The following is a 72,089-nucleotide window of genomic DNA, read 5'->3' on the forward strand; positions in this document are numbered from 1 at the left end:
TCAATAGCAGAATAACTGATGCAGAAGAACGGATAAGTGATCTGGAAGATAAAACAGTGGAAATAACTACCGCAGGGCAGAATAAAGAAAAAAGAATGAAAAGAATTCAGGACAGTCTTAGAGACCTCTGGGACAACATTAAACACACCAACATTTGAATTATAGGGGTCCCAGAAGAAGAGGAGAAAGAGAAAGGAACTGAGAAAATATTTGAAGAGATTATAGTTGAAAACTTCCCCAATGTGGGAAAGGAAATAGTCAATCAAGTCCAGGAAACATAGAGAGTCCCATACAGGATAAATCCAAGGAGAAACATGCCAAGACACATATTAATCAAACTATCAAAAATGAAAATAAATAATGAAACACAAGCTTTAAATGACATGTTAAACAAGACGGACTTGATATTTATAGGATATTCCATCCAGAAACAACAGAATACACTTTCTTCTCAAGTGCTCATGGAACATTCTCCAGGATAGATCATATCTTGGGTCCCAAATGAAGCCTTGGTAAATTTAAGAAAATTGAAATTTTATCAAGTATCTTTTCTGACCACAACGCTATGAGACTAGATATCAAGTACAGGAAAAAAACTGTAAAAAAAAAAACACATGGACGCTAACCAATACACTACTAAATAACCAAGAGATCACTGAAGAAATAAAAGGGGAAATCAAAAAATACCTAGAAACAAATGACAATGAAAACACGATGACCCAAAACCAATGGAATGCAGCAAAAGCAGTTCTAAGAGGGAAGTTTATAGTAATACAATCCTACCTCAAGAAACAAGAAACATCTCAAATAAACAACCTAGCCTTACACCTAAAGCAATTAGAGAAAGAAGAAGAACAACAACAAAAAAAACCCCAAAGTTAGCAGAAGGAAAGAAAGCATAAAGAGCAGATCAGAAATACATGAAAAAGCAATGAAGCAAATGGTAGCAAAGATCAACAAAACTAAAAGCTGGCTCTTTGAGAAGATAAACAAAATTGATAAACCATTAGCCAGACTCATCAAGAATAAAAGGGAGAAGACTCAAATCAACAGAATTAGAAATGAAAACGGAGAACAACTGGCACTGCAGAAATACAAAGGATCATGAGAAACCACCACAAGCAACTATATGCCAGTAAAATGGACAACCTGGAAGAAATGGACAAATACGTAGAAAAGCACAACCTTCTCAGACTGAACCAGGAAGATAGAAAATATAAACAGACCAATCAGAAGCACTGAAATTGAAACTGTGATTAAAACTTCCAACAAACGAAAGCCCAGGACCAGATGGCTTCACAGGTGAATTCTATCAAACGTTTAGAGAAGAGCTAACACCTATCTGTCTCAAACTCTTCCAAAATATGGCAGAGAGAGGAACACTCCCAAACTCATTCTACAAGGCCACCATCGTCCTGATACCAAAACCAGACAAAGATGTCACAAAAAAAGAAAACTATAGGCCAGTATCACTTTTGAACACAGACACAAAACTCCTCAACAAAATGCTAGCAAACAGAATCCAGCAACACATTAAAAGGATCATACACCATGATCAAGTGGGGTTTATCCCAGGAATGCAAAGATTCTTCAGTATACGCCAATCAGTCAGTGTGATACACATATTAGCAAACTGAAGGATAAAAACCATATGGTAATCTCAATAGATGCCGAAAAAGCTTTTGACAAAATTCAACACCCATTTATGATAAAAACTCTCCAGGAAGTGGGCATAGAGGGAACCTACCTCAACCTAATAAAGGCCATATATGACAAACCCACAGCCAACATCGTTCTCAATGTTGAAAAACTGAAACCATTTCCACTAAGATCAGCAACAAGACAAGGCTGTCCACTCTCACCACTGTTATTCAACATAGTTTTGGAAGTTTTAGCCACAGCAGTCAGAGACAAAAAAGAAATAAGAGGAATCCAAATTGGAAAAGACGTAAAACTGTCACTGTTTGCAGATGACATGGTACTATACACAGAGAATCCTAAAGATGCTACCAGAAAACTACTAGAGCTAATCAATGAATTTGGTAAAGTAGCAGGATACAAAATTAATGCACAGAGATCTCTTGCATTCCTATACACTAATGATGAAAAATCTGAAAGAGAAATTAAGGAAACACTCCCATTTACCACTGCAACAAAAAGAATAAAATACCTAGGAATAAACCTAACTAAGGAGACAAAATACCTATATGCAGAAAACTATAAGACACTGATGAAAGAAATTAAATATGATATAAGCAGATGGAGAGAGATACCATGTTCTTGATTGGAAGAATGAATATTGTGAAAATGACTATACTACCTAAAGCAATCTACAGATTCAGTGCAATCCCTATCAAACTACCAATGGCATTTTTCACAGAACTAGAACAAAAAATTTCACAGTGTGTATGGAAACACAAAAGACCCCAAACAGCCAACGCAATTTTGAGAAAGAAAAATGGAGCTGGAGGAATCAGGCTCCCTGACTTCAGACTATACTACAAAGCTACAGTAATCAGGATAGTATGGTACTGGCACAAAACCAGAAATATAGATCAATGGAACAGGACAGAAAGCCCAGAGATAAACCTACACACATATGGTCACCTTATCTTTGATAAAGGAGGGAAGAATATACAATGGAGAAAAGCTAGCCTCTTCAATACGTGGTGCTGGGAAACCTGGACAGCTACATGTAAAAGAATGAAATTAGAATACTCCCTAACACCATACACAAAAATAAACTCAAAATGGATTAAAGACCTAAATGTAAGGCCAGACACTCTAAAACTCTTAGAGGAAAACATAGGCAGAGCACTCTATGACATAAATCACAGCAAGATCCTGTTTGACCCACCTCCTAGAGAAAGGGAAATAAGAACAAAAATAAACAAATGGGACCTAATGAAACTTGAAAGCTTTTGCACAGCAAAGGAAACCATAAACAAGATGAAAAGACAACCCTCAGAATGGGAGAAAATATTTGCAAACAAAGCAACTGACAATCAATCTCCAAAATATACAAGCAGCCCATGGAGCTCAATATCAAAAGAACAAACAACCCAATCCAAAAATGGGCAGAAGAGCTAAATAGACATTTCTCCAAAGAAGATATACAGATTACCAAAGAACACATGAAAGGATACTGAACATCACTAATCTTTAGAGAAATACAAATCAAAACTACCATGAGGTATCACCTCACACCCATCAGAATGGCCATCATTAAAATATCTACAAACAATACATGCTGGAGAGGGTGTGGAGAAAAGGGAACCCTCTTGCACTGTTGGTGGGAATGTAAACTGATACAGCCACTATGGAGAACAGTATGGAGGTTCCTTAAGAAACTAAAAATACAACTACCATATGACCCAGCAATCCCACTACTGGGCATATACCCTGAGAACACCATAATTCAAAAAGAGTCACGTACCCCAATGTTCATTGCAGCTCTGTTTACAATAGCCAGGACATGGAAGCCACTTAAGTGTCCATCGACAGATGAATGGATAAAGAAGATGTGGCCATATATAGAATGGAATATTGCTCAGCCATAAAAAGAAACGCAATTAAGGTATTTGTAGTGAGGTGGATGGACCTAGAGTCTATTATACAGAGTGAAATAAGTCAGAAAGAGAAAAACAATTACCATATGCTAACACATATATATGGAATCTAAAAAAAATGGTTCTGATGAACCTAGGGGCAGGACAGGAATAAAGACGCAGACGTAGAGAATGGACTTGAGGACATGGGGAGGGGGAAGGGTAAGATGGGAAGAAGTGAGAGAGTAGCATTGACATATATACACTACCAAATGTAAAATAGATAGCTAGTGGGAAGCAGCCGCATAGCACAGGGAGATCAGCTCGGTGCTTTGTGACCACCTAGAGGGGTGCGATAGGGAGGTTAGGAGGGAGACGCAAGAGGGAGGGTATATGGGGATATATGTATACGTATAGCTGATTCACTTTGTTATACAGCAGCAACTAACACAACAATGTAAAGCAATTATACTCCAATAAAGATGTTAAAGAAAAAAGAAATAATGCCATTTGCAGCAACATGAATGAACCTAGAGATTATCATACTATGTGAAGTAAATAGGACAGAGCAAGACAAATACTCTATTACAACGTATATGTGGGATCTAAAAAATCAAACAAATGAATATATGTAACAAAACACAAACAGACTCACAGATATAGAGAACAATCTAGTGGTTATCAGTGGGAATAGGGAAGGGGGAGAGGGGCAAGGTAGTTGTATGGGATTAGGAGAGACAAGCTGCTATGTATAAAATAAGCAACAAGGATATATTGTACAGCACAGGGAAATACAGTCATTATTTTGTAATATCTTTAAATGAATTATAACCTATAAAAATATTGAATCACTGTGTTGTACACTGAAACTAATATAATGTTATAAATCAACTATACCTCTATAAAAATTATATTTCATTTGTTAAAAAAATTTTTATGTACCATTTCTGTTTTTGTGCTACTATCACAAGTGTCTTGGATTTTACTAATGTTGAACATTTAGGTTATTTATATTTCTTTTTTTCTATTTGAAGCAGTACTTGATGAAAAATCTTTTTACTTAACTTTGAATGTTATTCTGAGGGCACAGTCCTATCTAGGACAGAACTGCCTGTTTACTCATAATGCACATTTTAAAGATTTTAAAAAACATGTTAGAAACTTATACTCCAGAAGATTTGAAGCCATTTTCTCTAACATATACGAGCATGCCAACAGTGATATTATTTGTTCTTATATTTGCTAAGTTCAAGAGGGCAACTGTTTTATTTTTCTACGGAATAATTCTGGTCTTTATGTCAGCTGGATCTGAATTTGAATCTTAGCTCTGCTGCTTATTTATTCCGTGTCCATGGGCAAGTTAGTTAAACACTCTAAGTTCACGTTTCCCCATTTGTAAAATGGGACCAGTAGTGGTAGCTAACTCTTAAGGTTGCTTGTGAGGATTGACTGAGATCACAGAAGTAAAAAACCGAGTACAGGGCCAGGGGCCCAGTAACTACGTAAAGTAGCTGGGTAACGTCATATAGAATAAATTCCTTGATAATCAATTTACTAAATGAGCAATTCCCTGCGAAGTAGAAGACAAGTAACTGAAACCTGACCTACATTGGTTCACTACAGGCTTTACATTGCCAGAAGGAGGAAGGCCCAAGTTCACAAAAAAGACTGTCTTTTGGGAAGAAAAGAGAGGCATAAGTGAAGTCAGGGGCAGGGGAGATATGGCGACAGAGTCAAGAGGGAAAGGCTACTGCCAAATACAACAGCAAGAGGCAGGGCCAGGAGAAGTTAGAACTTTATAATTTGGCAAATTTGTCTTCTGTTAGACTGGATTTCAATGAATTGCCTTCCAGCAAATGGGCCTGCTCCCAGGACTCAATGACTGTATACTATTTGTGCTGAAATTTGCATTTAGTGATGTGGAAATTTAAACTTCAACTACAATTTTTCTCAAATTGCAAATGAGTGTGCTTATTATAACATATGAAACCACATACTCCATCTGTATGGCCCCACCCCCAAACCCATGGTCACTGCTCTACTTTTCTCCATGTTCATATGGATATACACACGTATACTTGTATACACACAACACTCATAGGCATATACACATTTTGTTTTTTATCATTCTATGCTTTAAACATGGGATCATATATTAATATGTTTCTTTCTGTCTTTGTTTTTCTTACTTAGCAAAACTTCACAAAATTCCACCCAGTCAACTTTTAAAAATTATGCGTAGTAGTCCATGGTATTAGTGTATGCTAAATCATTTAGTTATTTCCCTCATTTAGAGAGTGGAAGGTCATTCCCAGCTTTGCAATCCCATGAGAAAAGCTGCAGTAAATGGCTTTGTGTATTTATTTAGGTACCGGAACCTTTATTTCTGTGCAACAGGGTGATTAACATCTTTGTTATGTTTTTTCACTAGATACATGTATGTATTCTTTTGTAATTTGCAAAACACCTAAAAAGATAGGCTTTTATTTTAAAATGTTACTCATCATCATGAGTGTGTTAGATGGGGCTCCTGAGAAACAGACTCCAGGAGGGAAATTTGCATTCGGGAGGTTGACTGGGGAGGATATACACAGTGGGAAACAGCACCTGTGAGGGAGGAAGGGTGGGGGCGGGATTGCGCAGAGGGAAAAGGTGAGTCGTGATGCAGTTGTAAGAGATTCCTCATCTGACCCGACAAGCAGCTCTGATGCTGAGATGGCCCTTCACAGTGGTCCAAAATTGAGGCTAGGGGCCAGGGCCTTTGTAGTTCTGTACTGCTCCGTCATTGGATGCTGACTGCCCTTGGGGAAGAGATACAGCCTTGAGTGAGGCAACTCTTTTAGACCAAGGGCAATGCTCAGAGAGGATTGCAGCTGTGAGCCATCCGCAGCCAACACTCCTGGAAGCTGGGGAAATAAGTTCCTTGGTCCTGAAGAGGTATCTAGGCAGTGCACCACGGTATTCCCCACAGCCAGTAATTAAAAGTTCAAATGAAAACAAATAATACTTAACATTCACTGAATGCTAGATGGAGGCCAATTAGTCAAAAATCAATTGGCTGGAAGCCAATGTTTTTAAATGACCAATTCACTAAATTACGGAGGATTGCTGGGTCAAAGAGTAGGTATCTTTTTATTTGAAAGATGATGCCTGGTTTCTCAAACAGGTGTATGACTTGCGTTTCCATCCACAAGGTGAGAGACCCAGAACCAGTTTATCTTGCTTCGCTGCCAGCATTTCGGTTAACTGTTTTGTAGAGTCCGGTGTAAGGCAGCAGGGAATGGCCTAACCTCTGTTAGACTGAGCATGTTAGACATGCTCAACTTAAAGATCTTGAAATTCAGTTCTTTAAAAACTACTATGTTGGCCAAATAAAACACCTGCAGGATTTGACACAAGAGCTGCTAGATTTGACCTCCGTGGTTTAAAAGGAATATATACTGTGGAACAGAAAACTGCATAGCCAAGTGAACAGAGACTTTCCTGTTTACTAACAAGGGAGAGCAAGACTGAGTCTTGCAATCACCTGTGATGCTGGTTTTGATGTGGGGCAGGATTAGAGTTTGGAGAGTGTTGAGATCTTATGAATAACCAGTATTTTATTTTTTAAAAAAAAGGTTTTCCTCCAAATCTATGGAGCAGATATGTTATGATAGAACAGACACTTTCTGTTTAAATGCATTCAAATTATGCCTTTAGTAGCACTCTTCAATTAGAAAATCTGTAGTAGAAGCACAGCTTTTCTGCCCCCCACCACTGTCTTTTTAAAATGGAAATTCACTTACCATACTTACTGAATGCTTACTGTATGTTAAGTGCCATGCTAGGACTTGGAGTTCAGTAGTGAACTAGAGGCAAAGACCTTGTATATAGTGGGGGAGACAAAAAATCAAAACAAGAGAATAAAAAAGCAATTACAAGTTGGAATAAGTGCTATGAAGGAAACAGGCAAAATATTAAGAGACAACATTGAAAAGTTAGCATGTCACATTCTGCTATGGAGGATGGGCAGAGCAAGTAATAATGCCAGGGAGAGAGAGAGAGAGAATGGCTTGGTAATAAGAACATAGGTTCTGGAGTCCATCTCGATTTTGTCATTGACTGGCTTCATGAACTTGGACAAGCCATTTAACAGCTTCCTGGCTTGATTTTCTTATTTGTAAAGTGGTGTTACCAGTGTATACCTCAGAGAGTTGCGAGAATTAAATGTTTCCAAATGTAAAGATCTTAGGATGCTGCCAGGCACATAGTAAGAGTTCAGTAATTATAATTTAGAGTTGCTTGTATGAATTAACTCACCAACCAAGAATGAAATTGTAAAATGCAATGCAAAGCAAGGCAACATTTGAAAGAGGTTGCATGTATTTATTGTACAGGGATGGTGCTTCCTGCTGTCCCATTTATCATTGTCCTCCTTGTACTTCTTGCTATAGAAATAACGAACTAAAATTTCTAGGACACACAATGCTGTTTCAAGCCTCTATGATGTTCCCCGAGCCTGGAGTGCCTTTCTTGCTCCATTTTTCTTACCTCTAACCTTGTGAGTCTTCTTTCAAATTCAAGGTCAGCTATCACCTTTTCCAGGAAGCCATAGCTGCCTCTCTTTCCTCCCACATAGTCTATCATACCTTCTTCTGTATGAGGCCTGAGCATTGCAGAGAGTGGAATTCTGTGCTCTGACACTGATCTGTTTCCATGGCTCTCTCCCATAAGAAGCCACGGGCGTCTCAAAGACAGGAACTTTGTGTCACATCCATCTCCCTATCTTCACAATTTAACACAGTGACTAATGCATATAGGCTTTCAATAATTATTTGTTGAATGAATGAGTGGATAAATGAATATTTTCATTGGCATCTTTCATAACCGTTTTTGGTTAACTTTCAGCAATTACACAGATGAGTAGGTGAATTAGTACTGCAGTAAAGAGAGAAGGCAATCAAATTGCCTATGAGAAATAGTAGTACCTAATGTTGATTGCTAGTTCTTTTACATACCATGTTTAATCTGCTTAACAACCCTATTACATAATTTTGATTATGATCCATGTTTTCAGAAATAGAAAATGAGGCTTGAAGAAGTTAAGCTCCTGTCCCAGATCATAAGCTAATAAGTGGTGGAGCCAAATACCTCTCCCAAATTATTTCTTCCTTTATTACACTATTTGAGCTTTTGCTAGCTACAGTAACATTGTTTTAGAATCATGATATTTGAAATTTATTATGATAAATACAACGATAGAAATATTAAAGTTTTTACGGTAAAATAAATTTGAGAATACTACAGCTTCCCCTTGAGGTGTACAATATACTTTAGCATGTTAAAAACTCTAAAAAGTCTTGTAATAAAGGACTTAACTGCTTTCTTACACAGCTTCAATTGATGACATTTTTTTCAGGAGAACACTAAAACGGGGTTCTGGTCACCAATTCCACTGTTGGGGATGTCCCTACACATCCAACAAGCAATTCTTTGACACCAGCAGGGTGTCCTACAGTTTAACTTAATTCTGACACTACCCAAAGATAGCATCATATCCCACAAGTTAAGAGCTCAGTCCTACAAGGCCGACCTCCCTTTCAGATGCCAGTGGAAAGCATAGGTTATCATCTGTGTTTCTGACCAACTGGCCATAAATCAGAGGTTCCCTCTTCGGTTTCAATTATTTTGCTACAGTGGCTCACGGAACTCAGAAAGATTTTACTTACTAGATCACCAGTTGAGTATAAAAAGATATAACTCAGGAACAGCCAGACAGAAGAGATGTGTAGGACAAGGCATGAGGAAGGAGCGTGAGGCTTGCATGCCATCTCTAGATGCAACCTTCTCCCAGCACCTCCATATGGGCACCATCATATAAGCTCTCTGAACCAGGTCTGTTTGGGTTTTTATGAAGGCTTCATTACCTAAGCGTGATTGATTAAATCATTGACCATTGGTAGTTGATTCAACCTCCAGCACACACACCCCCGGAAATCAGAGGGTGCACTTAAATTTCCACCCTCCATTCATGGTTGGTTCCCCTGGCACCCAGCCCCCATCCTCAGGTGCTTTCCAAAAGTCACCTCATTAACATAAACCCAGTAGTGGGGGGAAGGAGCTGTTGTAAATAACAAGACACCCTTTTCACATTCATGGCTCTGAAGCATTTGCAGGAGCTGAGAACAAGAGGCCAGATATTATAACAAAAGATGCTCCCATTGCTCTTATCGCTCAGGAAATTCCAAGGGTTTTGGGAGCTGTGAGCCAGGAACTGTAGACAAAGACCAACTATGTATGAGAAATATATGATCAAAAGATGTATTTCTTATAATATTGCAAATACCAATTGATATTCAACAAAGCTAGGATTCTGAGGAATACACTTTGGGAAGTGCTCACTAATCTACAGAAATAAAGCACAGAGTTTAGTCTCAAAGGGTCGTGTATAAAATACGCTGAGTCTGTTTAGTTCCTAAACTCTTCTAGAGTCAAGAATGTTCCTGCTAAATGGAATCCTTTAAATAAGAATAACACAGGAATAAGATCACGCTGTATGCAAAGAGGAGATGACACTTGACATAAACCCAATTTTTGTGTTCAGTGCTATCTGCAGAACTTTATCTGCAAAGAGAAAAACGATGCTTACCACATCATGTGATTGGTGACGGTGATAAGAGCTCACTGATGTTTTTAGTATTCATTAGTATCTGTTATTCTTTAAATTGGAATACTGGTCTATATCTCCACAAAGAACTACGTAGTTTATCTTAGGCTGCATGTACATGGGACAAATGAGAGTTAAAAATCACTTAGAAAAATTCCATTAATGAAGAGAGTGAATCAGTGAAAATTTTGTAATTTGGAGACCTCTGAATTTCCTGATGAACTATCTTTTAATTGAATATTGCCACATGATGTCAGGGCCTGTGTTTAGTTTTGTAATTGTGTTGGCTCCAAGTACTACTACTTAGCCTTGAACTAGTGAGGAAACGTTAGGTGTGGGTTTCATATCTAAGTGATGTATTTGCACCAGTGAAGGCCAAATTATGCAATGACATGTTGTACAAAGTGAGTTGAAAATGGCTTGACAATAGAAAAATGATGGGAAGAATTGTGACATCATACAATCCTTGGTATCATAGGTATTACAAAGCTCAAAGACGCGAGCCATGACAGTCAGTATCATTATATGTGTTTTGCAGAGTGCTTTTGTTTCCATAGATATTATGATTTTGTTGTCATTTAATTATAAATTTTACTTTGTTTTATACTACTGTGTGTTATCATAACAAGTTTGTACTTAGCTTTGTTTATATACATTTAAGTAACATTATAAAAAAAAAGGTCAGCACTGAGAATCTGATCTAAAGTAATTGATTACTGTCTTCTAAATAGAAGATGGTGAACGACGTGAATTCTGTAACTCAGTGGTCCTCAAGTGGGACCACTGAGTTACAGAATTTAGAAATGTGTGGAGGCATTGTGATTGTCATAAAGACTGGGGGCCAAAAAAAAAAAAAAAAAAAAAGACTGGGGGCTGCTACAATCAACTACTCTATGACTTAGAGGACAGTGGCTAAATGTCCTGCAAGTGCACAGAATAGACTTGAAAGACACAAGATTGTCATGTCAAAAATGTCAATAGTGCTGTTATTTAGCTCTTACCCCCTTTTGGTCACTGTGTTGTTAGAGATAAATCTTAGCCCAGCTCTAGCAATTGCACTGGACCATATGGTCTATAAATAGTAATTCGTATATCAGGACCCTCAACATGGAGGACACCTAAGTGGTCCTGTCCACATCACAAATCTAAAGCCAAATCAGCCTGTGCTTACTGGAAACACCTGTCTAGGGAAACCTAACATACACCAATCACAGTCTTCCAATTCAGTTTTAGCTAGTTCAACTTACCCTAGAAAACAGGACCAACTAGCCTTGTAAGGAAATCCCAACCTCCTAGCCAATCATGCCCTGTTTCCATGTTGCCTTTTCTAACGCTCTGTAAAACTAGCTCTTGGCTCAAATCCCTCCCAAACAGTGCTCCACTGTTTGTGAGGCACTGTACTCCCCAGAACCACGGATTATTTTCCCTTGAATAAAGAACATCAAATCTGTTACTCATTTGCATTATTTTTGTCATTTGACACTATCTATGCCAATCTGCTTCCTTGCTTTAATATCCTCCCATTCCTTTTTCCTCTTCATTCACAATTATTTATGTATACCCACCTCATTACATAAAGGACCTGAGTGTGTTAGTGTATGTGTGTGTGCATGCACCTGGTTGACTAAGCAGTTGCCTAAATTGGACTGGAATTTTTTGGTTTATACCTCTAGAACTATTATTTCATTCTTTTATACTATAGGTCTTTGTGTCTATATTTGTATATAAATGTCATAATATATTTTGTCTAATAGATTATAACATTTTTCGATCCTTCACAGCACATAGCCCAGGGCTCTTTTTATTCCCATTTTATTTCCATATAGTATAAATGTCTTAATCTTTCTTTGCCTCAGTTTTATCATCTATAAAATGGAAAAGGGCACATACCTCTTAGGTTTGTTGTAAGGATTAAATGGGAAATAAGTGAGTACATAGCTTAGGTCAGTGACTACCGCATAATAAGTGGTTAATAAGATTTAGCTATACAAAGCTGTATATATTTTTTTCCAGTGAATGCATTTGGATTTTGATAGTCCCATTAAAAAAAAAAATAACTGACATTTTAAAGCACAACAGGAAAATAGAGCTATTGCTGTAGTAGAAGAAAGGGAAGTCCAGAGAAGGGTGTCACCAGTGTCCAATATTAGACACTGACTAGTGAGTCCATTCACTTTCACTTGAATGTTTTCCCACTTTCCCACCCTTCCACCCTGGAGGTTGATAAAAGAGTTAAGGATTGGGAAGATGGCAGAGCTAACCATCTTTGAAACTATTTTTTACATGTATTTAACATTTAAACAAGAGTTGGGGAAAGCAGGATAAGAGACCATTTATTTAGAAGTAAAACCACGTTTTATCAATATAGAAATAAACCACATTTGTTTTCTCAAAATCAAGATAAAAATTTGTTTAAATAGCCACTATAATGTGAAGAGTAGCATGTCAATTGCAAGAACACATTTTTTTTTTAAACATCTTTATTGGAGTATAATTGCTTTACAATGGTGTGTTAGTTTCTGCTTTATAACAAAGTGAATCAGCTATACATACACATATATCCCCATATCCGAGAACACATTTTGATTATCCAACTCAGTGGCAGCTTCGGCTAAGAAAATATTTTATGTAGATCTTTTAAAGGCATTTTTCCCCTCCCTCAGAGGCATATTGAAATTTATCATTAATCTATAAGAAGAATTATGTTATTCTTGATTTAATATGCTGCTTAGCTCATTAGGCCATACTTTAAATTTATAAAGGCTGGTAGTACTTACACATCCAAGTAAGCAGAATGCTCACTTTCATGTTTTATAAATTACCTGTGGAAAACTGTGTTTCTCCTTGACATTGCCTTTTTTTGATAGACCAATTGCATAGGCCCCATAACCAGGACATTTTCAGCCCTGAAATCCCTGACCTCCCTCCTCTCGCTGAATCTCTTTTGCCTTGGGAATGTTTAACCTACATCATGCTGCCCGGCTTATCTTTGTTTCAACACTGTCATTAAGAAATATCAACTCTTTAGATTAACTAGAACTCTTCAAAAAGATTTACTGTCACTTCTGTGGTTTTTCTCCTTTGATAGGAAGGCAAATAAGATAAAGGCAAGGAAGAAAAGTGAGATCCCTATACAAAACAATACCTTAGCTTTTTTTTCTCATTTTCATTTTTCTCTGAGATGTATTTACAGTTCATATTTCTGGAAAGCCTTTTTCATTACATGCTGCATAAACATGAAGAATGTAGAGTGATATCCATGCTGTTTGTGGTTGGTTTGCTCTTTATGCTTATGTTTTCTTGCCCTTGGCAAGAAATAAAAAGTGATTTTGCAGTTTTCTTCACTGCCTTTTTATGAGTATAAAAAAGTACTTGTTCTTAATATTTTTCATAGATCTTTTAGTAGTGCAGTTGTCAAATAAAACCTCTCCTCTCTGGGTTGTTGATTTTATGGTCCCAACCAGAAGGTGGGTAATTTCAATCACCGGATAGCGTATTAGGATTAAAGCAGAAAGGATCTTTGCATGTTTTCCAGTGTGCATTTTACATGAAACAAAGCAGAATGGATGCAAGCCTTGATCAATTCCTGGTGTTTTCCTTGTCCACCAAAACTTCTGTTAGAGCTCTTAAGGAGTTTTAAAAAAATCTAGGCACAGAGGCTGTCATCTGCTATTGCCATAGAACAGGCAGCCCAAAGCAAATGCCAAGAGTTTTATTGGGTTTTTTTTCTCAATTTGTTATTGCATCTGGTCTTGTTCATTGCACTACATGTCAGCTGATGCAGAGAGAGGTGATTGAAACATCTAGGTTCCAAATGGCAAAGTGGGAGGCTATCCGAAAGCATTTTATGTGTTTGTATTTGTTTCCTGAAGTTTAATGAACACAAGAGGCAGCAAGGGTTGACATAAAGCAGGCTGCAGTATGGGCTGCTGGGGAACGCTTACTGCTCTGTTTTATTAGTACCAAGTGGCAGGACCACCAGAGAGACGATGCCCATCTTTCCAACAAGTTGAAATATAATTGAGTGCCTTCTGCTGCTATATATTTCCTTTGTACTATCTTGAATTCTGCTTGGGTCCTCATCTTTGTTTATGCGATTAGAATTCATTGTCACTCACTGTTCTTCAAACTTTGCAGTTCAGTGGTTGCCTCCACCTCAGACTAGGGGATGCCCAAGGGATGCCCAATAAAGAAGGAGGATGAGTCGTCTCTACAGCATAAAGGGACAAGAATATATCAGAGTTATGCTATAGACCATATAATTGCCCACGTATACCAGGGATGGCGTGGGGTTAGAAGTGATGTACAAAAACTGAAGCTCTGGGGAAAATGGACATAATGACCCTTTATCTGCCTGGATGAGGTGGACACCCAGTGGTTACATTCTTGATGATTCACATTGCGTGTTGTGGATTCCATGTGAAAATTCTCCAGGGACAATTGGCATGTGTTTCCAATGTTTAATTCAAATTTTGCTCTGATACTTCTGTGGTAAGAAGGGCTGTATTGGGTATATTGCTTATGATCCTGGAAAACTTGGAGAGAGTGAAGACTAGGCCAACCACAATCCTATTCTTGAGGATTATTATAAAATGCACTGAGTGACTCCCCCCAAAACGCCATAGTGTAAATAGTGATGGCAGAACAATCCCCAGCAACGAGGCAGGGGAAGGGTAGTCCTCCATCCCAGGTCACCGGCGAGCAGGAGATGGAGAGCAGGGTAAGCAAGCACCTGTTACTTATCAGATGGTTGGGGCAGATGTCAGTATCTTTTTGTGGGCTCAGCTCTAAGTGGTTATTTTAAAAGTTGCTCCAGGAAAATCAAAGCAGGAATTTGGGGCAGTAATCCTAAACTCAGATCCTTATCTAAATGTCCAGACTTTGGGTGTGAGCAGGGTTGTCATACTGTAAAATGCCTAGGCAGCAACTCAAAATAGCCCTTTTCTCATCACAGTGATGGATGTGTTAATTAACTTGATTGTGGTAATCATCTCACAATATATAGGATATCAAATCATCACATTGTATACCTTAAATATATACAATATTTATGTATTATATTTTATATTTTTTATAATATATATTTTATATATTATATAATTATGTCTCAATAAAATCAGAAAATAATTTCAGCTCATATTTAGTGATTTTTAACCTTAAAGTGAAAAATAATGGTGAATTATGATGTTAACTGTAACCTCTCTATAATTTAATGACAAATTTTGCCGAATATTGTTTTATTTTTATTTTCTCCTAAAAATAATTAAACATCTTCTGTGCCTCAATATACACAGTACTTCATTTAATCCTATAAGCCAGTCACTTTTATTTAGATTCAGAGAGGTCAAATAACTTCAAATATTTTTCAGATTTCTGTCTTACATTTTAATGTCTACATGAACATGTGAATTTCTGGGTGCTGGGTTGAGTTCTCTGATCAATCAGCCTTCTTCCCAGAAGTACCAGATACATCAAGAACAATGAACCATCAGAACAGAGATGGCCAAACCCGGGACCTGTTTGCATTAGGGTTCAGGGTCTCTTATCTATGTTTCATATCAGGTGGTTTTGCTTTTTCCTATTTTAGATATTAGGGCTCAACGTATATTTTGAAAAAAATATCTAGCTAATTGTTGCTTAAGATCCATAATGCCTCTCATCTCCAGAAACATAGCAAGGTGTTGCTGAAACCTGTGCTTAGTAGTATTTGCATTTACCCCTGGCTAGGGTTTTAGGGTATAGTTTTAAGCCAAACCTTATTAATGTGTAGCCTAAGTCATTTCAGGTATGAAGATCAAAGGCTCAAAAGAGCAAAGACCTAGGCAGGTACTGCAGGTTCATTTGGAATAAATTGCTTTATACATCATTTTATTTGCACCATTTCAATCCTCATAGTTACATTGTATAGAGCTGTCTAGTTGAGCCAAAATATTTCAAAACTCAGTATTGAAGAATGAGCTCATGAATCTGTATTTTTTTTTTTTTTGTATCCTGAGATTGGCTATAAAGAGCTTAGTACTTTTTAATCACTTATTTCTTTGTGGGAACAAGTGTCAATTTGGACTATAAACGGGATCCGTACCTTATGACTTGGCAGATTTGCTGAAAGGTTGTGCATATTTATCTGAGAGCTCAGCATGGCAAGAACTCATCTTCCAGATGATATTTAAGAGATTTAAATTACTTATAAATTACAACATGCCTAATTCTAAAAGGATTAAGATACAATATGAAAATATTTCTTGATAAACGCAGTTAAAATGCAAAAAAATAAGAGTACGCGCAAATACAAATTCATATACATGTGAGAACCTATTTTAAAAGAGGTCAGAGAGAATCAGGTTGGAATCTGGAATGAATGAAGTATAGAAACTGAGCAATCAATTTAGCAGCCCAAACAAGAAGCAGGACCCACTGGATAATATTGTGTGATTTTCTGGTGAAAAGAAGCAAAGCTACCCAAACACCTGTTTTCTTGGCACTGAATTCTAAGAAGGACATATAGGGGGATCCTTATCTTCAGATTCAGTTTTTAAATAAATACAGGCACACTCTTCAAATGGATACATCTCAGATGGATTCTCCAGAAATGCTGAATGTCACATCAAATCAGATTTCAGTGGCGTCATCTCTGTGGACAACAAGGCAAACTTGTCCAGGTGCAAATACGGCTGATGGAACAACATGAGACCAGTGCTTAGAGTATCTGGAGGAGGGAGTCCATGAGATCTTCTGGTACTTTCTCTTGTGCTATGAGCCAAGGGTTCAAATTTAAGTTTGTCTTGATTAATAAGGAAGGAAGGATGGGGGAGGGAACAAAAATCCATTAAGCCGTACAGGATAAGAGAAATGGAAACTCTGCATTTCTGTCCCAAGGGTCAATATTTCTCTATAAACCTTGAGGCCCTAAGCCTTGAAGGGTCTGTTGGGGCCCAGGGTAGGCCACCCCAAAATGTGCCTCAACGACATATTGATTATTTTGAATTAAAGTTACTTAATAAACAGCCAATGCAGGAGAGGCACTCTGACCTGCTTTATGTCTCCCTGAAATTAGGAAATAAATCTCTCATGAAAGTTGCTCTCCCTGCATCTGGAGGTAGAAGGGACACCCTTATCACCAAAGATAGGGAATTGGGGCCAAGAAACCTATATATACAAACCTTGTGACTTCTTTAATTGACTACCCCAAGCCCAAACTCTGTTTAGAGTTTTCACTAATAAGGTACCCAAACCTAAGTTTCTTGGTCCTGTCAATTCCTCACAATTGTATTCTTTTCTTGTCTAAAAAGTATAAAAGCTGCCTACTTTGGCCACTTCTGAGGTCCCAAATGGGCCCTCCATATGCATGAATTAAAATTTGTTTTGCCTTGCATCAATTTTACTGTTAGTCCAGCCACAAGAACTCAAGAGAGGGAAGGGGGAAATTTCCTCCCTGACAGATCCCAGAGATGGGTTTGACTGTAGTTTGGGGACAAAAAGCCCTCTTCCGGCAGAGAATGGGAACAAGGGTGATTTGCAAAGCAGCATTAAGGATTGAAGCTGAGATTAAGAACCAGACAGACAGTAGACTAGAAACATTAATCCAAAAGGACTGTGGAGAGAGTCATTAACTAGTGAAAGTTGACTAGATAAACACATGGTAGGTCAGAGAAGAACAATCAGGTGCAGAACAGAGTGTGCTAGGCATTCTCTGGAAATATTGCTAGGCAAGCTTGCAAATTTACATGGAGTTCACTGGTATTTCCCATATATGGGCCACCGACTCAAAGAGAATCAATTTGGTTCATATACCACGCATTAAAAATACACAGTAGTTTAACTGTATATTTCCCCTTCTAGACTGTGAACTCCATGAGGAAAGAGACAGCTTGTCTTATTTACTACTAAACATCCATTAGGAGGCACGTGGCTTGACATTTAGAAGATAACAAAAATGTTTGAAGGACAGAATTAACGTGCCTATGTTTTCTCAGTTAATAATGGCTATTTATAAGGGAGAGGTGGCATTATACCTATGTTATGGATGAGGATGTAAGACTGAAAGTTGAGATAACTTACACATCCTACAGCTCTTTATCCACTTAATAAGTAGCAGTGCCATCATTTGAACGCAGGTCTGCTTTATGTCAAAGCCAATTAAGCAACACTGTCTCCTTACCAAGCAAACATTTACAGACTAGACACAGGGCACTGATTGCAATGTTAGATATTGGAGATGCTGCAGAGAAAAGTAAGGTGTGGTCCTCAGCTTCCCAAACAGAAAAGCAGAGAGTCATACAAAAGTAAAACACAGAGCTTTTTTTAAGATCTGAAGATACAAAAAAATTACAATAGATGACAGCACAAACATTTAACCATCATGAGAGAGGATCAGAGTTTTTGATGAGATGCTTACAAGATAGACATTAGAAGAATTTAAGGAGTCTGATAGCCCATGTGGACATGGGAGGTGTGGTAGGCAAAATTTTGGCCCCTGTGACCTTCTCTCTCTCTTCTTTCTCACGAATATGTTGAGTTGCATGCCAAAATGGACTTTGCAGATGTAATTAACATTCTTATCTTTAAAATAGGGAATTTATCCTGGATCATCTGGCCAGGCCCAGTAATAAGTATATGAGCTCACTTTTTGATCTCCATTTTATTTACTGCATTTTGTTTTTCTGATTATGTTAGCTATATTGGTGAGTAATGCATAAATATATTTCTTATTTGTCTTTACAAAGAATCAGCTTTCGTTTTATTAATTCTCTCATATTTTGTTTTCTGTCTCATTTGTTTTGCCCTTAGTTGTATTTTAAACCTTCTTATTCTTTTCAGATTTACTCTGTTGATATTTTTTTCAAGCTTAATTAGTTGAATGGTTTTTAAATTTTTTCCACATAGTCTAATAAAAATATTCAAAACTGTAAATTTCTCTGTAAGTTGTGCTTTAGATATATTCCACAGTTTTGACAGATACTACTTGTATTGTTCTTAAGGTCAAAGGATCTCATCATTTACATTAGAATTTATTAGTTAATGCGTGGTTTATTTGGTGTATTTTTCCTCAAGACACAGAAGATTTTTATCACTCCTTTATTATTATTTATTATTTATTATTATTCTAAAATTTTTTTTTTGTTTTAGTTATGTATTGCTACATAAAACAACCATTTTTATTATGTTGAAGATTGCTGTGGGACATCAGTTTAGACAAGTCACAGGAGGAATGGTTTGTCTCTGTTCCACAATATTTGAGGCCTCAGATTGGAAGACTCAATGACTGGGGCTGGGACGGTAGACTATAGTGACTACACATGGACTCTCTATTTGGCTTAGGCTTCTCACATCATGATAGCTGGGTTCCAAGAGGAAGTATCCAGAGAGCGAGTATTCTAAGGGACCTAGAGACTCAGAATCTGCTTGACTTTTTTATGACTCAGTCAGAAGGCACACAGAGTGGCATCTATGGGACTCTATTTGCTGAAGCCATCCCAATCTAGCCCAGATTCAAGGAGAGGGGAAATAGCACTCATCTCTCAAATGAAGGAGTCCCTAATAATCTGTGGTCATGTTTAAAACCTGCCTCAGTCGTACCATGTTCAAAGAACTTGTTTCTGTGTGCTGTTAAATCTTGTGGTTTATATGTGCCTCATTTATTTCCCCATATGTTTATTTACAACAGTTTTCTATTTTCAAGTATATCTTTTAAAAAGCAGGATATCTTTGGTATTTTTTGTTTATTCAATATTAGAGACTCTTTTGATTGCCCCACATTAATATAGCAGGTACAGATCCATGTGTCCAGGCTTGAACACTCTTTGGGTTGTGCTTTTATTTATTTCATTGCTTTTTCCATATGTATTTTGTTTTATGAGGGCTCTGAGTGGTCTGAGACTAGTGCCAGGACAGTAAGTAGACATCTAGGTTCGTAAGTGCAATTGAGAGGTGCCTCCCAGCTCCAAGTCTGACTTAGCCCACCTTGATCACATCGATATCTTGGGGCTCTCCAGGACAATGTGAAGGAAATTAGTGGCTACAAAGAGAATCGTTTACCCCAGCTTATCCCCCTGCCTTGGGTTCTTTACCCTCTCCAATTTCCATTAGTCATTTCCCCTCCATTCTTAGACCCAAACACTTTCTATATGTCTCTGAGGATTTCTCACACATTTGTTTCAGGTGTGGAGTGTAGGAGTGTGTTCTGTCAATATCTTGACTTCTTCGTTGCCTCTTTGGTTGGGTTTGGAGAGGAAGCCCATGTTAGTTTGACATCTTGTCTCAAAGTTTTTGGTTTCGTAAAAGTATATTCATCTGATGTTTTAAAAACATACATAAATGCAATGGTGTATTATACATTTGCTCTTTAGCTTAGAAAATCTAGTCATTATAAATAAGGGGAACTCTCCCTTGTGCATAGCACTTCGTGGATTTTATAGCATCATCATCTTCATTATTTCAATGCTCAGAACAACACTATGGCATAGTTATAGACGAATAAACTGAGGAGTTAAGTGACTTGCCTATAAATGTAGCTAATAAGAAACATGGATGAAGTTCAAATTCAGATCCTCTGACTCCACAAATTTCTTTCTACTATACCCACTCAATACTAAGTTTAAGATCATTTCTCTGAGTCACAAAAACAGAGGCACAGATAGATTGCATGTTGAGTGAAGACATTTTTTAAATAATTTTTAAAATATTTAATGTAAGTATAGCTATTATGCGTGACAGAAAAGACCAGCTTAAAACGATGGATTGACTATGTAGGTTTAGAAAACCAATGACAAAATAGGCATCCATCTGGTGTGCACATTTATTTTTTTAATTGAGATTTTTTGTTCAACTTTATTTTTACACAATTTCAAATTTATGGAAAGTTGCAAGTATAGTACTAGGAATTTCCTTTATTCTTCACCAGATTCACCAATATTTCATCACATTTTCTTGCTTTCACTCATTCATTCGTTTTCTTTCTCTCTCTCTCTTTCTGTGTAAATAATACATATAGTATTATGTATATAATTATATACATAATATATATATTACATAATATATATTATATACATATTATATACATAATATATATATTATTATATTATATATTATATACATATTATATACATAATATATATATTATTAATATATAGTATTATATAAATATATAGTATTTATTCCCCCAAAACCATTTAAGGGATAAGTCACATATATTATGCATCATTACCTTAAATCCCTAAATACCTTAGGAGGTATTTCCTAGAACAATAAACCACAGTAATACCAAAATTGGGAGATTTAACTTTGATATAATACTATTCTCTAATTTAGGAATCTGCAAACCCTAGGTCTCAGGTCAAACATGGACAACTGCTGCTTGTTGTGAATAAAGTTTTACTGGAACACAACCACATTTTGTCTATGACTGTTTCTGGCCTACAACAATACAATTGAATAGTTACAACAGGTACCATATGACCCACAAGTCTACAAATATTTAATATTTGATCCTTTACAGTAAAAGTTTTCTGATCCTTCTAAAATCCATAGTCAAATTTGACCTTGTCTAAATAATAACCTTCATAGTTGCATTTCCTCATTCACGACCCACCTAAGATCATTCATTGCATTTAATTATGTTTCTTTAATCTCCTTCAGTCTACAACAGTTCCTCATCCTTTCTTTGTATTTAATGACATTGAAATTTTTGAAGAATAAAGACCACTTATTTTGTAGAATATCTCTTTATGTTGGTTTATCTGATATTTCCTCACGATAGATTTAAGTTATACATTTTTGACAGGAATAACACTGAAAAGATGCTGTGTTCTTCTTAGTGCACCCTATCAGTAGGTATATTAGATGTCAATTTCTCTTTTGTTAGTGATATTCATCTTAATCACTTAAGTTGGTGTTTGCTAAGTTCTTCCAACATGAAGTTACTATTTTGCCATATTGACATATAATTTTTTGGAGGATCAGCTGAGACTTTATAAATATCTCATTCTGAACAAATTATCACTATGATGGTTAAAAAGTGATTTTTAAAAGTCCCATATGCATATTTTAATATCTTGGTAGGATGATGAAGCTCAGGCCTATGCCCACAAAGTGCAGGAGAAATGTTTAAGGCCAATACTCACTAGAAGCCAGGATTCACACGGAATGCTGAGCCTTATCTTCAGTGCCTTTTTGAGTCTGAATAATGGATGTGGTACTGAAAACAGGGAACATTGTTTGGCTGGCAGAATATTTATGGAGTAGAGTACTACAGGAGTGCTCAGGATAAGTTCTGAATAATATTTTTTCGGAAAATGCAGTATACAGATTCAAATGCAAAACTATAAGATGAATAAGAAATTTCCAACAATTCAAAATGGTTCAATATAAGGCATAACTGTCTGCATGCCAGAAAGAAACAGGCCACAACATACAGGTTTGGGAGACAGTGATTTGTAGCAGCTGTCCACAGCCAAATATTTCACTTATGTGGGGCTGTGAGAAACAAGTCCATTGGGCTGAGCTTAGACACAGTCTCCATGCCCTTGGTTAAGGGCAATCACTTAGACCGCCACTTTCAAAATGACTTTCTCAAGTAGTGGTGGCTGACATACCAAATGTATGAAACTTCTGATTTGACTCGAGATAAAGTCAAAACGAAGGTCATATCATGGTCCTCAAAGTCAGACTTTGTTCAGGAAGTAATTAGAAGAAGGATGATTAGGGAAGCAAGAACGGAACATTTTCTTCCAAGTGTTATTGACTTAGCATTGATTGATGTTTTCGTTCTGTCCACTCTCTGATTTTAAAAAAAAGGATGAGTTGAAGGACTAATTTTGAGTATACTCATTTTCAATTTCCTTTCAGTATTGGCTTGGAATAGAGCAAATAGTGAAATGGTAATGGTAAAGACAAGAAGGGTAGCAAATGTTTTTCTAGATGGTACCAGAGGGATTTCCCAATACAGCACAAAGGAAGTAGTAGGAAAGAAATCTCACAACATATTTTATGTGATTGAAGTATCAGTCTCTAGGTCTCCCCATTTAGATATTTACATAAAACATTGCAAATAGTCTTGTAAATACTGGTTTTTAGGCAATCCTATGTGTAATTTTAAGAAATTTTATTTTTAGAGTATGTCAGGAAGCTATAATTTTGGGGTAGTAATAATGATAGAATAAGTTGGCTTCAGTTATAGTATCCTAAAAAGGCATCGAATAATCACACTCTCATTATAATGTACAAATACAAGCCCTCTAAGAGAACAAAGATTAAGTGAAAGAAAAAAAAAAATTATACCAGTGTTGAACCTTACCATATCTTGTCATACACATGAAGATAAGAGCTAATGTTTGCTGAGTTGTTACTCGTATTCAACTGAATCCCATGTGTGAACTGATTTATAAATCTGTACATTCAATGGTAGGTTCTTTTCTACTGCTATTCACCACAAAAATCTTCGTTTAGCTTCTCTGCAAAGTTGTTGATGTTTTGAAGGATATATTACCTATATACATCTGGATCATTAGCTTCATAATTCTCCAAGATGGAGATTTGATAGGAAGTTAATTTTAAGTGGCAAAGTGTCTAAATTATTTTAAGACTGGAAATATCTCTCCACTTCCAATCATTGAACGTTTGCTTTTCACAATGCAATAATATATTCATATAAAATATGTTTGAGAGCTTACTATGGAACAGAAATTTTTCTTAAAAGCTGGGGAATATATTGTATGTATTGAGGGTATTCAGGGAAGGTTTTAGGATCACATAGTCTGAAGTGAGAAGTGGCGAGAAAGGAAGGTTTTAAAACTAATTCAACAACTGCTATTTGGTATTAAGATTTCCATGAAAAAGCTGCTTATGATGACACTTTAAAAGAAATAGTCTTCCTGTGGAAAAACAGTTAGGTTTCCAAAATGTAGATATTAATAGTTTATGAAGACTCAAGGGTATTGTATATTGCTATTTATCTTGATTTGTACCAGGATGACATAAATAGGCACCAAGTCCCAGCCAGAATTTTCCATGGGAAAAGGGAAACACAGGAAGTGCTATAGATTACTTTTTAAATTATGGTGATTTAAAGGACTGTATCTGCAGACGGATTGCCTGAATTCCAATCCTGGCTCTGCCATCCACTACTTGTGTGATCTTGGGTAAATATGAGAAAACGTAAAACCTCTGTGCAGTTTCCTACTCAATAAGGTTATTGGAGGATTAAATAAATGTATGTAAAATATTGGGTTGGCCAAACCCGAACAAACTTTTGGCCAACCCAATAGTTATAAAAGTGGCACATAGTAAGTACTTAGGTACTAATATTACTATTAAATAAGGGCAAACTGTACATATGAGAAAATCCAGACTAAAGAAGTTTCATCATTAAAGAAGAATGAATGAAAATAAGTGAACTGAATATGCAATTCAAAAAGTTAAAAATACAAACAGAACAAAAGGAACCATGAGAAATGAATTGTTAAATTTAGCAACATAAATTATTGGATTGAAAATATAGATTAAAATCAATCCAAGCCTTGGCACATGGTAAAGATAATCAAAATGGACAATTTGATTATGAATCAGAGAAAACACAAGATATGCTATCAGAAATTTGGAAGGAAATAAAATTATTCATAATGGTGGTGATAACTGATAACGAAAAATCATCTTGTCAGTTGCCTCTGGAAAAAGTAGTTTCTTTGTTAGGAGACCAAAACCAAGTAAAAAGACTAAGTCATGTAGTTGAATCATGGTTGCCGTGTATTTCTCTGAGGGGATGGTGATGTGAGCAGCCGGCTGACACTTGGTGAAGAAGATGGCAAAGAGGTGAGGGAGTAGGAAGCAAAGTTCAAGTGACAGTACTTGGAATAGAAACTTGGACTTGGCAAGCTTGGCAAGTTTTTGCTTCCTAACATATTCTTATGTATTTCCTCCCTGAATTCTGAAAAAAAAATATTACTTTTCAAAATGCCAGCCTGGCTCAGCTAGATTAAGGGAAAAAAAGGAATAGGGTTGCACCAGAGATTGGGGGGCAGAATCACTCTTCTGGGAAATGCATATGATGGCAGAGCCCTTGTGTCCTGTTGGTAGGACTATAAATTAGTGCAGCCAATATGGAAAACAATATGAAGGTTTCTCAAAAAATTAACCATAGAATTACTATATGATCCAGCAATTCTATTTCAGGATATATACACAAAAGGATCTGTAATCAGTCTTGAAGATACATTTGTATACCCACGCTCATAGCAGCAGTATTCACAATGGGCAAATGATGGAAGCAACCCAAGTATTTATTGATAGATAAATGGTTAAAAATCTGGTCTATACATGCAATGGGATAATATTTAGCCTTAAAAAAAGCAAGGAAATTCTGACACATTCTTACAGCATGGATGAACCTTGAGGGCATTATACTAAATGAAGAAGTCAGTCACAAAAAGACAAATATTGTATGATTCCATTCATATGAGGTGGCTAGAGTTGCTAAATTCATAGACAGAAAGTTGAATGGAGGGAGGGGGATTGAGGAGCTGTTGTTTAATGGGTATAGAGTTTCAGTTTTGCAAGGTGAAAACAGTTTTGAGATTGCTTGCATAAATGGATTTAATATTACTGAAATGCACACTTAAAAATGGTTAAGATGACAAATTTTGTTATGTGTATTTTACCACAATTAAAACTAAAAAGCAGGAATGACTATATTAGTATCAGGTAAAGTAGACATCATAGCAAAGAGAGCTACTAAGGGCAAAGAGGGATATTACATTATTATAAAAGCATCAGTCCACCACAAAGATATAACTATCCTGAATATGTATCAACCAAACAGCAGAGTTTCCAAATACACAAAGCAAAAACTGACAGAGCTGAAAGAAGACATTGACTAAGCCACAGTTATACTTGGACTTCAAACACCTAACACTCAGCAACTGATAGAACCACTAGGCAGAAAGTTAGCAAAGAGTGAATAACTGAACAAAACAATGACCAACAGGATCTAATTTATATATAGAAGAGTCAACAACAACAGAGTACACACTTGTTTCAAGAGTCTACAGAACATATATTGATACCAAGATAATGTATATCCTGGGCCATAAAATGAGCCTCAACAAATTTAAGAGATTGAAATCCTACAGAACATATTTTCTGAGCATAATGGAATCAAACTAGAAGTATGTAAATATGAAAGACAACAGGAAAATCTCTAAACAATTGGAAATTAAACACACTTATAAATAATCCATGGGTCAAGGACAAAGTGTCAAGGAAAATTTTTTTTAAAAGACATTGAACTGAATGAAAATGAAAAGACATATCAAAATATGTGGAATGCAGCTAATGTACCACTAAGAGAGCAATTTATAGCATTAAATGCTTACATTAGAAAGAAGGAAAGGTCTCAAATCAGAGACCTAAGTTCTTACCTAAAGAAGATAGGAGAAAAAGAAGAAAATAAAGCCAAGTAAATAATAAAGAGCAGAAATCAACAAAATTGAAAGGAAGAATAAAATAGTGTTTCCCCATTGATTTTCTCTATTTCTTCAAAAAAAATCAATGAAATTGACAAAACTTTGGGAAGACTGACAAAGAGAAAATTAGAGAAAACAACGACAAATATCAGGGATGAAACAGGGACTATCATCACAGATCCTGCAGTCAGTTAAATGGATAATAAGTGGATACTGTTGTTAACTCATAAATTTGAAAAATTAGAAGAAATGAATCAATTCTTTGAAATACCACAAGTTACCACCCCCCCCAACAAGGTTATATAGGCAATGTAATTAGTCCTATAACCAGTAAAGAGATTGAATTTGTAGTTTAAGTTCTGAAAAAAAAAATACCCATGTCCACATGATTTCACTGGAAAATTCTACTAAACAGTTAGAGATTATACATTGACATTTACTCTTTATCACAAAATCAAAGAGGGTGAGGACATTTCACATCTCATTTATGAAGCCAGGATTACCCTGATAACAAAACTACAAAGAGAGTACAAGAATAAAGTGGAAAGAGTCACCCTACCTGGTATTAAGGTTTACTATGCAGTCACAATAATGAAGACAGCATGGTGTTTGCTGAGGGATGACATATATCAATGGAACAGAATAAAGAACCCAGAAATAGACTCAAACCAATATTCCTAACTATTTTTGACAAAACTGAAAAAGCAATTCAAGGAGTAAGAGTACCCTTTTTAACAAATTGTCCTGGAGCAATCGGACATCCATAGTTTAAAAACAAAACAAAATAACAACAAAAAAACCTTGGCCCAAATCTCATACCTTATACAGAAACGAAAAAAAATCACACATTGAAATGTAAAACTATATAATCTTAGAGAAGATGTTTGGTACCTAAGACCAGGTGAAAAGTCCTTAGACACCAAAAGCGTGATCCATAAAAGGAAAAAATTGATAAACTGGACCTCATGAAAATTATGACTTTTGCTTTGTGAAACATGCTATAATGATGATGAAACATAAGCTACAGACTGGGAAAAAAATATAAATCACATTACCTGACAAAGGACTTGTATCTGAAACGTATAAAGAGCTCTTGACATTCAACAGTGAAAAAATTTAAAAATCCAATTAGAAAATGGGCTATAGCAGTGGCCCACAATAAGCAGATGGGTCGGACCTGTATGGTTCCTTTATTCCTGGGGTTATCATTTCATTGCTAAAAATGACATAAACAGAAACCAGACTGAAAAACTCCTAGTAAGAGTACAAGAACTGGAGAAGGAGATGCAATGGCTTAAAAAGGAACAGGCCAACAACAACAAGAATTCAAATATTAGAGAAAATTCTTCAGGAACTGGAAATGCTAAGTGTGCTCTTTTTTTTTTTTTTAATTTCAGTGCTCATGACCAAAGACATGCAACCCTAACATTAGTCTGTCTGGTCTGGACTAGGGATACCAAGGCTTTGCCAGTCAGGAGAACAAAATACAACTGAACAGAAACTGAGGCTTAACCAACACTAGACTAGGAGAAAACAGGCAGACCTCCAACCCTCACTGATGTGGATGAACAAACGAAGACATTAAATGACTTTGGACAGGTGATTTCTCTTGACCTTTGTTTTTACTTTCCAAGGGGCAGGGATTCAGAGGATTTTAATTTGAAAGAGATCAACGATGCTGCTAAAGAGATTCATTATGCCCACATTTCCAATCAGGTGCTCCTTCCAGACTTCTCTATACTGGCCTGGGCCCCTGTAGAACCCAGCTTCAGTGCTAGGGTCAGCTATCATGAGCAGACTTACTGCCATTTTCCCCTTGTGCTGATTTAGATATTGTAACCATGAATTATACAGCTCAGAAATAGGACGACACGTAAGATTTCAGGAACTTGTGTAAAATACATGTAGCCAGCAGAGTGATTAATTTTCAGTGGACTACTCTCTCTGCTCAAGTACAGCTAGGAGTCCAGAGCCTGGGGGAGGGGAAAGGACAAGAACCTTTCTAGTTATGTCAATGTGAAGTGATTGGCCAGGTGTTCCTTTATCGTCAAGTCTGCTGTATGATGGCTGTCCTTTTTCTGATTGGCCAAGGAATGGAGAAACCAGAGATTATTGATAAATCTGCTGAACATACAGAAATATCCCCAGAAACCTCAATATGGTATGGCTGTAGAATTTTCTCTTGTCTTATATGACTTTAAGTTTGAAAATATCAACTGGATCTAGGATTGGGAGGTTCAGGAGTTCAGTGCTACCCACCACCGACAGCTATAGGCTAAATACACTGTTAAAACTTACATGTTGTATAGTATACTAGAAGGACCGGACTCTGTTGCCGTACCCTGTGGGAAAGGACCAAAAATGGATGGCGTGATAGAATAAAGAAAAGTTAATAACTCTGTCATAATGCAGACCATTGCATTTGTAGTAGGAGTGGAAATGTACACTATAAGCCCCTAATAGATCATCCGAAATGTCAAGTATAGGAATCCCGATCCAACATCTTGTAAGTAGGGGATGCGTCGAGCATCCACGTTTATTTCATGAAGAGGAAACAAGAAGCCTAAAGGGACTGTAGTGACATACAGAGGAAGAAAATATTATTTATAGAAGACAACAAAGAGGCTCTGTGTTTATACAGAAACTAAAACATCATTTAACCACAGAAGAAACTCACCAGGGTCTAGGAGGCAACAACCAGCTAGTGGTAGGTGGGTGTAGAAAGGAAATAATATACATGCTATATATATACTTGCAAGAAGTCCTAGAAATTCAGATGATCAGCTCTTAAAAAAAGCCCATAAGGTCATAGTAAGGAAGGTCTTGTTGCTTAAATAAGAAACAATTTGTTCTTTTATCCCTGTCCTAAAAGATTGAGATTTTTAAAAAGCAGTCGTAAAATGGAGATGTATTTCTGTGCACCTGGAAACCTGTGCCTTGTGTTCAAATTCATGAAAGCCTGATTTTGCCAGTGTTAAAAAAAAAAAATAGGCTATAGACATGAATAGAAATCTCAGTGAAGAGGATATACAGATGGCAAATGAGCACATAAAAAGATGTCCAACATTTACCATCAGGGAAATGCAAATGAAAAGTTCAATGAGATATCACTATACATGAACCAGAATCACTTAAAACAATTTTTTAAATGATAACACCAAATGCTGGTGAGAGTGCAAAAGAACTGGTGGGACTGTAAACTAGTATAGCCACTCTGGAGAGAAGTATGGAACTTTCTTACAAAACTGAACATGCCATTACCATGTGACCCAGCAATTGCACTCGTGGGCATTTATCTCAGAGAAATGAAAACTTTAAGTTCATAGAAAAACTTATACAGGAACGATCATATCAGCCTTATTCGTAATAGTCAAAAAATAAAAACAACGAAAATGTCCTTCAATAAATGAATGGTTAAACTGTGGTACATCCATACCATAGAATATTACTCACCAATAAAGAAAGCAAAAAAGAAGAATTGATACACACAACCACTTGAATATATCTCAAGGGATTTATGCTGAATGTAAAAAGCCAATCACCAAAGGTTATATGTTGAATGATTCTATTTATTTAACATTCTAATGGCAGCATTATAGACATGAAGAACAAATTACTGATTCCAGGGGTCATGGAGGGAGGGAGATAGTTGTGATTATAAATGAGTAGCATGACAGATCCTTGTGATGGAAACTTTCTATATCTTGACTGTAGTGGTGATAATCACAGGAAACTACACAGGTGATAAAATTGCATAGAACCATACACACACATACCCAGACTTGTACATGTAAAACTGGTGAAATTGAATATGGTAAGTGGATCAAAACAATTTCAATTTCCTGATTGTGATATTGTACTATAGATATGCAAGATGTTACCACTGAGAGAAACTAGGTTAAGGGTATAATGTATCTTTCTATTTCTTATGACTGCACATGGCTTTACAATGATCTTAATTTTTAAATAAAATTAAAGCAAGTTTGTGGCATCATTTAAATGCTACTAAACTCTCAACAAAATAACAATCTTAATATTGAAAAGAAATGTAATATTGATGTACACAAGGACATTGACTCTCTATGCTGAGTAACAGAAGCTGGATAAAAATGGGTACATACTGATTCCATTTATATAAAATGCTAGAAGATGTAATCTATGGAGACAGCAAGCAAATCAGTGGTTATCTGAGGATGGGGGTGCAGAGAGGGGCAAGAGGAAGCAATTGTCAGGGGGTAAAGGGAGACTTATGGGGGTGATGGGTATTTTCACACTTATAATTTTGGTGATGGTTTAACAAGTATACACATATGACCAAACTCATTAAGCGGTCACTTTAAGCATGTGCAATTTATTATATGTCAAGTATACTTCAATAAAACCACTTAAAAGGATAGTCTCTTCAGAGAAAAAACAACAACTTTGGAATGAATAAAGATAAAAGATATTTGGAGGGGAGATTATGTTGTTTTAGAATTCTCTGTAGACAGTTGCCTGTACTGAAAGCAGACAGCTCTTACTTCCCTGCCCTTGGGAAGCCACTGCTCCACCTTAAGTTTCTTTAGAGAGTGGGCTGATCAGTGTTGAGTTTGTGGCTTCCAATCACCATTATTTTAGTCCTCAGGGTGCTTTCAATAACTTTTAGTAGGGTGAGATTTTTGGCCCTCTGGAGGACCTTTAGTCGCTGACATCGTAGGGTGAGATGTAACAAACACTTCTATGAAGTAGGTGGCCTGGAAGTGCCCCTACCCCAAAGACAGAAATGCCAAGCCCCTTTCCACCTTACCTGTGGGTTCAAGTGTTAAGTAGGAAATTTATCTTCAGCACTCAGTCCTGACCCATTCCTTATCCCCACTGTCTGGTTAACTGTGATTCTGCTGGTCCACCCCCAACATTGCAGGACTCAATGTCCCTCCCTCCTCACACACCTGCCTCTTCCCTTCCTTCCCTGCTCCCACCATGAGAGAACTCGCAGAAACACACGGAAATTTTCACAAGTTGATTTTTATTTAATTAGCATCAGTGTACCCTGATGCTGTAAAATTCAATGTCTACGCAGTTGGCCATTTCTCAGACCTCAGACTTGGCAGATATTTCTGGGGTCTCTGGCCTCACCCTGAAGTTTACTGGCTCACCAGGGCTTCGCTTGGAGGGCTGTTGCTGCACAGCACTTGCTTCTGCACGGCCTCTTGGTTCTGCTCTGCATTATTTTGATTTTGATTCAGTGTCTCATCCAGCCTGTGATAAGAGCTGAAGAGTGTTGGTCCTGTAGCTTTCTTAGGCTGTCTTGTAGGGTTGACAGCTTTTTCAGAGGCTTTTTTACTCAGACTCCTTTGAAGGGGTTTTCTTACCGTCGTGGCTGTCTTCAGCACCTGGAAGGACAACAGAGTGAGGTCAAAGGGACATTGGATTAGGGAGATGAATGAAGATGGGATATTGATGGAAAGGGAGACTTCATGAGAAGGGGTCAGGGCTGAGGAGGGGGTTTGTGCCAGGCAGGGAGAGGGTAGGATTTTTGGGGGAGAGGGAATCCATGAAGAAAACAGCTTGGGTAGGGTCATCTTATGTTGCCACCATCTCTGGACCTGAGTTCATAGGGAGTCTCATTCATCTTCCCCTGTTTGGAACTTGAGGGTTTTTGGTCCATATCTGTATTAGGCTCTGGTAGTTTCCTGCACACCTCAGCTGTATTGAAGCCTACCAGTGGTCTACCCCAGGCCTACTGACCATGCTATATATATAGCTCCCCAGGACAATGAAGGGGCCGTACCCTTAGCCAACGGTGGCTAAGGAGGGACTTAGCCATCACAAAGCACCACTTATGACACGTCTGTGGATGTAGCTCAGACATTTCAAAGAACCATTCCTGACACCTGGGGCGGGGTGGGGGGGATGATGAGGAGGCTAGAGAGTTAGAGAGAAGAGCCTTCCCAAGCTGAACTGCCACCCCTCCTCATATCCCTATGTTCAACTGTGGTGGTGCACATGGTAGAGAACAAACCTTTCCTCCAAGCTATTCTCCAAGGCCACCCCTACTCAGTGGTTTATTCTGATATCTCCCACCCTGAATTATCAGCTAGTGTTTTGGATATCTTACTTAAAATCCCTCCAAAAGCTATATGGCTGAATTTAAATATTGGTGGAGCTATGAATCATCTTACAAACTAACAAAAAGACAGCTCCCATGAATAAACATCTCCCTACCTAGAACATCTGGCATTAAAGCCTGCTGATTTTGATTAAATTATCTTCTGCCAGCTCTGCAACTTAAAGGCAGGGATTAGAATTAACTGCCCACTCATGAAGGTTGCTTTTATTTTTTCTTTTATTCTATTCTTGGACTCTGGCCATATTGTCATCATTGAGTTTGACAAGGTTCTTTCTCTTACATTTTTTCTATTTTTCTTTCATCCTAGAGCCCAACACTCATTTCCTTCCCACAATTAGGCACCTACTCGGATGTGTTTGAATCATGCCCTCGTATATGTTTGTACTCTTGTGAAACTTATAGCCTTATGAAATGTGTGTGTGTGTGAATATGGTACATTGTGCCATAGACCTCGTTCTGTTTCTTACCTTATGCTTTTAAGTTCAACTTATGTAGCTATATGTATCTCTAGCTAATTGTTTCTAATGCTGCATCATATTCCATTAGAACGAATATCCCAAGTATTACTTGTCCATTCCTTCCTCTTCTGAGGGACACCTATGTTGGCTCTCCACTCCACTGCCACAAACATTGCTATGAGGAGCATTCTCATTCATGTCTCCCTACGGACTTCTGCATATATTTTTCTGTAATATACGCTCAGGAATAGAAGTTCTAGGTCATAGATATCCTTAGTCTGTTTGAGCTGCTAGAACGGAATACCATAGACTGGTGGCTTAAACAACAAACATTTACTTCTCACAGTTCTGGTGGCTGAAAGGCCAAGATTAGGATGCCAGCATGGTTGGGTTCTGGTGAGGGCCCTCTTCCTGCTTATGTCCCCACATGGCCTAGCTCAGTGTGTACACACAAAGAGAGAGACAACTATCTCCCGTGTCTTCCTCTTTTTCTAAGGGCATTAATCCCATCATAAGGCCCCCATCCTCATGACCTAATCCAACTTTATTTTTCTCCCAAAAGCCCCACCTCCAAATACCATCACATCTAGAGGACTAGAGTTTCAGCATATGGATTTTGGAGGGACACAAACATTGTCTATAAGCAATATTATTTTCCAAATATTGCCAGGTTGCTTTCCAGAGTGACAGTACCAGTCTATCTTCCCAATAGAATTATATTATTACTTGTTTCCCTACATACTCATCAATACACAGTGTGGAAGCAACTTCTGATATGACTCCCAATAATCCCAGCCTCCTGATGTTCACATGCTTGTGTAATCCACTCTCCTTGAGTGTGGGCTGTACCTAGTGTCTTGCTTCTAATGAGTTGAATCAATAGAAGCCGGCAAAAGTAATAGGATGTGATTAACATGATTAAGTTTCCTCTTGCTAGAACTTTGTTGCTGACAGTCTCTCTTGCTCCCTTGTTTTTCTCATTCTAATGAAAGCATATTGTGTGGTGCTCAGTGAAGAGGCTCACATATCAAGGAACAGGTCCTGAGGACCTGAGCTTTCAGTGCAACAAACCACAAGGAGCTGCATGCTACCAACACCCAATTAGGGAAGCAGATCCTTCCCAACTGAGACTTGAGATGAGGTAGCCTTATAAGATACGCAGAGCCAGAGGACTAGCTAAGCTGCACCCGGATTCTTGATCCATAGAAACTCTGAGATAATAGATTCTGTTGTTTCAAGCCACTAAGTTTTGGGGTAATTTTTTACACAGCAAGTGATAACAAAGACACTTAGTATTACCTGACTTTTGATTAAAAAAAAAATCTGATTGGTAAATAGTGTAATCTCCTTTCACTTCTATGATTACTAGTGATTCAGCTATTTAGATTTTCTATTCTTTAAATTGTTTTTTGGTTAATAATGTTTCTCATCCTATTGGATTTCTTCTCTTTTTCATGTTGGTTTTACCATTCCTTTGTATTTTATGGATACTAATTTTTGTTAGTGAACTTTGATATGCTTTGGATAAATATCAAGGATTTATGTTCAATACTTGTGTTATCCTCCACATAGAGTTCCTGCACCATGTGGTATGTGGTGATATCTTTATCATATACCTTTTATTTTTAAGGTGTATTATTTCATTGATCATGGCCTCTAGTACTAGGTTGAATGTAGAGGCAATATCAGACATGGATATCCTGAAATTTATGTGCCTAATGTGTTATAGTAAATAGGAGGATGTTTTCTGGGTTTTATTTTGTTTTATTTGCTACAGAGACTGCATCATGTTAAAGAAGTTTCCTGCTATTCTTAGGTTTTAGAAAGCACTTTGTAAAACATCATGTGTCTTTACCAAATGCTTTTGCTCTCCCCATTGAGATGATTATTTAAATTAAATGTTTTCCTTATCTTCTTTTTTTTTTTTTTTTCATGTAATGTCTGAAACATTTATATTAACATATTTCCATACAAATAACCCAATGAAAGTTTAGTATTAGTTGTTTTGTTTGTTTTTTTATACTGCAGGTTCTTATTAGGCATCAGTTTTATACACATCAGTGTATACATGTCAATCCCAATTGCCCAATTCAGCACACCACCATCCCCACCTCACCGCAGCTTTCCCCCCTTGGTGTCCATATGACCATTCTCTACATTTGTGTCTCAACTTCTGCCCTGCAAACTGGCTCATCTGTACCATTTTTCTAGGTTCTGCATACATGCATTAATATACGATATTTGTTTTTCTCTTTCTGACTTACTTCACTCTGTATGACAGTCTCTAGATCCATCCATGTCTCAACAAATGACTCAATTTCTTTCCTTTTTATGGCTGAGTAATATTCCATTGTATATATGTACCACAACTTCTTTATCAATTCGTCTGTTGATGGGCATTTAGGTTGCTTCCATGACCTGGCTATTGTAAATAGTGCTGCAATGAACATTCGGGTGCATGTGTCTTTTTGAATTACGGTTTTCTCTGGGTATATGCCCAGTAGTGGGATTGCTGGGTCATATGGTAATTCTATTTTTAGTTTTTTAAGGAACCTCCATATTGTTCTCCATAGTGGCTGTATCAATTTACATTCCCACCAACAGTGCAAGAGGGTTCCCTTTTCTCCACACCCTCTCCAGCATTTGTTGTTTGTAGATTTTCTGATGATGCCCATTCTAACAGGAGTGAGGTGATACCTCATTGTAGTTTTGATTTGCATTTCTCTAATAATTAGTGATGTTGAGCATCTTTTCATGTGCTTCGTGGCCATCTGTATGTCTTCTTTGGAGAAATGTCTATTTAGTTCTTCTGCCCATTTTTGGATTGGGGTGTTTGTTTCTTTGATATTGAGCTGAATGAGCTGTTTATATATTTTGGAGATTAATCCTTTGTCCGTTGATTCATTTGCAAATATTTTCTCCCATTCTGAGGGTTGTCTTTTCGTCTTGTTTATGGTTTCCTTTGCTGTGCAAAAGCTTTGAAGTTTCATTAGGTCCCATTTGTTTATTTTTGTTTTTATTTCCATTACTCTAGGAGGTGGATCAAAAAAGATCTTGCTGTGATTTATGTCAAAGAGTGTTCTTCCTATGTTTTCCTCTAAGAGTTTTATAGTGTCCAGTCTTATATTTAGGTCTCTAATCCATTTTGAGTTTATTTTTGTGTATGGTGTTAGGGAGTATTCTAATTTCATTCTTTTACATGTAGCTGTCCAGTTTTCCCAGCACCACTTATTGAAGAGACTGTCTCTTCTCCATTGTATATCTTTGCCTCCTTTGTCATAGATTAGTTGACCATAGGTGCGTGGGTTAATCTCTGGGCTTTCTATCTTGTTCCATTGATCTATGTTTCTGTTTTTGTGCCAGTACCATACTGTCTTGATTACTGTAGCTTTGTAGTATAGTCTGAAGTCAGGGAGTCTGATTCCTCCAGCTCCATTTTTTTCCCTCAAGACTGCTTTGGCTATTCGGGGTCTTTTGTGTCTCCATACAAATTTTAAGATGATTTGTTCTAGCTCCGTAAAAAATGCCATTGGTAATTTGATAGGGATTGCATTGAATCTGTAGATTGCTTTGGGTAGTATACTCATTTTCACAATGTTGATTCTTCCAATCCAAGAACATGGTATATCTCTCCATCTGTTGGTATCATCTTTAATTTCTTTCATCAGTGTCTTATAGTTTTCTGCATACAGGTCTTTCGTCTCCCTAGGTAGGTTTATTCCTAGGTATTTTATTCTTTTTGTTGCAATGGTAAATGGGAGTGTGTCCATAATTTCTCTTTCAGATTTTTCATCATCATTAGTGTATAGGAATGCAAGAGATTTCTGTGCATTAATTTTGTATCCTGCAACTTTACCATATTCATTAATTAGCTCTAGCAGTTTTCTGGTGGCAGTTTTAGGATTCTCTATGTATAGTATCATGTCATCCGCAAACAGTGACAGTTTTACTTCTTCTTTTCCAATTTGTATTCCTTTTATTTCTTTTTCTTCTCTGATTGCCGTGGCTAGGACTTCCAGAACTATGTTGAATAATAGTGGTGAGAGTGGACATCCTTGTCTCGTTCCTGATCTTAGAGGAAATGCTTTCAGTTTTTCACCATTGAGAATGATGTTTGCTGTGGGTTTGTCATATATGGCCTTTATTATGTTGAGGTAGGTTCCCTCTATGCCCACTTTCTGGAGAGTTTTTATCAGAAATGGGTGTTGAATTTTGTCAAAAGCTTTTTCTGCATCTATTGAGATGATCATATGGTTTTTATTCTTCAATTTGTTAATATGGTGTATCACATTGATTGATTTGCGTATATTGAAGAATCCTTGCATCCCTGGGATAAATCCCACTTGATCGTGGTGTATGATCCTTTTAATGTGTTGCTGGATTCTGTTTGCTAGTATTTTGTTGAGGATTTTTGCATCTATATTCATCAGTGATATTGGTCTGTAATTTTCTTTTTTTGTAGTGTCTTTGTCAGGTTTTGGTATCAGGGTGATGGTGGCCTCATAGAATGAGTTTGGGAGTGTTCCTTCCTCTGCAATTTTTTGGAAGAGTTTGAGAAGGATGGGTGTTAGCTCTTCTCTAAATGTTTGATAGAATTCACCTGTGAAGCCATCTGGTCCTGGACTTTTGTTTGTTGGAAGATTTTTAATCACAGTTTCAATTTCATTACTTGTGATTGGTCTGTTCATATTTTCTGTTTCTTCCTGATTCAGTCTGGAAAGGTTATACCTTTCTAAGAATTTGTCCATTTCTTCCAGGTTGTCCATTTTATTGGCATAAAGTTGCCTGTAGTAGTCTCTTAGGATGCTTTGTATTTCTGCGGTGTCTGTTGTAACTTCTCCTTTTTCATTTCTGATTTTATTGATTTGAGTCCTCTCCCTCTTTTTCTTGATGAGTCTGGCTAATGGCTTATCAATTTTGTTTATCTTCTCAAGGAACCAACTTTTAGTTTTATTGATCTTTGCTATTGTTTTCTTTGTTTCTATTTCATTTATTTCTGCTCTGATCTTTATGATTTCTTTCCTTCTGCTAACTTTGGGTTTTGTTTGTTCTTCTTTCTCTAGTTTCTTTAGGTGTAAGGTTAGATTGTTTACTTGAGATTTTTCTTGTTTCTTGAGGTAGGCTTGTATAGCTATAAACTTCCCTCTTAGAACCGCTTTTGCTGCATCCCATAGGTTTTGGGTCGTCGTGTTTTCATTGTCATTTGTCTCTAGGTATTTTTTGATTTCCTCTTTGATTTCTTCAGTGATCTCTTGGTTATTTAGTAACGTATTGTTTAGCCTCCATGTGTTTGTCCTTTTTACGTTTTTTTCCCTGTAATTCATTTCTAATCTCATAGCGTTGTGGTCAGAAAAGATGCTTGATATGATTTCAATTTTCTTAAATTTACTGAGGCTTGATTTGTGACCCAAGATGTGATCTATCCTGGAGAATGTTCCGTGCGCACTTGAGAAGAACGTGTAATCTGCTGTTTTTGGATGGAATGTCCTATATATATCAATTAAATCTATCTGGTCTATTGTGTCATTTAAAGCTTCTGTTTCCTTATTTATTTTCATTTTGGATGATCTGTCCATTGGTGTAAGTGAGGTGTTAAAGTCCCCCACTATTATTGTGTTACTGTCGATTTCCTCTTTTATAGCTGTTAGCAGTTGCCTTATGTATTGAGGTGCTCCTATGTTGGGTGCATATATATTTATAATTGTTATATCTTCTTCTTGGATTGATCCCTTGATCATTATGTAGTGTCCTTCCTTGTCTCTTGTAACCTTCTTTATTTTAAAGTCTATTTTATCTGATATGAGTATAGCTACTCCAGCTTTCTTTTGATTTCCATTTGCATGGAATATCTTTTTCCATCCCCTCACTTTCAGTCTGTATGTGTCCCTAGGTCTAAAGTGGGTCTCTTGTAGACAGCATATATATGGGTCTTGTTTTTGTATGCATTCAGCCAGTCTATGTCTTTTGGTTGCGGCATTTAATCCATTCACGTTTAAGGTAATTATCGATATGTATGTTCCTATGACCATTTTCTTAATTGTTTTGGGTTTGTTTTTGTAGGTCCTTTTCTTCTCTTGTGTTTCCCACTTAGAGAAGTTCCTTTAGCATTTGTTGTAGAGCTGGTTTGGTGGTGCTGAATTCTCTTAGCTTTTGCTTGTCTGCAAAGCTTTTGATTTCTCCATCAAATCTAAATGAGATCCTTGCCGGGTAGAGTAATCTTGGTTGTAGGTTCTTCCCTTTCATCACTTTAAGTATATCATGCCACTCCCTTCTGGCTTGCAGAGTTTCTGCTGAGAAATCAGCTGTTAACCTTATGGGAGTTCCCTTGTATGTTATTTGTCGTTTTTCCCTTGCTGCTTTCAATAATTTTTCTTTGTCATTAATTTTTGCCACTTTGATTACTATGTGTCTCGGCGTGTTTCTCCTTGGGTTTATTCTGTATGGGACTCTCTGCGCTTCCTGGACTTGGGTGGCTATTTCCTTTCCCATGTTAGGGAAGTTTTCGACTATAATCTCTTCAAATATTTTCTCTGGTCCTTTCTCTCTCTCTTCTCCTTCTGGGACCCCTATAATGCGAATGTTGTTGCGTTTAATGTTGTCCCAGAGGTCTCTTAGGCTGTCTTCATTTCTTTTCATTCTTTTTTCTTTAGTCTGTTCTGCAGCAGTGAATTCCACCATTCTGTCTTCCAGGTCACTTATCCGTTCTTCTGCCTCAGTTATTCTGCTATTGATTCCTTCTAGTGTAGTTTTCATTTCAGTTATTGTATTGGTGATCTCTGTTTGTTTGTTCTTTAATTCTTCTAGGTCTTTGTTAATCATTTCTTGCATCTTCTCAATCTTTGCCTCCATTCTTATTCCGAGGTCCTGGATCATCTTCACTATCATTATTCTGAATTCTTTTTCTGGAAGGTTGCCTATCTCCACTTCATTTAGTTGTTTTTCTGGGGTTTTTTCTTGTTCCTTCATCTGGTACATAGCCCTCTGCCTTTTCATCTTCTCTATCTTTCTGTAACTCTGGTTTTTGGTCCACAGGCTGCAGGATCGTAGTTTTTCTTGCTTCTGTTGTCTGCCCTCTGGTGGTTGAGGCTATCTAAGAGGCTTGATGGGAGGCTCTGGTGGTGGGTAGAGCTGACTGTTGCTGTGGCGGTCAGAGCTCAGTAAAACCTTAATCCACTTGACTGTTGATGGGTGGGGCTGGGTTCCCTCCCTGTTGCTGTGGCGGTCAGAGCTCAGTAAAACCTTAATCCACTTGACTGTTGATGGGTGGGGCTGGGTTCCGTCCCTGTTGGTTGTTTTGCCTGAGGCAACCCAACACTGGAGCCTACCTGGGCTCTTTGGTGGGTTTAATGGCAGACTCTGGGAGGGCTCACGCTAAGGAGAACTTCCCAGAACCTCTGCTGCCAGTGTCCTTATCCCCACGGTGAAACAGAGCCACTACTCGCCTCTGCAGGAGACCCCCCAACACCAGCAGGTAGGTCTGGTTCAGTCTCCCCCAGGGTCACTGCTCCTTCCCCTGGGTCCCGATGCACACATTACTTTATGTGTGCCCTCCAAGAGTGGGGTCTCTGTTTCCCCCAGTCCTGTCAAAGTCCTGCAATCAATTCCCACTAGGCTTCAAAGTCTGATTCTCTAGGAATTCCTCCTCCCGTTGCCGGACCCCCAGGTAGGGAAGCCTGACGTGGGGCTCAGAACCTTCACTCCAGTGGGTGGAATTCTGTGGTATAAGTGTTCGCCAGACTGTGAGTCACCCACCCAGCAGTTATGGGATTTGATTATACTCTGATTGCGCCCCTCCTACCGTCTCACTGTGGCTTCTCCACTGTCCTTGGACGTGGGGTATCCTCCTTGGTGAAGTCCAGGGTCTTCCTGTCAATGATTGTCCAGCAGCCAGTCGTGATTCTGGTGCTCTCGCAAGAGGGAGTGAGAGCACGTCCTTCTACTCCGCCATCTTGGTTAATCCCCCCCCTCCTTATCTTCTTAGGGTGGGGAATCACACAGACATATTTTCCTATCTTAAATCAGTCTTCTATTCCTAAGACAAATCTTACTTGATTATGATGCATTATCCTATTATCATATTATTATTTTACAGTTTTGTATCTATGTTCATAAGGGAGATAGCCTTTAAATTTCAATGTATGATCTGTTCTATCTCAGCTATGAAATCAAAGTTATACGAGCCTTATAAGACGGGTTGGTAAGGTTTCTCTCATTTTTTATATTCTGAAACAGCTTGTGTGAGAGGTGGAATTACCTGTTCCTTGAGCATTTTGTACAATATATCTCTAAAGCCATATAGATCTAGGGCTTTCCTGTATGTGGAGCAGTGGACAAGTGTGAGTCTGATGACTATTTTATCTCTGTAATTGTTACAGGCATTTGGATTTGTGAGATGGGCTAATTAATAATACCCATTTCTTCCCTTTCTGACTTTGGAACCTATTGGTAGATACGTATGCATCAGAGAGATATAGATAAAGCTGACTGCAAGTTGTGACTTTAGATCTCTAGCCAAGCAGACTTGCTAATAATTCACCCCTGAATTTGCTCGACTCCTTACTACATGACAGGTCAGAATTCATTATTCAGCTGGTAGGCTGATCCTGTGAAAAGTGAGTGGATCAGAAGGGGCTGGGTGAAGCATGCCCCACTGCTTCTTACAATTTTACCAAAGAAATCCCTGTCTCTTCCTGACGAGAAGTGACTGAGGCTCAATGTGTTTAAAAGTTAGACCAGAGAGAATTCCCTGGTGGTCCAGTGGTTAGGACTCCATGCTTCCATGGCAGGGGGCACGGGTTCGATCCCTGGTTGGGGAACTAAGATCCCACATGCCACACAGCGCTGCCAAAAAGAAAAGAAAAGAAAAGAAAAAGTTATACTAGAACAAGTAACAGTCTCCCAAACAATTGGCCTTTTCAGGTTTTTCTCTGCAAAATTTAGCCATTTATATTGTTTCCCCCAGCAATATGCTCATTTCTTCTTGGGCTTCAAGCTTATTGGCATACACTAATTCATAATATTATTTCATTACTTTTTAAATTGCTATAGTATTTTTACTTTTCTCATTCATATTTTGCTTTAGTCTTGGCTCTTTTTTTCCTGATGTCTCCCTGTGGTTTATCTTATAAATCTTTTAAAGTAATCATTTCTTGATTTTATAATTATTCTTTATTTTTGGTCTGTATTTCCTCATTTGTTTATTTATATCTATTTCCTCCTTTATGGTTTCTTTCACATTTAGTCTGTTGCCCTTCATCTTAGCTTGTTAAATTGAACACAAAGCTTATTTTTCTTCAATATACTTTTCTGAATTCTGATAAACGTATTTAGAGCAGCAATTTTCTCACAGAGTTCTGTGTTAGCTACAAGTCACAAATCTTCTACTGCTAATTCATGTTAGGAGTATCTCATTTTTATTATTTCTTCTTTAATCCAAGGATTATTAGGTAGTATGATTTTAGTTTCTAAGCAAGTTAGGTGTTTAAGCTATCCTTTAAAAAACCTAATTTTATTATAGTCAAACAACACAGTCTGTAGGATATTAACTCATTAAAGTTTTTTGAGACTTTCTTTGTAAACTTGTACATGGTCAACTTTTGAGACTATTCCTTGAGTGCTTGAAAATAATGTATATCCTCTACTTGTGGAGGGTAAGTTTTCTATATACCAGTTTGTACTTATTAATTCTATTATTCAGATCCTCTATCTTTGCTTTTTCTCTCCTTCTCTTTTGGTTTCTTGTTGCCTGGCATAATGATTTCCATCTCTTCCCCTTCACCCACCATAATTCTGATGAGGACCACACTTGGTCAGCAGTCAGTACCTCCTCCACTGACTAATCTAGTAGGACAGTTGCCTGAGCCTAAAAACTTTTCCAGGTGTCCATCTGATGGCCCTAGGCTGAACCTTCATTGCGAAGTCCTGGAACATCTGCAAGAATTAGAAAAATGTATAGGTCTCTGGACCCCTAGTGAGTGGAGGGGAAATCCCCCTCCATTTGTACTTGTGGGGAGTAGAACTGAAGCATTTGAGATTTCCCCCAGCTGGGAAATTTTTAATCACAGTTGATTTTGATCTTTCACACCTTTACTTTTATTATTATAATGTGAGATTTTAGTGAACAGAAAGTGGGAGGCTTTGCTCTCTGTTCAGGCAGTGGACATGTAACAACGGCTCAGTAAATGCTTGGATGAGTGAGTGAATGATCACATGAATAAACAAATAGGCACCCGTGAGAATACTGTTACTGGGAAGCACTAAATGTCAAGTTTCACATCATCATCTATGATTATTGTGTTGAATAATCCTCATTTTGTTTAAATAAGCATTTCATTAACAGTAATACATATTTATACATGCCAGTAAGCCATTGGTGTTTCTTTTCTCTAATGTCCTTATTCATGTCCCTTTCCTTTGGCCTCTTTGTCCTTAATTTCTCTATTTGTATAAAGTAATTACTCTTTAATTGTGTGAAGGTCATACTATATTATGTAAAATTACCCTTTGTTTGTCAAATGTATCTGTCTAAAATGGTACCCAGATTCCCATTTGTCTTTTGAGAAATGTGTTCATCATCTTTTTGACATATAGACATTCTTAATTTTTTCTAGTAAGCTATATTTTTTTCTTTATGGCTTATAGTTGATATGGTTTTTTAAACATATTATTGTTTGGAGCAAGTATTAGAGATTTGAAGACACTGAGGCTTATTGTTCTCTTTTGTGAAATCTTTAGCCAGCTCTTCTGGTATTTCTGATATCTTTAAGTACTTTTTGTCTTATATACATATGTCTTTTATGACATTTTTCACAAGTTTTAATATTTTATTGTTAGTGTCTGTCTTTCATGCTAAAAATAGGTAGGGAAATGACATTTCTACAACCACCATAATGCATATATGAAAGCATAGCTAATTGATGGTGCCATAATTTTCTGCTGCAGCCTCAGAATCCACTTAAAAACAGCATTTTATCCAGTCCTTACAAGTGGACAGGCATTGACAAAAAACGTGTAACCTATCTGTTGTCCTGATGCCAGATCAATAGCTAGCAAAATGATGGCCAGTATACCAAATTCAGCTTGGCTGCCTGATTAGGCCGAAACAAAGAAAATAGTCATATACACATTCATGTTTCTATTTTCTATGGCTAATTTTATGCTATGAAGGCAGAGTTGAGTAGTTGTGATGGAGACCATATGGTACACAAAGCCAAATTTATTTACTTTCTGGCTCAAGAGAAAAAATTGTCCACCCCTGTGCTCAACTCATGAGCTCTTTGAAGGCAGGACTTAGGTTTAATTTATCTGTCTTCCTGCAGATGACAGCATATAATTGATCCTTGTCAACTGAAGAACAAAAGCAAACAAACAAAAAAAGAAACTCAGAACTTTAGAGCTGTGAGTTGAGTTTATTCAGTGTCTTACTGAGGACTACAGTCTGAGAGACAGCCTCTCAGAAAGCTCTGAGAAACTGTTCCGAAGAGGTAGGGGGAAAAGTCAGTATATATGTGATTTTGGCAAAGGGGGTACGTGCAGTCAAGCACACATCTTGGTAGAAGGTTGCCGCTAGTCATGAGGAGCAGAGGTCTCAGGTAATGATTTCAGTGCTTCTCTTAAGTATGGGAAGATGCAAGAATTCAGGTTCATACAAATTTTCTCCTGAAAATATCTAACTATCTGAGTGCCCTTTCAGCCAGTTTTCCCAGAGCACGGAGTGCCTTGTTCCTGATCTTCACCCTGAATGCCTTTCAGGGTGTGTTGAAGGTCAGTGAATACAGTGGCTAATGACTTAATTCTTGTAGAATTAGGTGATGATCGACACTCTTTAGCTGGTATCCTTAATATACTTAGAAACAATAAGTAAGTTGAAAATAAGTAAAATAAGAAAACATTTCCAATGAAGGCATCACTGTTGAAGACTAACAACTATATCATTCTCTCAAATAGCATGCTAATTCAAACATCTACAACATTACCACTGTACTTTTCCTTCAGGTGTTATTCTAATTTCTCAAAGTAAGAACACTATTAAAAAGGAGATGAGGACTAAGGGTAGAATTCCATCACTCTTGAGGCTAGGTTTCCTGTCCCAGCTGTGACTTTGGGTCATGAAATTGAAAGCTTATTTAGGTTGTCTTTGTGCTATATTTTTAGGAAAGTCAGTTAGTTATTTCCACGATGAGGATGACTTATTCATCAGTGCCAGTTCCATATGTATTATAAAGCAGTAAAATGGATTCTAAATGCAAATTCAAAGGAAGCCAAATAAAGTTTAGAAAGGTTCTCGGACAGGATTTATCGTCACTCTTACACAGGTAAAATACAAATATCTTGCTATATTTCTATATGATCTGGTTAAATTTTTTTCTAACATTTCCTAATGTTCTTTTGTTTTATAATTTTTTAATCATCATTCAAACTAAGCACATAGTAGGCACTCAGTAAATGTTTGTTGCATAGAGAAAAGAATTATTTTGTGACATGAGATACTTCTCATAGATTTCATGATAAATAATGTTTTAAAAACCAGTGTGCAGGGCTTCCCTGGTGGCACAGTGGTTAAGAATCTGCCTGCCAATGCAGGGGACACGGGTTCGATCCCTGGTCCAGGAAGATCCCACATGCCGCGGAGCAACTAAGCCCATGCACCACAGCTACTGAGCCTGCGCTGTAGAGCCCACAAGCCACAACTACTGAGCCCATGTGCCACAACTACTGAAGCCCACGTGCCTAGAGCCCGTGCTCTGCAACAAGAGAAGCCTGTGCACAGCAACAAAGAGTAGTCCCTGCTCGCCGCAACTAGAGGAAGCCCGTGCACAGCAACGAAGACCCAACGCAGCCAAAAATAAATAAATAAAGTTTTTTAAAATAAGTGTGCAATGGGATGACTACAAAGGAGGAATATTTTTAAATGTTGATCTTTACCTAACTCAATATTTACAATTAGGTCTTTCTGGAACCTGAACTAAGTTTTCAAACCCAGAAGAACTTCTAATAGTAAAATATTAATGAGTAAAATATCCTTTTTGCATAGAGTACCAAGAAATAGTCAATATAGGACTGGACTGTCAGTAATGAACTGATTAATATTTCTTATTACTGGTAAAAAAAAAATATATATGCTCTCTCCCTGATAAAGCAATTTTAGGATATGAGAAGTCTATCTTTCTAAATATAAATCCAAGACTGACAAATAATTTTTAAAAATATATTTTTTAAAAATCAAATGTTTTCTATAATATTGTACTTCCACATTTTACCTTATTTGCATCACAGTTAAATCATTTTGGGGGTTGTATTGATGGGCCAGATTGTCAGAGCTTTGCCTTTCCATTGTAAACAACCTTTAGAGTGAAATCTCCTTTATTATATTTTTAATAAGGACCAAATGAGATTTATAGAATGCATTTAATAATTTTATATTTGGGTCGGTTATTCTGCTTTTCTTTCCTTTTTTTGAAATTTAATATGTGAAAATTGGTATTTTATAATCTTAAAGAAATCTATTAGACTGCATTTTTCAAACTTCTTATCTTAGAGTGGCTTATAGTAATCCTTCACTTTAAAGTCTCTTTTGTGGGTGTTTAATATGTTGGGATATTTTACATTCTTGCTTGAGTTCTTTCTTGATGACAACTATTGAAAAAAACAAATATATATATATAGTCACTGTGATTTAGGGGCCAGAAAACCAGTGTCCATGTGGGGGTAAATATAGACCACAGCTGCTTATTTTTACAAATAAAACTTTGTTGGAACATAGCTGTACACATTTACTTACATAGTGTCTGTGGTTGCTTTTGTGCTAACACGACAGAAACCTATATAGCCTACAAAGCCTAAAGTATTTACTACCTAACCCCTTATAGAAAATGTTTACTGACCCAGTATTTTATAGATCATAACAGTGAATCTCAGAGAAGTCCAGTAATCTGCCCAAATTCACACTACTATGTAACTGACAGAGCTGAGACTTCGATCCAGTCTCCCAGATTCTAGGACCCCTGCTTATAATGTATATATCATAATTCCTCATTATTGTATTGGGCTATTATTACCCTCCTATTCTCACCAATGGTCACAGCTTTTATCTTTTTTCCCCAAAATATTGGATATTTCATTTTATTTTCACTTTTTATAAGTCAACTCTCCAGTCAACACAACTGGTATTTGCAAACCTGTGCAACTTTCAGTTAGTTGCCACATGAAGTCTTAACAAAAATCTTCTAGATTTACCATAAAAAAGGAGCCTGCTAAGGAGATTGGCAATAGCAGAAACCAGAGTATATGAAGGCTCTGTCATACATGCATTTTTAAAATATGGCATTACCTAGAGTTTTTTTAAAATATATATATAGCTAGAGTTTTAATGAAGTGTACAGTAGGAAAATAAATGAACACATAAAATGCTGTTAGAGAAATTTGAATCTCACATTGAAAAATCGATTCCATTTTACAAAAACTAGCTCTTCCCACAAGACATTGTGGTTTACAGAGGCTAAATTTTAAAATCTGCTGTCTATATCCATAAATCTATGTATCTATCCAGTGATATATATACATCTTGGCATGGATGTCCATGGAGTGATCTGAAGAGTAAATGAGCTGCATAATCATGTGCATAGTGTATTCTAATGTTTATAGGAAAATAAAATAAACACCCCATACAGGGCATTATAGTGGAATTTCTCTCCCTCCCCCCCCCCGACCCTCGCCTTCCTGTCCCTCTCCCTCTTTCTCCTTTCCTCTCTCTTTCTCTCTCTCTTTCTTTGTATATGACAAATATACTTCAATGAAACCCATGAGGTAGATACTGGGGGTTAAAATGGGATGTAAAGAGAAAATTATGTAGTGGGAGATTATAAAATGTTGCATTATATGCCTTACAAACCACTACTGTATATCAACGCTTAAGCTATGATATATTACTTTATATATAAAAATTTCAATAGAAAAATATATTTTCTAAATCACTTTCTTTGGGATATTAGCAAGTCTTTCAGCTTCTACAAATCCTAAATTTCTCCACCCATGGAAATGTGATAAATAGAACCTAATCTTATCTCTTTGATTATAGTAATGATAGAGTGTTTTGAAGTTTTCTTTTCCCACTGTAGTCTCTGTTGCTTCCAGTATCTTTTTTTTTTTTTTTCCTGCTTGTTTCTGTATTATTCTTCACTTTTCTTGCTTGAAGTTTTTTTCAGATGTCTGGTAATCCTTGATTGCTTATGATTAAAGATGGGGGAATAAAATGATGTTGGAAGTTCTGAGTGTTTGGGTCTAATTGGTTGACTGAATTTTACTGTACAATTATCTGGATGCAATTTTTTAATCAAGGAATGCCACATTTTTGTATCTTTATGTCATCCTTTTGTGTCTGATGAAGTTTAACTGAAAAGAGACTTCTAATCTGCTGTCTAGATGGTAAAAATCTGGCTGCCAGAGATTTGGGAGCAACACTCAATGAGAATGGAGGAAGGAGAGCCTGGAATTCTCAGCATTCAATATGCACATGGTCCATGGGCACTTAACATCCCTGTTTTTTAGGACCCATACCCTCAACTGTGCCAGGTATTTCCAGAGAATAAACCTCCAGGTATCTGCTGGAGCAGGAGGAAGAGTTCCCTAGGGCATAGACTAAATAAGGAGATCTAGAAATCTGACTGTTTTACCCTACCCCTTATTTGAGCCTCTCCCTTTCATGCCGAATTTCATAAGTACCTGGGGTTAATATTTCCTGAATCTTTGAGGATTCTGTAATATACATCTGGTTGGTTCTCAGCTTTTCCTAAGGGCTGTTTGAAATTCAGTTTTCTTAGTTCTGCTAAGTTAATTATCACTGGTTCATTTGCTTTCCAACTTCCAGAATGCTGTTGCTGTTTTATTCACTCCTGTTCTCTCTGTCCTTGTGGATCCTAGTGGAGTTTTCAGAGCAAGTGAAATTAGATGTGTATATTCAATCTACCATCTTATTTTCTTATGCCTCTGAAGTAAAGCACTAGGAGTTTATACATTTATGAAACCTGGAGTAGTCTTCATGGCAGAGGTTCAAATATATAAACTACATTTAATTTGGAAATGAGCTACATCTGAATTCTTCAAGGAATTAAATCAAAATATATACGCAATGAAAGAAGATAGTTTTTTATTGTTCCCAGTTTGTCATTTAGCCTTTATTGAAATTGTGAAGGCTAAAAACATTTATTTTAGGGCTTCCCTGCTGGCGCAGTGGTTAAGAATCCACCTGCCAGTGCAGGGGGCATGGGTTCGAGCCCTGGTCCGGGAAGATCCCACATGCTGCAGAACAACTAAGCCTGTGTGCCACAGCTACTGAGCCTGCGCTCTAGAGCCCGCAAGCCACAACTACTGAAGCCCGCACGCCTAGAGCCCATGCTCTGCAACAAGAGAAGCCACCGCATTGAGAAGCCCACGCACCACAATGAAGAGTAGCCCCTGCTCGCCGCAACTAGAGAAAGCCCGCACACAGCAACGAAGACCCAACGCAGCCAAAAAAACAAAAAACCAAAAAAAACACATTTATTTTATATAGGCTCTATTCTTCTGATATCAAGTAAACAGCCTTGCTTCCTATTTTTTAGGTTTGAAAAACAATTTGGAAACTTTTAGTCCCTCTTCTGGCAATAGGCTTGTCACTTGGAACAATTCCAAGTGTGGTAGGTATGATGATTACTTGGTAATAATGTCATATTATGCCATAAATTGAGATTATTAGCATCGTTTGAAACCAAGAGAAGAACGAAGTTAAAGGGGCCTGGCTGTACAGTGTGACTGAACAGGACAAGGGGCACAAATGTACAATATCAAAAGGAAATTGTGTTCTGTTGGAATGAAATGAGATGGAAAATACATTATGAACTGCAAAGGAGTAATGACAAAGTTTTTGCCATCAATGTGCTTGTTTTCTCCAGTAACACACTGCTGTTGGACTGTTGCTAGTATTTAGGTATCAAAATGATATTTCAACCTGTCACAGGCTTTTAACAAATTACATTTAACACAACATTAGAAATGAATGAAATTACTTTTCAGAATGGGTATTCCATCCCTAAAGTCCACAAAAGATATGTGCCCACTGTATGGAGAGCAGTCCTTTAGAAGAAATAGAAATAAAACTAGGAGCTAAAATTAAAGTTCCTAAACTGAAATAGCTTAAAATATAGGTCAGGTCCTAGAAACACAGCCTATATGCATATATCTATATCATTTCAATGTGAGAGAAAACCATGAGGAAGCATATAGGAAAATTAAAGTCAGTAGAAGGATAGTGGATCAATTTTTAAATGACAGCTATAAATTGGCCTTATGTTTTGCAATTTTATTCATTCATTTACCAATATTGTTCATGCTGGATTCTCTGCTTGGTGCCTGGAATATAGACCTGAAAATATTAATCATTACTACTGTCTACTGAATGCTTACTATGCAACAGGACTTGTGGTAGGCAGACTATTAATATGCCCTTTCTTATTTATTCCTCACAAGAACTTTGAGTGACAGTCATTATTATCCCTGATGACTTTTCTAATATTTATCAGTTAGGGTCTCCATAAGAAACAAAGAACCTATTCAGATTAGGATCATTTGTGGAGGAGGGTAGGTTTTTATAAAGGAACTGATTATAAAGTTGTGGGTAGGATAAAGAGGAAACTCAAAGAATACTGCAGGAACCTCAGTTAGTAGTGGCAAAATTGTTACTACCCCCAGTGTGAAAGGACCTGGGCAGGCTAGGGGACTGTGTAAAGCTGGACTCCTAAAGAGGAACAGTGACAGTCTATCTAGGGGCACAACCAGTCTGGCATTACTACCTAGCTGAAAGGTCACCAGGGGAGTAAATGCTTTGATCTCACTGCCCTCCCTCCTTCAGTCTCTTCCTTGGGCTTTTTTATTGATCAAATTCAACCCCAAACTAGGTGAGCCTGTTTATGCATTTCGTATCAGTCAGCCCACTGGGAAGAAAGTTGGATGGAGGAGGGTGGAAAATAGATTTGGAGGGATGCACATATCCAGTACATAAGACCACACAATAAATAACAGTTACAGAATTTGAACCCAGGTATAAATGGTTCCATTGTCCATGGGTTTTTCATGAAGCATTTCAATCTTACACAGTTCTGCCTTGATAAGATCATAATGTATGACAGACTCTAGGTCCATCCACCTCACTACAGATAACTCAATTTCGTTTCTTTTTATGGCTGAGTAATATTCCATTGTATATATGTGCCACATCTTCTTTATCCATTCGTCTGTCGATGGACACTTAGGTTGCTTCCATGTCCTGGCTATTGTAAATAGAGACGTAATGAACATTGTGGAACATGACTCTTTTTGAATTACGGTTTTCTCAGGGTATATGCCCAGGAGTGGGATTGCTGGGTCGTATGGTAGTTCTATTTTTAGTTTTTTAAGGAACCTCCATACTATTCTCCATAGTGGCTGCATCAATATACATTCCCACCAACAGTGCAAGAGGGTTCCCTTTTCTCCACACCCTCTCCAGCATTTATTGTTTGTAGATTTTTTGATGATGGCCATTCTGACTGGTGTGAGGTGATACCTCATTGTAGTTTTGATTTGCATTTCTCTAATGATTACTGATGTTTGGCATCCTTTCATGTGTTTGTTGGCGATCTGTATATCTTCTTTGGAGAAATGTCTATTTAGGTCTTCTGCCCATTTTTGCATTGGGTTGTTTGATTTTTTAATATTGAGCTGCATGAGCTGCTTGTAAATTTTGGAGATTAATCGTTTGTCAGTAGCTTCATTTGCAAATATTTTCTCCCATTCTGAGGGTTGTCTTTTTGTCTTGTTTATGGTTTCCTTTGCTGTGCCAAAGCATTTAAGTTTCATTAGGTTCCATTTGTTTATTTTTGTTCTTATTTCCATTTCTCTAGGAGGTGGGTCAAAAAGGATCTTGCTGTGATTTATGTCATGGAGTGTTCTGCCTATGTATTCCTCTAAGAGTTTGATAGTGTCTGGCCTTACATTTAGGTCTTTAATACATTTTGAGTTTATTTTTGTGTATGGTGTTAGAGAGTGTTCTAATTTCATTCTTTTACATGTAGCTGTCCAGTTTTCCAGCACCACTTATTGAAGAGGCTGTCTTTTCTCCATGGTATATTCTTGCCTCCTTTATCAAAGATAAGGTGACCATATGTGTGTGGGTTTCTCTCTGGGCTTTCTATCCTGTTCCATTGATCTATATTTCTGTTTTTGTGCCAGTACCATACTGTCTAGATTACTGTAGCTTTCTAGTATAGTCTGAAGTCAGGGAGCCTGATTCCTCCAGCTCTATTTTTTCTTTCTCAAGATTGCTTTGGCTATTCGGGGTCTTTTGTGTTTCTGTACAAATTGTGAAAGTTTTTGTTCTAGTTCTGTGAAAAATGCCATTGGTAGTTTGATAGGGATTGCCTTGAATCTGTAGATTGCTTTGGGGAGTATAGTCATTTTCACAATGTTGATTCTTCCAATCCAAGAACATGGTATATCTCTCCATCTGTTTGTATCATCTTTAATTTCTTTCATCAGTGTCTTATAGTTTTCTGCATACAGGTCTTTTGTCTCCTTAGGTAGGTTTACTCCTAGATATTTTATTCTTTTTGTTGCAATGGTAAATGGGAGTGTTTCCTTAATTTCTCTGTCACATTTTTCATCATTAGTGTATAGGAATGCAAGAGATTTCTGTGCATTAATTTTGTATCCTGCAGTCTTACCAAATTAGCTGATTAGCTCTAGTAGTTTTCTGGTAACATCTTTAGGATTCTCTATGTATAGTATCATGTCATCTGCAGAGAGTTGCAGCTTTACTTCTTCTTTTTTGATTTGGATTCCTTTTATTTCTTTTTCTTCTCTAATTGCTGTGGCTAAAACTTCCAGAACTATTTTGAATAATAGTGGGGAGAGTGGGCAACCTTGTCTTGTTCCTTTTCTTAGAGGAAATGGTTTCAGTTTTTCACCACTGAGGATGATGTTGGCTGTGGGTTTGTCATATATGGCCTTTATTATGTTGAGGTAAGTTCCCTCTATGCCTACTTTCTGGAGGGTTTTTATCATAAATGGGCATTGAATTTTGTTGAAAGCTGTTCCTGCATCTATTGAGATGATCATATGGTTTTTAATCCTTCAATTTGTTAATGTGGTGTATCACATTGATTGATTTGCATATATTGAAGAATCCTTGCATTCCTGGGATAAGTCCCACGTGATCATGGTGTGTGATCCTTTTAATGTGCTGTTGGATTCTGTTTGCTAGTATTTTGTTGAGGATTTTTGCATCTATGTTCATCAGTGATATTGGCCTGTAGTTTTCTTTCTTTGTGACGTCTTTGTCGGGTTTTGGTATCAGGGTGATGGTGGTCTCGTAGAATGAGTTTGGAGGGTTCCTCTTTCTGCTCTATTTTGGAAGAGTTTGAGAAGGATAGGTGTTAGCTCTTCTCTAAATGTTTGATGGAATTCGCCTGTGATGCCATCTGGCCCTGGGCTTTTGTTTGTTGGAAGAGTTTTAATCACAGTCTCAATTTCAGTGTTTGTGATTGGTCTATTTATATTTTCTATTTATTCCTGGTTCAGTCTCAGAAGGTTGTGTTTTTCTAAGAGTTTGTCCGTTTCTTCCAGGTTGCCGATATTATTGGCATATAGTTGCTTGTAGTAATCTCTCATGATCCTTTGTATTTCTGCAGTGTCAGTTGTTACTTCTCCTTTTTCATTTCTAATTCCATTGATTTGAGTCTTCTCCCTTTTTTTCTTGATGAGTCTGGCTAATGGTTTATCAATTTTCTTTATCTTCTCAAAGAACCAGCTTTTAGTTTTCTTGATCTTTGCTATTGTTTCCTTCATTTGTTTTTCATTTATTTCTGATCTGATCTTTATGATTTCTTTCCTTCTGCTAACTTTGGGGTTTTTTTGTTCTTCTTTCTCTAATTGCTTTAGTTGTAAGGTTCAGTTGTTTATTTGAGATGTTTCTTGTTTCTTGAGGTAAGATTGTATTGCTGTAAACTTCCCTCTTAGAACTGCTTTTGCTGCATCCCATAGTTTTTGTGTCAGGGTGTTTTCATTGTCATTTGTTTCTAGGTATTTTTTGATTTCCTCTTTGATTTCTTCAGTGATCTCTTGAATATTAAGTAGTGTATTGTTCAGCCTTCATGTGTTTGTATTTTTTACAGATTTTTTCCTGTAATTGATATCTAGTCTGATAGCGTTGTGGTCAGAAAAGATACTTGATATGATTTCAATTTTCTAAAATTTACCAAGGCTTGTTTTGTGGCCTAAGATATGTTTTATCCTGGAGGACGTTCCATGAGCACGTGGGAAGAAAGTTTATTCTGTTTTTTGGGGATGGAATGTCGTATAAGTATCAATTAAGTCCATCTTCTTTAATGTATCATTTAAAGCTTGTGTTTTCCTATTTATTTTCATTTTGGATGATCTGTCCATTGGTGAAAGTGTGGTGGTAAAGTCCCCTAGTATGATTGTGTTACTGTCAGTTTCCTGTTCATGGCTGTTAGCATTTGCCTTATGTATTGTGCTCCTATGTTGACTGCATAAATATTTACAATTGTTATATCTTCTTCTTGGATTGATCCCTTGATCATTATGTAGTGTCCTTCTTTGTCTCTTGTAATAGTCTTCATTTAAAGTCTATTTTGTCTGATATGAGAATTGCTACTCCAGCATTCTTTTGATTTCCATTTGCATGGAATATCTTTTTCAATCCCCTCACTTTCAGTCTGTTTGGGTCCCTAGGTCTGAAGTGGGTCTCTTGTAGACAGCATATATATGGGTCTTGTTTTTGGATCCATTCAGCTAGTCTATGTCTTTTGGTTGGAACATTTAATTCATTTAATTTAAGGTAATTATTGATATGTATGTTCCTATTACCATTTTCTTAATTGTTTTGGGCTTGTTATTGTAGGTATTTTCCTTCTCTTGTGTTTCCTGCCTAGAGAAGTTCTTTTAGCATTTGTTGTAAAGCTGGTTTGGTAGTGCTGAATTCTCTTAGCTTTTTCTTGTCTGTAAAGCTTTTAATTTCTTTGTCAAATCTGAATGAGATCATTGCTGGGTAGAGTAACCTTGGTTATAGGTTTTTCCCTTTCATCACTTTACATATGTTCTGCCACTCCCTTCTGGCTTGCAGAGTTTCTGCTGAAAGATCAGCTGTTAACCTTACGGGAATTCCCTTGTATGTTATTTGTTGTCTTTCCCTTGCTGCTTTTAATATTTTTTCTTTGTATTTAATGTTTGATAGTTTGATTAATATGTGTCTTGGTGTATTTCTCCTTGGATTTATCCTGTATGGGACTCTATACACTTCCTGGACTTGATATATATTTCCTTTCCCATATTAGGGAAGTTTTCAACTATAATCTCTTCAAATATTTTCTCAGTCCCTTTCTTTTTCTCCTTTTCTTCTGGGACCCCTATAATTTGAGTGTTGGTGCGTTTAATGTTGTTCCAGTGGTCTCTGAGACTTTCCTCAATTCTTTTCATTCTCTTTTCTTTATTCTGCTCTGCAGTAATTACTTCCACTATTTTATCTGCCAGGTCACTTACCCGTTCTTCTGCCTCAGTTATCCTGTTATTGATTCCTTCTAGAGAATTTTTAATTTCCTTTATTGTGTTTTTCATCATTGTTTGTTTGCTCTTTAGTTCTTCTAGCTCCTTGTTAAACATTTCTTGTATTTTCTCCATTCTATTTCCAAGATTTTGGATCATCTTTACTATCATTACTCTGAATTGCTTTTCAGGTAGACTGCCTCAGGAATAGGTTTTCAATAATGAGAATATTTCTCTCCCAATCCTTTCCAATATTACTGTACTTGACAATAGCAGAAACCAACCTGCAGCCTTATTAATAGCATCTAAATAAATATGAAAACTTTTGGAAACTTATTAGGAAGCATTTTTTTAAATAGAATCAAATTATTTTCCATTTACCTTTACAGTAGACACAATTTTTAAGATGACTAGTTCAATACTTAACCACTTATTGTTGAGTAACTGAACCTCTATGAAGGGAAGTGACTTTACCAAGATCATCTTGTTTGTTTTGTTGCCCTTCATTTCCAGAATTTAATATAATGATCTGTCTAACCATCCTGTTTCATAGTTATGCAACCAGCTTCAAGTCCTCCTTCTAAAGCAAATCTACTCTGCCACCTCCATACCAAGATGTATTGATTCCACATGAGAAATGTACGTTAAATTCAGTGCCTCATTGCCTTTCCCTCTATTACTGCTCTAGTTCAAGCTACCATCATGTCTTTTTATACAATTTTGATGAATACCTTTCAGCTACCAGGAAGGGTCAACATTTAAAAATATAAAGCACAAAGATAATATTAATTCAATCTCAACATCCAAGCTCCTCTTTAACTGCTCACTTAACACACAATCCAACTATACATCCAACTCTCTAGCAAAATATGGTTCTCTTTCTTTCCCAAACATGCAAATCTTACACACTTTCAAAACATATTGTTCTCTCTACCTAGGAGGCTTTTACTCTTTCTTGCCTACTGAATATCTGTTGCATCTTTTGAGATGCTGCTCATATGTAATTTTTTCTTCAAAATCTTCTCTGCTACCCAGAGCAATGAAGCGCTGCCTTCTCTGTTTGCTCACAGCATTATGCACAAAGTTGTACCATAAGCCTTTTCTTTTGTTGCAATATCCTTGAAGGCAGGGGACATGTATTACTCAACTTTATATTTCTCATGTCTACTGCCATGACTGGAACATAATAGAAGGTTTGATATTTGTAGAATGAATCATTTAATGAATTAATTACAATCAAGGTCTAGTTGTCAAGGTCAATCTATATGAATATATTAGTAAGTGGTAGCTGTCTGTTGCCATTTCCATCAGTATTACAAGGTCTGATACAAATGGATTAATTGGCACTGGGGGAGTTTGGTCTTTAGGTTGCAGCTTTGGGGGGCATCCCTTCATTTAGCAGTCTCTCATAGGGAGTTGCCAATTGATAGTAGCCAATGGAGTAATAGAATAATAAATGTCTTTCCAGTAAAATGAATTTTGATGTGCAAGGCATACATGTGTTAACAAATTGCAGACTTACCACATTATTGCATACCTCACCTTTGGATAATGTAAGGAGGATCTGGGGAGTCTCTTCTGGAATCACCTGAGGCTGCTTATCTTGGTCTTTCAATCTGAGAGATATTAAGGGTAAAAACCTCATTCTCAAGGTGTGCTTTCTGACCTTTTAAGCATTTCCCTGTCATAATGTCCAGGGAGTTAGTAAGGGCAATATTTGAGACTCAGGATTAGCTGTAGGTCTTGCCATCTGTACATAATGATTTTTGGATAAATTTTTTCATGACTCAATTCTGTAATGAATGGAAAAGTTTACTAGATATATTGAACCATATTGAGACACCCACTTACAGCTTTCTTCTTCAAATATGACTGAATAGCAAGGACTAAATAAATACTGTATTATTCAAAATTTGTATATTCAGTTATTGCTGGAGCATGGCAAGGTCATTCCTTCACTCACTGTTGATTTATTAATATTTTGAACCCCTACAGTATACCAAATGTTGGACCTGCACTGGATATACAGTGATGTACAGGACTGACTGTTGGTCCCTCCCATCCTAGAACTTACAGTCTATTGAGAAAACCAATACATGTTTATTAGGCATCCATATGTGCCCAGAACTCCTCTTAGCAATCGGGGTAATTTTTTAAAAAATGAAGAGGTACAAGGCATACTATAATGCCTTCAAGGAGCTTGCAGTTTGGAAGGAAAAGTGAATTAAGACACTGATCTTCATTGGTTAAATAAAGAACCATTTTATATATGATGTGCTTCCCGAAACAGCCTCAGCCATTGTGTCAAACTTTGTGTGTCTCCCCAGATTCCTGGTACCTGTAAAAATCCACTTCTGTTCACTAAATAGAATGTTTCTTTGTGGTGCTACTCCTCACATGAAGCTGTATCTGGTATCTATTAGGGCTTGTCTTCAGACTGTACTATGAACAACATCATGTCTGAATCACGATGGTAATATAGGGGATGTAGAAATATGTCTTAAAATTCTGTTTATAATTAAATAATCTTGATTAGAACAAGAAAGGATACAGCAGGCATCAGCCTCTGAATTCAGGATTTTCTTATTCTGAATATTGTCATTTTCTCTCCCTTTTAAAAAGAAAAATGCAGGCTGTCTAATATTCAGAACTTGGAGAATGAAAATATTTGATTTAAAATAGATTGGATATCATTTTGCTTGGGTAAGCACTAACTGGCCAGATAAATGCTTGATGTCTGACCTTGCCATATCTTGTTTTCCCAAGTAAACTAAACGAATTAGACAATGAAATTTGAGTTTCCCATTTCTGCTGCACTTGAACCTTTGAGGGGAGGTACCAGTGAGAAGATAGCCTTCCCCTGTCTTCTGGATGGGATGGCACGATGAAGAGGGCCATATTTTACTACTTCAGGTGATGCTTCAAGTTTCATTTTGACTCTGTCTTGTATTCTCCTATACAAAGAAGCAAATAAACAAAATTCGGGGGCCCAGCCGTGAAATGTTGGCCTAGGAGAGGTCACCAAAGTAATATCCATTCTCTGACACATGAGCCCTGAGGAAGTTTACAGTTTATGCAAATCTTCTATTTTGGGATCAGAGTAGCAATTAGGAGGATGGAGAGTTGGTACCACTTGCCTTTTTTTTGGTTTATTATTATTATTTTTTGTTCTTGCACCTTATAAATAAGTTTTCCCAGCTTTATTTTTTAGTGAATGAGGTCAAAAGTATTTACGGTTGAACTGTGGATGGACTTAAGGAAATTGAAATAGATCGCTGTAAATTAGGTGATATCAGGAAGCAATCCAAACAGGATAGATACCTGTCACCTCCCTCAATTTTCTTCTGGAAGGTATTCATGAGAGTGGCATCTTTGAAATTTGCAGCATTTCTGAATTATAGTGCAGGCACATTTCATTATCATAGCTTTGTCTAGAAAATTTCACTCTAGAGACAATAGCCAGATTTTTTGTGTGTGAGGAGTGTTCCTCTGTCAGTACATTTTTCCAGTCGATAGTGCCAAAAATCAGCAAAGGGAAAATCCTTGGCGTCTGTGTATTTAACTAGAGCTGTTGTGTTCATCCATTTGGTGCAGCTCCCCTATTCAGGAAAACAGCATTTACCTACCTCTCCCCAGTCTCTAAAACCTTTGGCTCTGGTTGGTTTTTGACGCAGAGGAGCTCTGGAAAGCGGGCTAGCCTTTTCCTGTTCTGTGGACCCCACCATGTGCTCACCTCTCCTACAGATTTCCAGACCCTTCACCATTTGTCTTGTAACTTTGAGTATGATGGGTTCGCTGGGGGGAAAAAAAAAGAGGATCTCAATATCTCCCAAATTACTTTTGGGTTGACTTTATGATATACCAGTTTGGACTAAATAGAAAGTTGTGATGTCAATTTGACAAGGAAAACTAAATTTTGCTTCAATCCGGATAATATCAGTGAATAATAAATTGCTTTCTTTTGCCTTTCAAATGCCTTATACAAAACAAAACAATTTGTTTTTGTAACATTAGAATCTACATAGGAGGGCAGTGTCATCTTTAGTGTGTAAATATCATGACTTTGTTCAGTTGAAGTGCTTTATGAAGGAAAACCTTTGTTACTTCATTGACCAAAAAGATTTTTGTTTATTTTTACTTGTAGTATTAATTTGGGGTTAGGGATCAAGAATTAAAATTCTCTTACAGATTTTGTTAACTTCCTGAGCACACATCAAAATATGGCATTAGGCAGAATTTATAGATACATAGTCTATAAAACATTTCCAGAGAGAAGAAAAGTTTTCCTAAATAAAACAGAGCACTTTAATTATGAGAGATTTGCATCGATTTTAATAACTGAAAAGTGTCGATGCTCAATTGAAAACATTAGTAAAGAAGTTTTTACTGTTCAGCTTGGTTACAGAAATTTGTCATGTAGCAACTAAGAGTGATGGTAACAAAGTCTTTGAAAGGGAAGGGTTTATGTATTTTAATAAATGATACACAATTATATCCATACTTGGAGGCTATAAAATTTCTCTAATAAAAGATTACAGGTATGGTGGTGGAAATTTTGGACTCCTCATTTTGCCAGCTGTTGTCTTTCACTTAATTTCTTTTTATTAATTTAAAATAAAATGAACTTATTCATGAGTATATAACTATCCAGAAACAGTTTTTGTTACCAATTATGTATGAAAGAGCTATCAGAACTTTTTTTTAATCTCATATAGCATTTAGTGATGCAAGAAACATTCCATTAGGGAATAATGAAATTGTACCTGGATCCTCTAACTTTCTTACTAACACTATACTTGTAAGAAGATACACACAACTTGTCATGTATGACAAAGGAGCAATTTGGTTTTAAAACACATTGATCAAAACCAAAAAAATCAAAGAGAATGTATATGAGGCTTAGAGAGTTTTCTGAAGACTTAAAAATCGTGCTCATATCTTTAAAACTAGAAGGTAGAATGACCCTGAAATTTTCAGATTTTTCCATTCTATTCATATCCCTGGAAATGTACCTGAAAAAATTACTAGTATGTTTCTATGGTTAATTAGCAGGCACTGAATGGGGTTCCAAAGAGCACTCAAACATGACCACAATATCCTCAGCCTTCTTTCATGTTCTGGATTAAACAAATAAATGTCAAGGCCTGCCATGCAGTGAAACTATCTAATAAAATGAACATATATAAGTGGCAGGATTTAGAAATGGATAAAGTCTGATCTACCTCGTTTTGAACATGAGGAAACAGCCGAGAGAATTGAAGATGGGGTTTGCTCAAGGTCACCCAGTGAGTCAGTATCAAATCTGAAGCTAATCCAGGTTTACTGACTGCCCAAACTGGGGTCTTGCCAAGAGCACGTGTTCTGCTTCAGGTGATGTTTTTGTAGCCAATGTTGTCCGGCTGCTTGCTGCAATGCTGCTTGTTTTCTATTCAAATTTTCATCATTCACCTTGATAAGGTACCTCAAATGTCTCACTGTGCAATTAGCAAAGAGTGGTCCACAGCCTGACTGTGAATCCACAGTATTGCTTGTGCACAGAGAGTCTCACCTTGGCATCAAGAAATAATTTTCCCTTAATCGTGCATGATGTTAACTTGATTAGTTTGGCTCAACATACAACAATTTTCCCCATGCCATTTTCCATGGCCTTCACTTAACCTGCACTCCAGACATGCTGGCTGACTTGACAGTTCTTGGGCTGCCATTTTCATGCCATTGTGTCATTGCTCCAGCAGTTCTCAAGCCGTAATGTCTTCTCCACAATCACTTTTCTGTCTTCCCAAATTCTTTCTCACTGAAAATAAGGGAAAACAACACAAATGACCCAGCAACAATATGCACAAAAAACACGAACAGTTCATTTATAGAAGAGGAAATGCAACTTGTCAATAAACATAAAAATGTTCAACCTCATTAATACCAAAGTGCAAAGGAAAATGAAATGCCATTTCTCATCTTGGAGATCAGCAAAAATATGTTTGCTAATAAGCACTATTAATGAAAATGGGGGAGGGACGCAACCCCATGAACTGTTGGTAAGAGTGTATATTTATATATCCTCTCTGGGTGAGCAATTTGGCATTATCTGTCAAAATGAAAAATGCATGAACTATTTAAATCTAGCAAAGACAATTCTAGAACTCAGATAGAAATATTCCCATGTACATTAAAGCGTTGTGCTTATGTGTATATATGTGTGTGTATTCATGCAAAAATGTATACATGCATGTGGCTTAGGTCAGTTAAGTATTAACTACACAAAGGATAATTCAAACTTTATGTGGAAATAACAGTTCCTCACACTTCGGTGGTACTTTATAGAATCCAAAACACATTCTTATTTATTTTCTCATTGGAAACTCAGGAATTGGTATCTTCTAAGAATTTTTAAAACAAAGTAAGTTTATATTCCATTACATTCATGTGAAGTGATTTTTAGGAAAGGGAGCTGGTTAGGAGGACCCAGAGAAATACTGCTTGTGCAACTGGCTGTCTAAATCTTCACGTGGGTGGGGGTGAGGGAGGATGGAAGAGGATGCAAGATGGTGGAACAGGCTAGAAGACAAGGGCTGTGAATGAACAAGACAGGAAATAGACAAAAGCAGTCCCTTGGGATCACCCGCTTCTTTGCCAGACATTTCCTCTCATTCATAAAGAAATTTCCCATCTGCCTGTTTTGTTTTGAAAATGATTACCTCCCATGTACCCTTCCTCAGACCCAAGGAGCTAGACATCTGCAGAGAACCTTAAAATCAGTACCCATTCCAAAGACAGCATGATCTGTATTTATTCTGAATGATTCTGTACATTACATGTGCACGTGTGTCATTTAATTTAATTTTATTTCATTTCATTTTTATCTATCTCCAACTGATTAAAGGAAAACAACATCCAGGGAATGAGCTAAATTTGAACGTTTATGCTTGATAAAATATTCAATATGCCAGTAGCTGAAGTTTTTTTTTTTCCTGAACTCAGAACAGTGCTGTGAAATCATCCTTCCATCTTTTCTAAATATCTTATTGCAAAGAAACTCTTGCCAAAACACACAACCACCAACTTTCCTCTAATTAGCCCTGATGGAATTGTTTTTAAAGTTTTAATTTCCAGGACACAGATGTAAACTTAAGTTCTAATAATGAAAGACATGGGTTTCTTTTTTAACTTTTTATTTCCTTTGCTGACAAATGGGAAAACCCACTGTTTTCTTCAAGGATAATTTTCCAAAGGCAGAGGAGGGGTTGGAAAGCAACTGAGTTCTTCTCATGAATGGAGATCGTAAAACACAAAGACAAAACATTTAGGCCTGCCTCAGAAAATAATGCCAGGTTTATGCATGAGATCAGAGCAGTCAGAATCACCTGCATACATGTATATATATGTGCACCTATGTGAGCACATACATTAACACCAGTGGTGAATAGAAGAGAGGATTAAAAAATCTGTGCTAACAAGAGGCAAGTGGCTCAGCACTATAGTGTTGTTAACATACCAAACACAAAGTAGGAACTGCAGAATTGGAGGATTCTGGCAGAGCACTTACATTTTGAGAGACAGAAAGAGGAAGAGTGAAATTAGCAGTCAGGGTTATAAGATCCAGATACCAGCTTCAGGCTGAACCTTAGATACGGGCAGAGATTCTTAATTGTCTATCCAATAAACTTTGTCTCCTGATTCCGTATTATGCCACAATTTTATTTTGGATAGCAACATGACCAACTAAAAAATATTTCCCATTCTCCTTTGCAAGAAGTTGTCATGTGACAGTTCTGGCAAATGAAATAGCAGTCAAAGTCATTGGGTAGCGTTTCTGAACAAAACCGTCAAAGGGATCTGAGTCTGCTGGCACACAGATTTTTGCCCCTCCCCACTCTTTCTTCCCCCTTTCTTTCCAAAGGGAAACAAGATGGTTAGAGCTGCAGTAACCATCAATGAGATCATGAGCTAACCTTGTGGATGGGGGACCGACTATGGGAAGCAGACCAGAAAGAAAGAAGCAGCCTAGGACACTGACTTTACAGAGCTGCTGCACGAGCCCCAGACTGCCTACCTGTAGACTCTGGAAAAAGAAAAATAACATACCATTTGTTTAATCCTCTGTGTTTCAGTTTTCTGTTATTAGCAACTGAATGCAATCCCCAGCTGATTCAGAGAGATGTTTGAACCAGATAAGGTTTGCTAATTGAAGACTCTTCCAATTCTGAGAATGTGAGGTGCTGAAAATGTCCTTCTACTTCCACTAAAACCCACTAAGTAACACCTATCAAAATTCAGGGAGGCAGGCAAATCACCCATGTGCACCAGAAGAAAGTCAGCAACAGCCATACCCAACAGCAATCCTTCCCAGAAAGAAATGGCCATGTACGCATGCCAGCAACCTTTCGGTCCTCAAAATTTTCCAGGACAAAATAATTTCTTTGAACCTATATTTACCAGACCAGTTTCCAAATGGATGAAATTGATGTGGAATAAACTGTTCCAGGATTGCTCTGAACAGTAGCACAGAGAAATGATGGCAAAGCAGAAATCAAAATTAACTGAAAGCTAGTTAGTCCTCAAATGAACTTTCCCCTGGCCTTGGTTGGTTCTTGCCCCTACACATCTCTACAGCCTAAATTTCATCATACCCTCTTCCCACTTCCCTCCCAACACACCTTTGTCTCTAGCCACGTGAAGCTACATGTAATTAATAAAACCTCATGCTATTTATCACCTCTATCTTTTCACACAAGCAGTTTCTCTGCTAGCCTGCTCTTTTCCTCTTTGCCCCCCTCTTCCATATAACTCATATTTGCTTTTCCGGACTCAGCTCTTGTTCTGCTTCTTCCTGAAAGCCTTCTGTTTCTATCCTTCCCATCCTATCTTCACATATAGTGGATGCTGTGTCTCCTTCATTTGCTACCCAGGCTTACCACTCTCACAGGCCTTAGCACAGTGAGCTATCACTGTCTCGTTTCTTCTCAAGTTGTTGGGAGCATGAACTATGGATGACCCATTTCTGATTACTAAGCCTTAACACAATACCTAGTCCTTAGTACTCATTCAATATTTGTTGAATAAATGGATGTCATAAATTATTTTAAAATGCTTTTGATATTCTCCCACGTTCACAATGCTTCTCTAGAATTGATGTTCAGTAAAATATGTCCTTAGGGTAATTTGCTGACATAAAGCCAGAAACTAACCAAGCTTCACCATGATGCTGGATAAACTCTAAGGTGATTTAGGGTTGAACACATAGAGGGATAATAATTTAATGTAAACCTTTCTTCTACATTCTAATGTTTATGGCAAATTATTCTGGCGGTTTATAAATTCCCCCTATTTATTTTTCATATGTGTTTCTATATTTCAGGCCAAGCAGGCTCTGTGGTGTGAACTAATTTATGATTAGGGATTGGGAGAAGATGCCATAGTTAAAGAGTTGAGCATACACATATTTATTCATTTATAGTGCATTGAGGAGGCTGGTCTTCTTGCAGGAAATTGGCAGATTCAGTGTAACACTCTAGAGGGATGAGAAAAGAGTACCTGACATTAGCCCAACAGCACACATGGTGGACCTAACTAACTTGTCACAGCACTCTTTCACACAGAACCTATGTGTTCCCTCAGAATCTTTCCTAACATAAATCTTCAATCAATCATTAACAATTAGAGTCAGCCTGTAGAATAAAAGCTCTTTGTTACATTTGGGTTAAATAAGGGATTATGGGGTTTGGGAATCAAGAGGATTATTAACCTGTAGATGTGAATGGTATGTCTTTATCATGGCACACTTAAGTGTGTAAAAATTAACTAGAATGAGACAAGGTAGACCACAGATTGGTCCTGAGAGATGTAATTCACAGGTTTCTCTGTGTCAGCTAGAGGCATCTGTTTTCAGAATTGGGTGTGCATCAGAATCACTGAGAGGGCTTATTAAACCACAGATTGCTGTTACATCCCCAGAGTTTTTGATTTAGTAGGACTGGGGTAGAGACTAAGAATTTGCATTTCTAACAAATTTCCAGGGGTTGATGATCCTGCTCCTATAGAGAACAAGCTTTGAGAATCACTACCATTGGTATTTCAGTTAAGGTGATTCCAGTCCGTATTTGGAAAAAGTTTAGGAGATTGCAGAAAGAAGTGAATACCCTGCAAGGCTAAACTCTGTGCTCAGCCTAGGGACAATATAAAGACATAGAAGGCATGTCCCCTCTCCTCAAAGAATGAAGTGTCTTTAGACATCTAAGACAGACTCTCCCTGGGTGATTGCATTCCCACCCATAGCCTGACTGCCATTTCTGTACTGAATATTGGCAAATATGTATTTCTACTTTGGTTCACCCTCCTGAAAATCAGACTCACGTATCTAAATGCTCACTGACTTTCCCATCTGTATTGTTCAGTATGTATCTTCCAGATCAGAGATGGCAAATAAGTTTATCTCCTGTGCCAACCAAAATTGATAGTAGCTGTGCTGAATTGAGAAGGATCCTGAAACCAGGACTGGGTCAAGGTGAAGAATAAAAAAAATAAAAAACACTGATTAATTTGTTTGTCTGCCAGGGACATAGGAGCATTTGGTGTTGTCATCTGAGTAGGAAACTGTAAACATCTCCTGACCCAAATCCTCCCGTCCTCCTTTTCTTCTTTCTTTTCCATCCATGAATTCAGTGAAGAGATTGGAAGGTGCCTTTTGTTCCCTTTAGGGCTAGAACCACAGCAAGTATATTCCTGGGCAAACAAACTCACTCTTACATAGTATTTAATGCAAACCATCTTGCTTTAGAATCCCTCATTCCAATCTCCTTTTACTGCTGGTTTTGTTTGTTTGTTTGTTTGTTTTTCAAAAGTATCTGCTCTCTCTGGGTTATGTCAAAAGGGCATTTATGAGCTTTTTAAGAGTGAATTCTGAATATCAACTTTGGATACATCTTTATAGTTTTGCCTTCAAATTAATAACCAGTGATTAATTCTGAAAACCCATGATTTTCATCTCTACTAAATAAGCCCTGCATTGTATGAGCATAATATTCTCTGATAATGATACCACATCAACCAAGAAACTTACTCCTTCCTTTCTCTTTCTCACCAAATCAGGTTGCAGGCTTCAGTAATGTTTATTACCTATATTCTTCTCCATTTCTGCCACCATCATATAATATCACTGACTTTCTTGGTCCTTCTTGGCTACAGTCTCTTTTTCTCAACCAAAAATATGATCATCGATGCTCACTCCCAACCTATATAAAACTCTTAAATGACTGTCCATTGCTTACAGTACTCTTTTTTAAATGTTCTTCTTAAAAGGCCTATAATTCTACAGAACATATGACATTTATTCTGGCTCATTAGGGGTGAGTTTCCTAGGCATGGAAGATGAAATATTTTATTCTAGGCCAAGTAAACTTGATGAGGTTGGGTGGGGGAAAATACTCAAGTGTCTAATAAAATGGTACTACTGTAAGGGCAATGGTGCCCTTGTCTCCACTTCAACCAGAGTTGATTCTTTGATCTATTTCATATATTGGATCCTGCATAAGTTTCCCCTTGGGAAGAAACACTCTTAAGAAATTCTGTAAATCTTTGGGGTATAAGACAAATCTCCAACTATATTAGGTAGTCAAGACTGTTCATGATCTAGTCCCCACCTATCGTTTCAGCATCTTATCTTACTATATTGTCTCATGTCCCTTTTAAAATAAATATAAATCCTTTCCAACACCCTTTTCCCCATGTCTTCACCTCTGTACATGTCGTTCTTTCTGCCTGGAACACCATTTTTCATCTGTTATGGCCCAGAGCAAATATCAACTTCTAGGTTAAGTCAGACACAACTTAGGTCATCTGTGCTCCTATGGTGCTTTGCAAATGCTGCAAACACTCCCTTGACTCAGACACTTAAATTTCCTGGAGGTGGCAGCATCTTTGATTGCCCCAAGTCCCACCACCTTACCTGACATAGGGTAGCTGCTGCTCAGTACATGCATTAAAATGAATGAACATGAAAATAAAATTTTATTAAACATGTAATAAATAACACTGATTTACATTTGTATCATTTGATATTTGATACATTATATTTCAGTGCCATGCAGTGGTAGAGGTGCTATCAAACTAACGGGCATTACATCCTGGCTATACACTTCACTGGCTTTATAGCTTTGGGCAAGTTACATAACGTCTCCATACTGCAGTTTCTTCATGAATAAGCAGATAGTAGCTACCTCAAAGGAATGAACTATTTGACGCATGTAAATCACTTAGCAGAGCACCCAGCTCATCATAAGCACTCAGTATGTTAACTAATACTATTATCTAATTTGATTTTTACATTGACTTAACATTCATTAAGTATATTTTAGTCTCTCATTTCAACAATCGAGAATCTTTAGGACTTATCCAAGTCTCTCAGCTTTTTATACAATCCTGTGTTAATCAAGAAAATAACCAATGCAATGAATAGATTTTTATGCTATATTTAGAACTTTTGAGTGATGAAGATATTTTCAAAAATAATTCCGGTTACTAAGGCTATTTTTATTGTGTTCTATATTGCAGCTCGTTGGACATTTGTTTAAAAATCCAGTATAGAAGAAAAAGTCATTATACCTAGTCACTCATTTCATTTTTTGAATTGCCTCCTAATTTCCTGTTTAAGCTTGATTTTAATTAGGGTATACTTTGCAACCAATAAAATGGACAAGTGTTCAGTACAATGACTTGACAAGTTTTTGAACCCCTGTAATTACCATCACAATGAAGCTATCAAATATTTCCATCATCCTAGGAAGTTTCTTCATGCCTCTGCCAAGCCAATCTCCACGTCATCCATCCAGAGGCAACCACTCAGTAACTTGTTTCACCAAAGATTAGTTTTGACTGTTCTCATTATTTTATGTAAATTGGATCATGCAGTATGTAGTTTTTGTGTCCAGCTTCTTTCACTCAAGATCATGTTTTTGAGGTGCATCTCTGCTCTTGCATTTATCTCTATTCATCCCGTTTTTTGACTGAGGAGCATTCCATCATATAAATATTCCTCAATCTCCTTATCCATCTTCCCGTTGATAGGCATTCGGGATGGCTTCCAGTTTGGGGCAATTATAAACGAGGTTGCTATGAATGAATAATATTATACAAGTCAGTTTGTAGACATCCGTTTTCATGTATTTTCAGTAAATAGGAATAGAATTCATGGGTCGTAAGGTAAGTGTATGTTTATAAGAAATTGCCGAACTATTTTCCAAAGTGCTTGTACCATTTCACACTCCCGCTGGCAATGCACATCCTTGCCACAATTTGGTGTAATCAAACATTAAAAAAAAATGTAGCCCATATATTGAATGTGAAATTTTATCTCATTAGGACTTTATTTTGCATGCTTATTGGCCACATGTATATGTACATACATACATACATAAATATACACACACCACATACACAAACATATATTTATTGTTTTTCAACAGTTTATTGTTGCTTTGCAACAGTTTTTTTTTTATGTGCCAGGATATAGGATATTTAATCAGATATATGTACTATAAATATTCTTCCCCTTCTATGACTGTGTCAGAAATACACAAAGCTAGACTTTAGTTAAAATGGTAAAAATAGATTTTATTCAGTAAGGAGGGGGAGCCAGCAGGGACTCAAGTGAAAATTACAAAGAGTTGGTCAATGTAAATATGATTAGGCCAGCAGTGTCTGCAAGCTGGCAATTATGGAAGTTAGGACCTTTTTGTGCCACAGAGACTTGGTGACAGAGTCCCTATCTATCTTTCATGATGATTACATTGCAAAGGATGGCTTCTAAGACCTTGAGAAAGACAGACTGAGTTGCAGGAGATACATCCACATCTCAGAGGGACAGAGGAAGGGTTCACAGTTGTAAGCTCTTTGTGGTAAATGCTCTAAGAAAGAGGGGCTGGGTTGAGGCCTATTGTCTGGCTTGGGCTGGAACAGACAGAAAATTCTTTTGACAGCCCTGAGTTTTTTACAAAAAGGAACCCAGAGAGGGGTTTGGGTCACCCAGAGAAGGGGCCTTAGGCTGCTGGAAGCCATGTTAGGGTTGGTCATGTCTCTTAGTGCAGGGGTGCTGAGAGTTCTTTTGTACTTCTCGCTTGCCTCTTAGTGTTCCTAATGGTATCTTTTGATGAAAATATACTTTTAATTTTTATGAAGTCCAGTAATACTTTTTTTCTTTTCTGTTTGAGGGGTGTGTGTGTGTTCGTGTGTGTTCCTCTCTTAGGTATCTTTGCCTACCCTAAGGTTACAAAATATCCTCAAATATTTTCTTCTGGGAGATTTATACTTCCAGGTTTAACATTCAGGTCTATGATCCATGTCAAATTTATTTTTGTGTACGGACTGACATGGCTGTTCTGGTGCATTTTTTCCCCATGTAAACGTATAATTCCCTAGTACCATTTTTTTAAAACAAACATACCTTCCCCCCATTGAATTGTCTTGACATCTTGGTATAAAATCACTTGGCTATGTGTGTGAGTCTATTTCTGAACTATTATGTTCCATTGATCTGTTATTTATCATTAATCCAATACCACACTGTCTTAATTGCTACAGCTTTAGAGTAAGCCTTGAAATCTAGTAGGTTGAATCTTCTATATTTTTCAACATCGTTTTGGACCTGTTAGCTCTTTTGCATTCTCAGATAATTATTTTTTGAAAATTCATCCCAAAATTTTGACAAGGGTTGCATCACAGGCAAATTTTAGAAGAATGATATCCTGTTAATACTGAGACTTTCACTACATGTAAGTTTTCCATATTTATTTCACTATTCTTTAATATCTCTTGGCGATATTTGTAGTTTCCAGTGTACTGTTGTTACACATCTTCTTTAGACAATTCCTTAAATATTTGATATCTTTTGGTGTTATTAAAAATGGTAATTTCATTTTTATTTTCCAATTGTTTGTTAAAGTACATAGAACTAAAATAGAAATAAAATATAAATTTTATGTTCACTTCATATCATCTGCTTTGCTAAATGAGCTCTGTACAAGTGTTTTAATTTTTTTATTTTGATTATTAAAAATTTCTTAGACTCCATAAACTTTTTATACATAACAAATTTTCTATGAATAACAAGAATTTTACAACTATTTTTCCAATCCTTAATTCTTTTAATTCTTGTTTTGCCTTATTGCACTGGAGAGAAGCCTAGTATAATGTTGCATAAAAATGGTGAGAGCAAACTTCTGTGCTGTGTTCCTGATCTTAGGGGAAAAGGGTTTAATTGTTTACAATTAAATTTTTAATTACAATTTATAATGTTAAATTTAATGTTCATTGTAGATTTTTCATAGATGACATAAAATTGAGGAATTTTATTCTATTCATTGTCTGAATGGCCTGTAGTGTTGTTCCCAATTTAATTCGCAATTTGCATAATTTGTGTCTTCTTTTTTTCTTAATGTGACTAGAGGTTTATCAATTTTATTGAGTCTCTCAAAAAATCAGCTTTAATTTCATTAGTTCTCTATTTTTTTGTTTTCAATTTGTTGATCTCTGCTCTTCATTACATCCATCTGTTTGCTTTCTTTAAATTTAAGTTTCATATCTTTTCTACTGTTTTAATGGAAAAGCTCTGGTCATTGATTTGAGACATTTCTTATTTTCTAATATGAGTATTTACACCTCAAATTCCATTTAAGACATTCTTTAGCTGCATTCACATAGTTTGATATACTTTTTTTTGATTTTATTCAAGTCTAAATATTTTCTATTTTCTCTTGTAATTTCTTCATTGACCCCTGGGTTATTTATTAATATTAAAATATTTTAGTATTTCCCATGTATCATTCTGTAATTTCTTTCTAGGTTAATTCTACTTTGGTCAGAGAAAGTTTATATTATTCAGTTATTTCACATTTGTTAATGTTTCTTTTATGTGAAATGAATGTCTTAAAGATTTCTTTTTCTTTTTCTTTTTTTCCAGCAGTTTGATGTGTCTTGGTGTGGTTAGTTTTGGTATTTGTCTTGCTTGGTGTGCCCTCAATTTCTTGGATACATGGATTGGTTTCTTTCATTAATTTTGGAAAATTCTCAGACATTTTCCCTTTTATGTACAATTGACCCTTGAACAATGCAGGGGTTAGGGGCACTGACCCTCCATGTGTTAGTGAGTCCAAGCTCATACTGCTTGCTGCACAAAAGGGCAATTAATTGCGAGATAAGTTGTTGGGGTGAGGAATAATGACTTTATTCAGAAAGCCAGCAGACCAAGAAGATGGTGGACTAGTGTCCCAAAGAACTACCTTGCTGGGGTTTGGATGCTAGTTTCTTTAATAG

The 72,089-nt window shown here is 37.0% G+C and overlaps 1 pseudogene; it reads left to right on the forward strand.

The window, feature by feature from the left end:
* The first annotated feature begins 14,830 nt into the window (after positions 1 to 14,830).
* On the forward strand, positions 14,831 to 29,369 carry LOC118888383 (annotated as a pseudogene).
* Positions 29,370 to 72,089: the final 42,720 nt, after the last annotated feature.

This window comes from Balaenoptera musculus, chromosome X (genome assembly GCF_009873245.2).
Source record: "Balaenoptera musculus isolate JJ_BM4_2016_0621 chromosome X, mBalMus1.pri.v3, whole genome shotgun sequence".
In the NCBI taxonomy this organism is placed as follows: Eukaryota; Metazoa; Chordata; class Mammalia; order Artiodactyla; family Balaenopteridae; genus Balaenoptera; species Balaenoptera musculus.